Raw genomic sequence first — 72,089 nt, forward strand, 5'->3', positions numbered from 1 at the left:
GGGGCTCGCATCTGTCAATGTTTTCAAAATGCACAAAAGAGACAAACACAAATAGGCTACAAAACACAAATTTATTTTGCATAGAAACGGAAACATAAAAACTAAAGAATAAAAGTGTGTTTTTTGTACACAGATTTGACTGCTCTGACATTTTAAGAAGACGCCAATACAGCAAAAACATTGATCAGTTGAAGTGTTTAGCCTTAAATGAATTTAAGACTGGAGCAGCTGTTTCACACGTTGTCCTGAGAAGTGAGTATGGTTTACAGCTTAGGACCTTTAGTTTTGTTAAAGCTGCATTTGGCAACGTTGCACATAGTGACAGAAAGAGGTGCCTGCCCCTTGATTTAAAAAGATTGAGATGTCAAAGTGTCCTTAAATGCACCGACACAGAGAAGTTTCAAAATGCAGAACGATAAAGTAACTTTTACTGAAAAGAAGCTTCCATAAATGCTGAAGATGGATTTAAGTATCTGCAGAAAGCTTCAAATCTCTGCAGACGGATTTTCTCAAACTGACGGCTGCCCGGATGGAAGGAAATGATAGAAGGAGTTGGACAAGGATTTGTTGTTAATGTGCTTAAACTGCTGCATGATCCCTTGAAATCTTATCAGACTGCACTAGAAGTACTGATAAGAAGCAGCTTTATTCTTTATAAAATCAAAAAAAGTTCTGTTCCTTTGTTTTTTCTCCACAGGATGAGGTGTAATTAGAGCGATGCTTTTGCCAGTTTTTAGTCAGTCTAATTATCTCTGTGGTCAGAACGGCTGAGAACTGAAGGACTGCGAGTCCAAACTACTACATCTAAAGGGTCCACACAGGATTAAAAAAAGAAAAAAGGCTTCTTGGGGTACCAAGAGGTTTAACCTGTTCAATGTGTTCCTGTTAGTCAAGGTTATTACATTTTTTTGCAAGTACCAGCTCTATGATCATTTTTCATTCGCTGCAGTTTCTTTTTTCTTTCCTCAACTCTGGCCAAAAACTTGTCTCAGTTTTCATGGGTCAGCTTTATAGTATTAAAGTATCAAACACTGTGAACCTGTAGGCGTATGTTGCTACCGTACATGTACTTGTTGAGAGGTATGGTGCAATCCATTCATGGTGCTTTTGATGGTTTTATTGGAGATTTAACCCCTCCCCCACTGAGCACTCAGGATGCTTTAAAAAAAAGCTGAAATTGAAGCACTCACCAACTGAGAAGTTTCCTCTTAGAGCACTGTAAAAAAAAAAAAAAAACCTGCCACCCACATGCTGCAACACACACACACACACACACACACACACACACACACACACACACACACACAGTCAGGTATCTTCATCAGTGGACTTTAGCAGCCTTGAGGACAAACTTATTGATTTCCTTTGGCTAATAACTCAGAATATTAAGTAGCAATATCTTCAGCACAGAATAAAAAAAGAACTGTCATCCAGGGTGAAAACAATGTCTTTAGCTCACCAAAACATATGGACAAAATGGGGCTCCATCAAAAAAACAACAGGCCATTATAAAATATTAACAGCATTTAACAGCGAAAATGATACAATACAAATACTTTATTCATGTGACCATCAAAGTAACAAGCGCAGTTTTCAACACATTTAATTTTGTGAAACAGAACTATAAGTTTAGGCAAAAATACTTTTCACACTCCTCAGTGAAAGTCCTGTGTTTGTTTGGCGGGTTTATACTGTACTTTGTCACCGCTCTTCTTTGTTAGCTCTTGCGATAATTACTACAGCCACAAGAGGTTGCCAGCTAATTTTCTGGGGAGGACGGTCTGAAATATTTAGCTTCATATTAGTGTGGGTGTTGATTTCAGTCTGTTGGTTGTTCGACTGAAATATTTCAACAACTATTGGATGGATTGGGTTGGTTCATTATTCATGTTCCCTTCAGAAGGAATTGTAACTTTAGCAACATTCTGATATTTAATCTAGCACCACCATGAGGTCAGCACTTACCAATACTTTGGTATTATATATTTGGTGGTCTATATCCATGACGTTCCACGCTGCTCAGGTCTCTGCAGGTTAAATCCAGACAGCTAGCTAGACTATCTGTCCAATCTGAGTTTTCTGTTGCACGACTAAAACAGTTTTTTTGATCTTCCACCAAAACAAGTTCCTCCCCGAGGCTATTTTGCAGAGGCACCATAGCTCCGTAAACCAGAGCACGTTTTTTTCCCATCCCAGAATGCTGTGTGGACTAGCCAGACCCTCCTCCGCAGCGCTGTGGAGGAAGGTTGAGCAAAGCCAGACTATATATTTGGTTTACTGCTAATTAGTAAATGTTAGCATGCTCACAAGTTAAAGTAAGATGGTAAACCTACTAAGCATTAGCATGTTGTTGTATGCTGTTGTCTTGGCCAGGACTGTTTTGTCAAAGAGAATCTCAATGGGAAGAATCCGGGTAAAATAAAAATTTTAGCATTGTCATTGCGAGGATGTTAGCATATTAACATTAGCAATTAGTTGAAAGCAAAAACATGAAATGTGTTGAGGCTGCATATAGATTTATTTAGACAAAATCATTCAAACAGGTTCTCAGTAAGGGCTTAAAGACAGAATAAACATGCCATGGTTGAACCTTGAGCATGTTGTTTACACTTTGTTGTCCTGTAACTTAATGTACAGGACACATATTTGGCATGGTCTGTCTCCACAGTTCTGTAATGAACTTGTTCATTGTCTCCTGATGCAGCAGTTGGTTCATCTCCTAACTATCAGACACTTAATCCACTGTGATTCATTCGCTTGGAAAGAGCCAGGATAGCTGTGTCCCCCTGCTTCTTTATGTTAAGCTACGTTAACCAATACCTGACTCCAGCTCCGGACATTAGGTGCAAATAAGCGTAAATCCCCAAATGTTTAACTATGTTTAACTATTACTTTAATCCTTGATCATTCTGAAAAACAAAAGTGAAATTAGCTTGGGGGAATGCTCACGTCCAGGGTACAAGCGGCCGAAATGGGTTTCCTCAGGAGGGTGGCTGGCGTCTCCCTTAGAGATAGGGTGAGAAGCTCAGTCATCCGTGAGGAGCTCGGAGTAGAGCCGCTGCTCCTTTGCGTCGAAAGGAGCCAGTTGAGGTGGTTCGGGCATCTGGTAAGGATGCCCCCTGGGCGCCTCCCTAGGGAGGTGTTCCAGGCACGTCCAGCTGGGAGGAGGCCTCGGGGAAGACCCAGGACTAGGTGGAGGGATTATATCTCCAACCTGGCCTGGGAACGCCTCGGGATCCCCCAGTCGGAGCTGGTTAATGTTGCTCGGGAAAGGGAAGTTTGGGGTCCCCTGCTGGAGCTGCTCCCCCCGCGACCCGACACCGGATAAGCGGACGAAGATGGATGGATGGATGGATGGATGGATGGATGGAATGCTCACGTCTTGGCCAAAACAAATTATTGGCTTTGTAGAGAGTATTCATTATTCATCAATACAGTGAGCTCTTCTCAATGTCAGCATCTAGTGGCCATTAGTAAAACTGCAGCTTAAAGCACCTAATAGGCTCCAACATTCGGCCATGGTGGTTTTCATTTGCAACTTCAGATACTAATCTGTAATTGATGTCTTCCTATGTCTTCCTTTTCTTTGCCGCGTTTCTTTTTAATTTTAATTTAAGACTGTACAACTGTGTTTATAAGGGTGATATGACAAAACTGCATAGGACTTTACTACATATGTAAATATACTGCTAAATCCAAGTTGAAACATTCGGGTTCTGTGTAACAGGAGAAATGTTAACGCTACGTTGTTTCCACCAGTAGCAGTACGTAGCCACGCAGAAGCTAGCAGCTCAGCTAGCTAGCTTGCAGCAGAAGCACATGTGCGCAGTTAAACCGATTCCTTCATGTTAAAGGAAAAAGTGATCAAGCTGAACAGCAACTCCTTTTTTATGACATTTGTGTAAAGATCAAAGGCAGGCCGACTTTATCGCAGCGCGGTGCACTTCCCTCTCAGGAATACAAGGCAGCCGCTGCTGTTTCCAATGAGAAGCAGGTGTCGGCCTGATCTGAGCGGGTTTAAACAGCTTCATAATGAGGGCTGGCCGCCTGGAGGGGCCTCCTGCACACAGGGCGCATAAAGAGCCATGGAAACACCAAACACAATAGCACTGCCTTCATCACCACCAACATATTCATCACCTTTAGTGTGTGTTTGTGCAAAAGACAGAAATTGCAGATTTAGTACCGCCTCATGCGTGAGGCGAGCATGGCTGGTCATCATAGCGACGCCGCAGGAACCTGCCGTGACCTAACGCGACACACGCACAGAACGTCGAAGGTGTGTTGTTTTTAATTCTCGGTATGTGGTTGTTGCCACAGCCAGAAGACAGATTTTGTTTCAAAAGAAGCTGGAGGCAGCAAAAAAAAAACACCGCTGGCTAAACTATTTAAACATGGCGAGTTTGTTCAGGACACCCCCGTCTGTCGCTAGCAATGATGACGCAGTGATTAGAGACGATTCTCTCTGACCAATCAGTAGTCTGCAGGTTTTCACGTCACCTTTTGGTATCGACTCAGCTCGCTTGGAACCTCGACGGAGGCAATACTCAAAAATGTACCCGTTAGCTATACTAGGTACTTTTTTTCATAATGGAAAAACAAAAGAGGCGAGTCGAGGTGAGTCGAGCAGGTACCATGTAATGAAAAAATGCCATAAGACTGATGTTGGTGAGCATCACACCTGCATTCAGCAAATCAGATACGTGAGGCGTGTGACTGAACTTAAATCCAATGTGGTGTCAAACTACACTATGCACAGTTAAACAGTCTTTTTGGGGTTTTTTTACAAATTAGATAGCAAGCTGCAATGTCATGGGTTTAAAAGGTGAAGACCTGTCCTTGAACATGACACAGCTGCACCACAAACTCACAAACAAAACAAGGACGTAAATCTGATCTGGATATTTAGGCTAGAAGCGTCTCCCTCCTTCCGGTCTTTGTGTTAAACTAGCTCTGTCCATCAGTTTCAAACTGATATCCTTCATCTCATATGACTCTGGGAAAGACGGGTAACACCATATTTAAAAACTAGACAATTTTTGAAGAAATTAAGTGTGTTTGCAGCTTTGTGTTTGTCTCAGGCAACCTGATTTCAAAGAAATAAGTGACAGCAAGGGAATGTCTGGCGTTCGAGTTGAGACGTGGGGCCCTTGTAGCATGTAACCCTTCCTCTATATCACTTACTTGGTCAAAACCTTTTAATGGGTACATGACTAGTCAATTCATCTGTCAGTCAGTCAGTAAGAGAGAACACCTTGTTCCTCCTGTAAAGCAACTGTAACAGAAGCTAATGGAAGCCAGACTCAATAAAAACACTGTAAACCACAACAGAACCTGATTCCACATCAGCCAGTTGAACCCTGGCCTCCACACACCTTCCATTAAACATCAGAGAGAGCGGGCTCATATTTCCGTGTTGCGTCACTGTACTTTCCAGACTTCACCCGCCAATTAAAGTCATGGTCCCTCAGGGACATTGGTCATTTACGGTCACTCTTTGCACTATTTTTCAAGCCTTTTTTATAATAGAGTGCCTAAAAATCTGTACATCATTTGGGAAACTGTAGGGATTATCATAAAGTGGGCGTGTCTGTTAAGAGGAGACTTGTGGGTATGCAGAGAACTCACTTACATTCAGATATATGGAGGTTAGAGGTCAAGGCACCCCTTTGAAAATGGCCGTGCCAGTTTTTCCCTCAACACAATTTAGTCTACTTTGTAGCGTAATTTAGCCCTCTCCCGACAAGCTAGCATGGACTAGCATATAAATGGATTCCTAGATTGTCTAGTTTTATATGATACCAATATATATTTTCTAGCTTTAAAAACAGAGCCAGCTACAGCCTCTAAAAGACAGTAAAGTCGACCTAAAAGATTTTGAGAAAACATTGGAGCCCCAGAAGGCCCCCCCTCACTCAGCCCCTGGATGAGACTGTGCTCCTGTTCTAGTACAAACAGAACAGGAGGCAGCCTGTAAACCCCCTGATGACCGATCAGGTTCTAGGGTTCGGGTAGACCCATGAAGACCTCTAGGGGAGCGTGGGAATGTGGCTGAAAGGAAGGACCACAAGGCAGAGTTTGTGACATGGTCAGTTGCTAAATCTTTCTGGCCAAAACATAGCCAAATCATTTTGCACAACAACCATTCCCTATCTTTATTCCCATGTTGATATGCGAGTCTATTGGAATGCCACAATCAGGCACAGAAGATTTCCAGTAATAAGATTTTAGCAAAAATACATTTTAATAAGAACAAATGAATGAGCAAATCCAGCCTAAGCCAATTCACACTAAATCAAAGCATCGTCATCAGGTCATCGTAGTCATGATTCTGTCCTTGCATGCTCTGAGAACTCTGAACTTACAAAAACCTGTCCCTTCATGCACTCAATTTCAGCCTGTTTGACTGTCCTTAGTTCCTTGGATAGGATTTGTGGACGTGACAAAGTTCACACCAAAGAGATAAAAATAATCCTTATCTTGACCAAACCTCCTCACTCATTCAGGAGCACAACAGTGAGTAGAGCCGCACCAACAATTACAGCCAGGTTGGGTTTGGCTGGGCCTACTCTAGCATCACACTCCTGAACAAAAGCTTTTCTAAAAGCTGCTGTCACGCCGCCCAGCGTTGTCTTTACAGGTCTGTCCAAAACTCATTGCGTTGCTTATTTTTAAAATCTTTATCCAACCAGCCATGACTCATTTATTTATCATATCTGAATCTGCACAGGGCTTTGGCGACATTGAACAGTTTTTCCACATCAAAATGAAACTTAGACCATCGTTTATACCCCTGGGTCTTGCCTTTTGGCCCTGAACCACTCTTACAAAAGCTGCGGTCACTGAGCCCACATCTGCAAACAAACCTCTGCTTTTGGTTTCTTTCTCTGTCAATTTAGCTTTGCTTCCACCGAGGACAATTACAGCGAGTGTGGCTCTCACAAAAATGAGTAGCTCTGTCCTGCAAACGTTTTGTAACGTCTGACCATCATAATCCAAAATCATGCAGCTACTGATACCTTCTTTTCAAAAGAGAAACATGACCCTGACACCAAGATATCTCTCCCATTCCTGCTTTAATTATTCACGTTTTCAGGTTGTGTATCCACTTTGGCTTAACAAAATCTACATAAGCTATCTGTACTTACTGGGATCAATCAACAGGCCTTTTGATAGATTTGCAGAGCTGGGGTATAGATTTGTAAGGGTATATGTTCAGACTGCAGGCAAATCTGATTTGTTTTTCAAATCAGACCTTTAAGACTGTTATTTGCAAGTGATCATATCAGATTTGTGTGTCAGCAACCTGGATGGGCTTCTGTCCTGATAAGTAAATATGTAGCTACACATGTGACAAGTCTTTCCTTTGCGGAAGCATTACAAATGGAGGTCCATCATTTTGGCCTCCAAACAATCACGGCAGGCAAGTCGCAGTGCAGACAATTTATTTTCAGCTTTTGTCCACAGACTGTTGATCTCCTCCATAGCATGCTTCTAGTAGCAGCATGGATTCTGCTCAGCACTTCCATTACTCTGGTTTGACGTCATTATGTGTCACTTTGTGAAGCAAAAGACACTTTGAAATCCGATTTAAGCAGCCAGGGTGGCCAGCCTGAAACACATCTGTATAATTCATATTGGAATCACATTTCAAACTACCTTCAAATGTGGTTTGGATCCGATTTGCAAAAGTCACATTTCTTGTTGTTCTTGTTTTTTTTGTGCTATCCAGACTTTCAAAAATAAATCTGGGTATGCTGAAAAAAAAAAGATTTGGGCTGGCAGTCTGAACACCAGAGCTTTTCACCAAAAGAGTGTTAAGTGAATGAGTGTAAAGTGAAAAGGGGTCGCTTGTACGGACCTTTAAAACCCTTAGAGACTATAGCTAAAGTAAAAGACTGGAGAGTTGACCTAATTGGTGTCAACATAGAATGAGACAGTCAGCATGTTGGCAGTTAAAGGTGCTCTAAGTGATGTGATGCGTTTTTTAGGCTACAACATTTTTTGTCACATACAGCAAACATCTCCTCACTATCCTTTAGCTGTCTGTCCCCTGAATACACTGTAAAAAAACGCAGTCTCTGTAGACAGCCCAGGCTCCACAACGGCAACAAAAACACACTGCGCCAACCTGCCCCACGAACCATAACAAACAGTGTTCCAGCCAATAACCGACAAGAAAGAGCTGGTTGAGTTATGAATACGCATGTGGAAGAAGCCTACGTGCTAACGCTGCTGCAGTGATGGTTCAACCAGCTCCTTTTTGTCGGTTATTGGCTGGAACACTGTTTGTTATGGTTCGTAGTGTGGTACAGTGAGATGTTTGCTGTATGTGACAAAAAATGTTGGAGCCTAAAACACGCGTCACATCACTTAAAGCACCTTTAAAGCATAACATTTATTTTTGTTTGCTGCCTCTGTTTCTCTGTGTGTTTGTGTGTGTGTGTGTGGTTCAAACTTGGTTTTATCTCTCCAACAAGATAACAAACTCATTAACAATAAATGAGAACATGAACATACATTGTGTGCATTAAGGAAAATCAAAGGATTAACTAGGGATCTTTACTTACGGGCGCACACAACATGGCTGAGGTCAAAAGGAAAGAGGAAGGCAGTATACAGCCCCTAATTGGGGTGATTGATTGCACCTGAACGAGGTGGTTCCTTGCCATGCAGGAGGTTTGATTTAACCTCCCTGCCTCAGCTGTGGTCATGTGGCCTCTGCTCGGGAACTTTAAACACTAACTTGTGGACATAGTGGAGCTAAACAAACAGATATTCGGTAGGTAGTTGGTAGAAACCAAAAACAGAGCTAAAAGAGAAAGAATCTTGGACTTATAGTGAGTTCCATTTACTTCGGAACTCGGAAGCCAAAGCTGGGAATGACGTCACACCCCAGTTGAATGCGTTCCATTTACAAGTTGGATTTTCATCGTTTTCATTAGCTCTGGCCAGGTTGTGTACGATTTAGTGAGACACAAATGACAAAGAAGTGCTTATGCACTTACAGCTTTCACAACTGTTGATGCACGCAGCAGCCATGTTGGATTTTTAGCTTGGGGTACTCGGTTGTTGCCCGAGGTCTGAGTTTGGAAATCCGAGGTCAGGGGGCATATTTCCGACCTTGGAAAATCTGAGTTCCGAGTACAAATGGAACGCACTATTGCGATCATCAAGTGGACACAAATGCCACTTCAATGTTAATTTGTGTTCCTGTCAGCTTGTTATAGAGTTCTTCTGCCCCCTAGTAGCTCAAGAAAGACAAATTAATTCAATATTTGTATCCCTATTTATTGGCTGTAAAGTTTTATTACCAGTGTCATGGGTAACAATAACATTTCTACCTACCGTGAACTCGGTTGTTAAACTGGAACACATAAGCCATTGTTTTTCCTGGAAAAAGGGGAAAAAACACCCTAAAACAGAATCCACCATGTTTTGTTTCTTCATTAAGACTTTGAGAACTCAAACTGCTAACTAACTGAAATTGAGGTTGAATCCCCAAAAAACATTCAAGTTGTTCAAAGTGCAATTAAGCGCCAATATATAATATCTATATAAGTATCAGAGTTTAGATAATGGGTCTGGTATCTCATCAAAACCACTTGAGGCTCTGTCATCTATCAAATGTATCAGTGGTACTGTTGCGTTTAGCTGTTGTAGGTGTTATTTATTTCATAAACTTGCATCAATTGGGCTTTAGGGTGGAAGTTCTCTGCAGGATTCAGTTTGGAAAAAGGTTTCTGTCTCTCTGCTGCCCCCTGCTGATATCCTACACAAACACCAGATGTACATTTTGTGTTTATGTTGCATTGAGTCTTTCATCTACACCAAAATGGAGTGAGTTGCAGCAGTTCAAACAGCTGGAAGGAAGTAAGGGCGCTCATCAGTCATAATTTGGCTTTTACACTCACAATGAAAAGATCATGAAAAAAAGAAAACTCGTGAATTATTTCTTAGTGTAAAACAATTCACAGAGGAGGATTTGTGACCAGTGTTTCCTCTGCTGGCTTCGAGAGCTACATCTAATTTATCACACCTAACATACAATGTCTTATTAGCCATACTTAAAGAGTTTAACCCTAACTCTTATTAGTTTTTGTGTGCCTTGCATTTATCTGACTCTGAGTCACACATGGATGTAGTCTAGTCTAAACGTCTGTTGCAAAATGCCTTGGTGTAATTTGAAACAACACAACAGCATTAGAACCAATAAATAATACAGATGAAGATTGATAAAGTGCAACAACAAAACCTTACTCAAATTAATGTTTACTTTGGTTTTACTCAAGTCAAACCAAGCTTTCTGACTTTGTATGTGCCAGGGGTTCAACACTTATGTGAATAGTTTACAAAAGAATCATCTATGTGTTTAGTGAGCTCTTTACAGCAACTTCCTCCATTAAAGAGAGTGGGACACAACCAAACTTTTATGCACACTTGGACCGTCATAGTCTATATCCTTTACATTCCACTTACAGGATTGCTACGGTGCCGCATGAAATTCCAGCAGATGCATGTATTTTTCGCCGATGTCTGTTACCTTCCGCTTTCTTTGTGTTGGCGTTCTAAACTCCGGTGGATTTCTGAGGACTATGGTTAACTGCTCCTCAGATCTCTGCAGGGTAAATCCAGACAGCTAGCTAGACTATCAGTCCAATCTGAGTTTTCTCTCGCACAACTATTTTACAGCGGCTCCTTGCGGAGTTTAGTGCCACCCATGACGATTGTGATTGGTTTAAAGAAATGCCAATAAACCAGAGCACGTTTTTCTCCCATCCCAGAATGCTGTGTGGACTAGCCAGACCCTCCTCCGCAGCGCTGTGGAGGAAGGTCTGGCAAAGCGAGACTAGGACTGTCATAACAACCCAGTCTCTCGGCAGTTCGTGAAACGCTCACGTAATTTAATCTATTGATCCGTGTACACGGATATGTTTATCTTGTTTTTGTGTGGAGAGGTTATAATCAAGCACGATAGCTCATTTTGCTTGTAAGGACATGATTAAAAGTTACAGTATGTAACGCTTATCCCAAGATATGTTTTATGGCTGCATAACTTCATCAAATGGAAATAATATAATGTCTAGACACTTTTTAAAGAATTCAGTCTGACATATTTGGTATCTCTGGAAACTTTGGGAGTTTAAAATGTAACACTAGAAGAGCAGTCAGAGAGCGCAGACCCTCACCAAGGTCATGGTCTATCTCGCAACGCTAACGTAAGTGAAGAATAACGTGTGTATCTGTCCCAGTCATTCGGATCCGCTCCAAAATGTAATGGGTTCTTCCTTGGCCCATGGTACACCCTTTACCAAGTTTCATGAAAATTTAAAAAGTAGGTGTCCCTAATCCTGCTGACGAACAGACAAACCAACAAACCGAACAAACCTCCTTGGCAGAGGCAATAAAACAGTCTCTACTCTCCTGTATGACACATTTGACTGTTTATTATAAGAAAAAAAAAAAACGGAGACACGAGAGGGTACAGAGTGAAAATGACTTGGGATGACAGAACACAAGTTCCCAACTCCCAATATATTAATATACACAGCTACTAGCCTATGTACAATACATGTCTGAAGCAGGACATCTGTTAGATGTTCAATGTTCAAATTCCTGTTGAAGAAAAAAAAAGACATAACCCAACACCTTCCCAGGATAGAAATAATCAGAGAAACAGCTACTATAAATTCTGACAATAATCACATCTAATCTGCATTCGCACACTTAGATATTATAGATCACTTTACTGTACACTATCAAACTAAAAGACTCTTCTATCTCTCTCATGGAACCAGAACAAAATACACAGGCTCACTGTAGCGAAGGACTCTGGGAGATTGAGTTTAGTGGTTTCCTTACTTTCGGTCTTCTTGCTTTAAAAAAATCCTGTCGCCCTCATTTAATCACATCTTTTGGCACAACAGAGCAACTCCGGTTAACCACTTTAATCCCAACTAGCTCCCAGTGCTCAAAGGAATGTCAAAAACACTAAATCACAAACTCATTTTCTCTTAGACACACATCCATACACTTATAAAAGTGTTAAGATACAGTACAGATACAAAAAACTACTGTAACAACAAAAACACTGAAAGATGCATTCAAACTTAACCTATTTGGTCTTCCTCCTCCTTTCATGTGAAGCTGATGTTGATTTGCGCCATCTTACATTTTGAACAATTTGCTCTAAGGGAGGATTTAAAATACTGCATACATGTAATGCACATAATACACACACACACACTACTAAAACATAAAAAGACTGGGGCATAAAATTATGACATTTTAAAATGTGCTTTACCACTTTGGCACAATTCAGTTGCAATGTTGATCAATAAACTTTACTTTTACTTGGTTGAAGCTCGATCTCCCAATCATCATGACATTATGGCGAGAAATGCTGCAGTATATGTATGGAAAACTCATCATCATTAGTTCTGTAAACAAAACTCTTTTTAATGCTATGTGGTAAAAATCTGTATGGATTCAAAACAAAGGCCATTACTTGCACCCTCTAATGCCAGAAAAAGGAATATTTATTTCCTTAAATTAATCTTCTTGAGGGCATTAAGATTGGCTGCAACGATTGGCTGCTTAATGCAGTGAAAGGTGGGACTTGTCTGATGACTCAATCTGTCCAAGGTGTTTGTGTTTATCCCCATCAGTCTCTAGTGGCTCATTGGCCCTCAGCTCAGAGGGTCCCCCTTTAACACAGTAGTTCTGCTACGTTCGGCCCAAAATGTACATGTTGTGTCTTTATTCCACTCACCAAAATTTTACTTTGATGTGGTCCGATTGGCTGCTGTAGATCATACTGTAATTAAACTGCCTACTACATACTAGGCTACTGAACAGTGTGAAACTGTTAGACCAATTCAGGCCAGACTTAGCCGTTTTCAGCTAAATACACTGTTGGGACCATTCCTGCACTTTGCATTGTGTGAGACAGTTGGCGAGGTGGACTGGTCCGATGCAAATCAGTACAACATCCGGGTTTTTTTGGCATACTGCAGATATGCTTTTGTTTGCATGCTGCATGCTACATTTTGTCCAAATCATTTGTATAGTAGGCAGTTTCAAATACAGTCCTAGTAACCATCACACTGTCAAACTAGGCAAAGACAAGACAAGCCAAATTAGGTGAACGTTAGCTAACATCTCCAAAGTTTTTAGAATAAAGCCAGATCTGGTTTAAACATAACCTAGCTTACTTGCTAAGTACTTTGCTAGTTAGTTTGACAGTGAGCTAAGAAGGTAGTTAGCTTGCATATATTCTTAAACTGCAGTGAACGCTGTCTGCTAAAACCCCAGAGAAGAAGCAAGCAATTAGCATCAACAGAGATCTTGCTACTCTTCCAACAGTGCTTAGTGTCTTCCCTGTCTTTAGTACTAAACCAAACCCGCATATAAAAACACCATGACAACTTGCTAGCTTTTTAGTCAGCTAATAGCAACGTTGGTCATTCGCCAAACTCTCTATCCTAGTTGCTGCTGCAAAGGCCCTGTTTCGGTTGGGTTAACATTTTTAACTCGTAATTGAACAATTTGGCATTTGTTCCACTGTTGTCTCATTCGAGTGATGAAACTACTGACTTCAAAATTTAAAATCATAAGGCTCTACAGTATGCCTAGCTTTGTACAAACCAAACCACAACTAGCTCCATCAAGCAGAACAGGGCAAATGGAGAAACACCTACAGATCTATAGGCTCCAAGGACACATTCAACATACATTTATAGGCCCCAGCACAAACACCGACACAGGTAAGAAGATACCTTGACATTAGATCTTTGCATTAGATACTCTAACCACTAGCACTACCCGTGTTGTTAATGTTGGCGTAAAATTTCCCCACTCAAGCTACAAATATAAGGCACTTTGAATAAAAGCATCCATATGTTTTACAAATGTAATATACTCATTTAATTTTTTTTATCACTTACACTCTTTATTTCTCTTTGGCAAGAAAAAGGCTCAACACATTTTATGATTTGGTTTCATGTGCCTCCTTTCTCTACTTAATCACCCACTAACAAATTTTCAGTCTGTGAACTGCACAGGTTTCAACGCAGCCTCCCGGCACCATGATGTGAACCTCAGCCGAACAACATTCATATCCACAAAAACGACCAACAAAATTAAAAACAAGAAGAAAAAAAAAAAATAGAACAAAAATCTAAAAATAAATCTACACTACAATTTGACCCTAACCCTAGCTCCAGTGTGGGTTAATATATGAACATGAATAACTGAGAGACACAGACAGTGCTTTACAATAATAATAAAAACCACAGGGGCAGGAGAAACTACCAAGACTGAAAAGTCTGTCCAGATTTTGGCATCTTTAAAAGCCAAAAAGTAGAAGAAAAATAAAGTTTATGATACCTTTGGCACCATAACAACATGAAAAAAGATATGTCAAAAGGTCCGACAAGACGTTTTGGTCAAAGGGGCTTTAAAGAGATGGATGAAACGGTGAAATCAGAAATGATTTAAATCTTTAAAAAACAAGCTAAGAAATCTTTGTTCACTAATGAACTAAATCTCTGATTGACCAGCCTTTTCTCCTTCTACCTCCATCTTGTCTCTCAGAACAGAGTGCTGCTTTTACTACAAAGCAAACCCACCTTCTGACCACAGTTCTGCCAGTTTCTTCATTCCCTCTGACAGCGATTAACTCTTGTAACGCAATTCCAGTCCTCTGTTTTTTTCATGTCATTCTGTCATCTTACAGGAGTCCAGAGATGAACAAACCCGCTGAGTGGGACATGCCAGCGGCCTTGGCTCACTGGTTGACGTGGGGCCTCAGGGCTTGGTAAAGTCCCTCGAAGGTGGGTCGGTCAGGTATGTCGCGACTCCAACAACGCATCATCAGCTCGAAGAGCGAAGGTGGACATAGGGGAGGGCCGTAGAGGAAGATCTAGTAGGAAAATACAGGACGGTTAGAGATGGTTAGTAAAGATCTGAAAAAAGTGTTTATGTGCTGACGGATTCTGTGTTGTGTTTTAGCGGAGCTATCCGCCAGGCTAAAGCAGTCAACCTAGGGTAAACACTGGGTGTACATTATAAGTCAAGACAATATTTAAAAAAAAAAAAAAAAAAAACTGTGTAGTATCGAGCATTTTCTAATGAAATTTCATTTGAGGCTGCGACTGCGCCAGTCAAAGTTGACCAAAGCGATGTGGACGTGCCAATTTGCTTTTCCACCAGAAGCAAATGTTGTATTCATCCCTTCGCTCGCATATAATTGAAGTGAACGTGAATTGAATATTCGCCAATATTAATTTTGTGCATGTGTGACTGTGCCCTTATGCGTGACTTGAACCCAATGAGTTTGATTCGTCTCACCTGTCTGCCCTGGTTCCTGAAGAACTCGCCAGTGTTCTCTATGACCTGTTCGTCAGACAGCAGGCTGTACGGTTGCTCCTTACACAGAGTGAAGATCTCCCAAAGGGTGACGCCAAACGCCCACACGTCACTGGCTGTGGTGAACTTACCCTGGAGACGAGTCATCCATCAATAAACATACTTTTTTACATAATTGTGCAGCTGCAGAAATTCTCTTGAAACTGGGCGATCCACTGACATTCATAATGTATAAAAGAAAAATTACTCCAAGACAAGATTAAGGAATGATTTTTTCAACCATCATCAGGAGCAGGTATAGGTGCCAGGGAACAACAGATTATCTATTTTGACAAGTGATCTTCTTTTCTTTCTTTAGACCGATCTTACGTTAACTCCCCCCCTCCCTCCCTCACCAGCAGGATGCTCTCCCAAGCCATCCATCGAATGGGCAGCACCGCCCGGCCCTGGATGCGGTAGTAGTCGCTGCTGTACAGGTTCCGGCTCATACCGAAGTCGGCAATCTTGATGGTGAGGCGGCGGTCCAGGAGGCAGTTCCTGGTGGCCAGATCGCGGTGCACAAAGTTCAGAGACGCAAGATACCTCATCCCCGACGAGATCTGAACCGACATGTGGAGAAGGTCGGACAGACTGGAGGGAGGGGAGAAAAGGAAGGACGAGGTTAAGAGATAAGGAAAGAAGAAGAAGACGAGGTTAAGAAGAAGTGACAGTGGAGTGAATTTTGAATTTATGTGTGTTCCTTTGTTCCTCTGTAGAAGAGTCTTGATCATAGCCTGTATGTTATATCACATCTCAGGATTCAACAATAAGTGTTGCCCGATGGCCCGGGGCAAGTAAAACGTCATGTCGGGCAAGTAAATATAACAACCCACTTGCCCGTTAAGGCAAAAAAAAATTTTGTTTCAATAATTTGCTTCAAATCATCATTGTATCATAAATTACGTTATACAGGATTGGATCCTGCTTACAGTTCCACAATGATTTTCAGGTCTTTTATAAAAACATCCTATCGATGTTTTTTTAAGTGCAGTTAAAGTGTTTGCATAAAACATGTCTCATTTTGCAGTTATTGTAGGTCTAGGCTGTGGTCTCTGCTGTGTTTTCCAGTGCTCATTCTTGGCCAAGACAAAGGAGACGTGGGCCGACGTGAGGCAACACCACATTCGGCCTTCGTCGCAATTAGTTCCTTGCCGTCGGCTTGGTGCGTCATGGCCTTTAGAAACCTAAAATTACAAATGCTCAAACTCAAACTATTTGACATAGTGGAAATGAGGGTGTCTAAAAATGTATGCGGTCAAACAAATTACAGATAGAAACTAATAAAAAACTATCTGTATACGGGCCTGTAAATATTAGAGTAGAATTTTACTTCACTTAAAGTGCTCATATTATGCTAATTTTCAGGTTCATAATTGTATTTAGAGGTTGTATCAAAATAGGTTTACATGGTTTAATTTTCAAAAAACACCATATTTTTGTTGTACTGCACATTGCTGCAGCTCCTCTTTTCACCCTGTGTGTTGAGCTCTCTGTTTTAGCTACAGAGTGAGGCATCTCACTTCTGTTCCGTCTTTGTTGGGAGCCGCACATGCGCAGTACCTAGGTAAGGACTACTAGCCAGTCAGAAGCAGAGTATGAGGGCGTGCCACGCTAGCAGCTAGGTGAGCATTATAACGTGTGTTACAAAGTGACCACGTTGGTCTCTGAAGTAAAGGCTGGACTACAACAGAGCTGTTTGGAGCAGTTTGTGAACAGTGTTTTCTGTTGGAGATGGTAAGTCCCTTTGGGGTGGACTTTGGGCTTTTTCACTTTGTAAACCTAAAACGTTCACAAAAAGATATATAACACAATAAAGGAAAGGGAAAAAAACAAAAAGCATAATATGAGCACTTTAATCGACCGGGCAAGTAAAAAAACAACTAAATGTTGAACCCTGCATCTGTTCAAAAAGGAAACACATCGCCCCCTGCTGCGTCCATCAAGAACTACATGAACTGAAGGATGGAAAAGGTGGTGTTGGTATGTATATAGACAGAGTGTATGTTATAATAACCTGACTGAAGGGATGTTGTTGGCGTGTGTCAGCGTGCTCTCGATCTCCCGCTGGGACAGGAACATGTTGAGGTCTCCGTTCTCCATGTACTCGGTCACCATGCACAGCGGGTCGGACGACACGCACACGCACAGCAGCCGGATGATGTTGGGGTCGTTGAGACGAGACATGATCTTTATTTCCTTCAGGAAGTCATTTCTGATGGACAAACACATTTCGGGTCCCTTATTAAGTTATGTGAAAGGATATGTTTTAGGCTTCACAGCTTCTCATGTTCAGTTCAGTTTATTCTTTGTCCCAGGAGGGCAATTTGTGTGCAGCAGAAAGACATCACATGGAAATATACACCACAACCACACAACAATTAACTTACTAAAAACAGCAATACATACAGCAATAGCAGAAATTATGTTGGGGACATAATACAAGTAATAATCAATAATAATAATATATTTAAAAAGAAATACAGGGGTAATTAAGATAAACAAAAGCTATCACCTCCTCTTAGCTAAATTGAGTGCCTGAATGGAACGAGGAATAAAGGAGTTTTTGTATCTCTGTTTAAGAGTGCTTAAACAGAGAGTGCTAAAACGTAAGCCAGAAGGTAATAGCAAGTATTCTCCGTACAGAGGGTGAGTTGAGTCCTTGCAAATAGACATAGCTTTTTTTTTAAATTTGTTTGTTAAAAATGTCTGTAAGGCTACTGAACTTCACACCCGCTATCTTGCTAGCCACATTCACAATTTTTAAAAGTGCATTTTTATCCTTGACGGTGAGGTTTCCATACCAGCAAATAATAGAAAATGACACAACACTAGATTATGAGCAACACTAGAGACACTTTTAAAAAGGAACAAACTAGGGCACAGATCAATATACATAAAAACACTGTCACACGGACACGCGGCGTACCTGGCTTGGCTGGTGGCGTCGGCTCTCAGCTGTTTAACAGCCACCAGCACTGAACGACCATCTCTGTCAGGGAGAGGAGACCCCTCCCCAAGGAATTCTGGGAGTCCCTCTGCCTCACACAGGTGGACCTGCAGGAGACAAGTAGGAATAAATAGAACCATGGAAGCAATTTTCTAAAACACAAGAGTTTGGTGATGTTCTGAAAACTGCTACGTTTCTATTGTACATTTTAACTTAATAGTACTTTTTACTAAATGTATTGTGATTTTCATATTGTTGTGTTAATATGACTTTAACCATCTGTCTAGGGACGGCAGATGAAAAATAGCCTTCTGGCTAACTCTGGCATATTGACAGAAATGTTTATTAATATGCACTGTCCCTGTAATAAAAAGAATTAAAAAAATTAAAATAAAAAATAGATCCCAGTCAGATTCAAAGACATTGAGAAGAATCAAATCCTCGCATCACTTTTATTTTCAAACAACTTTGTTTTATTCTCTTTTAAGGATTTCCCAGCTTTCCTGCTCACCTCTCCAAACTGCCCCTCCCCCAGCTTTTCCCTGAAGATCAGATGTTGCCGTGGGAACTCAGCGGCCGAGATGTCCTTCCTGGTGAGCGAGTCCACGGTGAGGGCGGGGACGGCGTACATGTTGCTGCCGGTGACGCCCTGCAGCCGCATGATGTCCGTCTCGGCGTAGTGCGGCGCGCTGCTATGGAAACACTGGTGCGGCGTGCACTGGGTGACGTCGGGCTCGGCGTAGCCTCCGCCACACGCTGATGGAGAGAGAAGGAAGCCGTGACACCTTTTCTCTTGCGATTTCTTATGCTCCAATGGCACTATTTGTTTTCATTAGAAAAGAACTACAGTACAGGCCAAAAGTTTGGACACACCTTCTCATTCAATGTGTTTTATTATTTTCATGACTATTTACATTGTAGATTCTCACTGAAGGCATCAAAACTATGAATGAACACATGGAATTATGTACTTAACAAAAAAGTGTGAAATAACTGAAAACATGTCTTGTATTTTAGATTCTTCAAAGTAGCCACCCTTTGCTTTTTTTGATAACTCTGCAAACCCTTGGTGTTCTCTCAATGAGCTTCATGAGGTAGTCACCTGAAATGGTTTTCACTTCACAGGTGTGCTTTGTCAGGGTTAATTAGTGGATTTTTGTATGTTTTCAGTTATTTCACACTTTTTTGTTAAGTACATAATTCCATATGTGTTCATTCATAGTTTGGATGCCTTCAGTGAGAATCTACAATGTAAATAGTCATGAAAATAAAAGGAAATGCATTTGAATGAGAAGGTGTGTCCAAACTTTTGGCCTGTACGTAATTGAACCATTATTGTAAGTAAACTACTCTGTTATCCTGAGATAATGACTTCATTAACTTGAGTTCTTCTGGTACATCAATGTCTGTAGATCCTGAAAAACATTTCAAATGTACTGATGTTAACTGTGTGTTAGTCATCTCACGTTTGTGACTTTAGCTCCTTAAAGGACAATTCCGGCGCAAAATGAACCTAGGGGTTAATAACATATATGTGTCCCGAGTCGACAGTTCTCTGGGATATCTTTTCATGCTAATCGAATGTCTGTAGCTTGAAACAATCTAAACGGTAGCATAATGAGGGTCCCTACATGTAAACCGAAGCATTGAGAACTTTGTAAGTGTACACCTGTACCGTTCACTATTACAGCCGGGCGCCATCTTGGGAAAACAGTCATGACCAGTCGAACCATGAACGCCCTGCGTGAGTTATGTTACTGGTTACTGGTTGTACGGCGTTCGTGGTTTGTGCGTTTTCCCAAGATGGCGCCTGGCTGTATAGTGAACGGTACAGTCTTTATAAACTATCTTTTTAATAAACTGTCTGTACACTTACAAAGTTCTCAATGCTTCGGTTTACATGTAGGGACCCTCATTATGCTACCGTCGAAGTGTGGCGCTATTTTGATCCTTGTTAGTGGTGTAGAAATAGCGATTTACCCTCTTTCCCCACGACTACTAGCGTTACAAGCTAACCACCGGTTTGCGGTAGCTTGTTTCAAGCTAGAGACACATTCGATTAGCATGAAAACATATCCCAGAGAATGGTTGACTCGGTACACATACGTTATTAACCCCTAGGTTCATTTTGCGCCGGAACTGTGCTTTAAAAATATTATATATAATATATTAATACAGTGGATTGTAGAGGGAGAATAATGTATGCATGCACTGAAATAAAAAAGCAATTTTAAAATAAACACACGTTTTCGTCTACTGTCTGACAGATGTTTAAATGTCTGAAGTCACACCTTTCAGCTCTTACCACGCAGCCAGCCTGACGCCAAGTGACAGGAAGTCAGCAGGAGGAGGTCATAGATAGGATTACCGAGGAGGAGAGCTGGAGGAGGAAGAGGAGTAGGAAACATGGACAGAGACAGAGAGGGCTGGGAGGTAAAAGAGAGAGAATACTGCAGAATGATTGAGCATGCACATTCAGCATCATCAAGAAAATCCTAAGGACAAAAAAAAGAGAAAGCGAGTGAAAAAAGAAAAGCAGAGAGAGAGCTTGTACAATGTTGTCCTGAAGCTAATAAAGAAAATTAAAAGCAGAGAAACATTCAAAAGATGTTAAGAAGTGGTGAAGTAGATTTTCCAGCAAGGGGCAGACTGCGGCAGTTTGAGTGCAGCAGTTTGGAGAATTTAACTGGAGGCCTCGACTCTCTCTGACAGCTTTAACAGCCGTGTCTAAACATGTCATCACGGGACATGTGGAGCATTTTAAAACATCAAGAATTCAGATTTACTTCCACTCAAGTTTATGTTTTTTTCCTGAGATGAGGAGGGTCTCAGTGAACAATCACCAAATGATAAATAACTGGTCAATAAAACATGAACATAATGACGTGCCTGTGAGGAGAACTGGGGGATTTAAAAGGAACATTTGTCAACCTTGTTCTCACATTGACACATGCCTATGGTGTGGGCGATCCAGGTTCGATTCCCACTGCGATACATCAAGCAATGTGTCCCTGAGCAAGACACTTAACCCCTAGTTGCTCCAGAGGTGCGCAACCTTGATATATATAGCAATTGTAAGTCGCTTTGGATAAAAGCGTCAGCTAAATGACATGTAATATTTCTTTCCGCTATGACTACTGTAAGGTTAAAAAAAGTATGTTGCGGCCCGGGTGTGGCCCTTTGCTGCGTGTCATCCCCCTTCTCTCCTCCACCTTTCCTGTCTATCCACTGTCAAAAAAAAAAATGTTTTCGGATGTTTACCTGAGGCCTCTGCACTCTGGGACAGCTCCGGCAGTTTGTTTCTCAGCACTGCCGGGTTCTGGTACTGTGGGTCCAACAGAAAAACTCTCTCATAGTGAGGGTCAGTGTTAGCAGGGCCTGAGGGAAACAAAAACACAAGAATTAATCGAGCATGCAAAGCCCAAACAACCCTGTCGGAGTATGTCTCAGCAATTTAAAGGGGAACTATGCTGTTTTTTTAGCTTAATCTACCTTAACTGAACAGCTTTGGAGTCATTGGAATGGTTATATGACTTTTGTTTCTGAGGTGAATGGTTCCTCCTAGCGCCTGTGAGTGGAAAAAAACCACCCTTGCAACTTCAGCGTCAGGAAGTATCGCGTGATATCAGGTCTCGCGATGTAACGAATTGCTTCACAGCACTGCACACATACGCCCATTCAGGAATCGGCTAACAAGGTAGCGATGGAGTTTTTCCCTGATTGGTGTGCCCTGATTGGTGCATCTGAACAGGGAGCGGTGGATTTTTGCAAATCACACTACAGGCTGTAGGTGGTGCCAGAGGAGCCGTATTTTGTTTTTAAATTACCTGCTTCATGTAGTTCTACTCCAATATAGGGTCAGTTTCAGCAAATATGAGAGAAAGTTAGTTTTAGAAGTCTTACCTACTGCACCTTTAAATGAGTAAATCTGCACTAAAACTGTCAAAGTGGCAGCCATCAAATTCTTATTTTTAAACACATCGTTCAGATATTTGAGTACTGAGCTTTGTTTCCTCAGGAAATTCCAACATTCCAAAATGGTGGACTGACCAACATTGCCATCCCATAGCAAAACTATACTTTGTCTCATTGGTGAGCCGGTGAGTATGCTACTTTGGAAATGAAAACCAGTCGCAATGTGACAAGTGATCTGAGAGAAAACCAGACTTCTGCACCTCCTCTTGGCTTTGTTTTCAGGCTTTAGAAAAATCTAGCCCATGACGGGAGACACTGGCCAATCTCAGGTCATTTCAGAGAGAGAGTTTCTATTGGCAGTTCTGTGCATGCATATGCAAGTGTGACATAGAGGGAGATACTCAAACCCATTAAAAGCCGTTTCTAGCCTTCTATTTGGACTTGAAGGAAGTGCAACAGATCGACTGACTGCTTGTTGTCTACCTGAAGGGGGGTGGCCAGAGCGGGGGGGCACAGGGGGGGTCTGGAGGATGATGGTGTCACTGCAGGACGACAGCCGAACGGTTACCTCCTCGTCAAGGATCCGACGTGGAGCCTAGAGGAGCAGATAGGGAGAGAAAACCATTTCTTACAGCTGTGTTTTTGTTGAACACTGGCTTCACAGCTGTTGGGAAATAAATGTACCGTATTTTCCGGACTATAAGTCGCTCCGGAGTATAAGTCGCATCAGTCAAAAAATGCGTCATGAAGAGGAAAAAAACATATATAAGTCGCACCGGACTATAAGTCGCATTTATTTAGAATTTTTTTTTTTTTTTTTTTTCATCTGTCAACTACACAATAGCACACAGATCAACAGGCTGAATACGGTAGGTGTCCGGTATGTTACCGTAACACATTAACAGTTATTGAACTATACAATAGCACACAGAACAACTACGATACCAGGGCGTGGAGCATGGAGGTATTAAAAGGCGTGGAGACGTAGCTGCACCGTTGACCAGCCCCTCCCGACTCCTTCCTCCAGCTCTGGCCATCTCGCTTTCAGCCCGCGATTAGCCGATTAGCTTTCTTTGTTTTCTTCATTGCAGTAAGAGTCACCTTTTCGCCAGTCCCTCACAAGTTTCTCTCATTTCAAACTTTCTTTCTGCTGCTCGATTATCGTTTTCGGCTGCATATTTTACTACCTGCAGTTTATCTCTTTTCTTTAGTAGCAGCATTCTAGTTGTCACAAGCCTAGAGCGCCCTCTCGCGGCTGTAGACGGTAATGTTTTCAGTATGAATTAACATGTAAAAACATGTTAAATTATATATATTTTCATATATAAGTCGCACCTGACTATAAGTCGCCGGACCAGCCAAAGTAGGAAAAAAAGTGTGACTTATAGTCCGGAAAATACAGTATTATTGGGTTTTCAAACATTAGTCTTGGGTTGTTGTTATGTAGCCTTTCAGAGTCTACTGCATGGTTAAATCAATGAATTTCATTAAACCTACCACCAGACCAATTTTAGGTGAACTGGCAATCTGCTCCAAATATTCCTGTTTCATATTGTCCCCATGACGCACAAACATGTGGTAAATGTACAGTAAGGAAGGGCATTATTCGCCTCTGGTCAAAACGCCACTGTATTGCCACCCATAGGATGAATAGGTGTAGCAGGAATCAGATGATAACTGTTAAGTAAAAAGATTGGCCCCCTCGCCACTTTTAACTAGAGCCCGACCGATTTCTAAGGCCGATATCGATACAAATACTTGGTGATTTAAAAATATATATTTTTTTAAATCCAGAAACGCGTAACAAAACATAAACAGATTAGTTATTTGTAGTTATTTATGAGTCCTCACTAAAATAATTATTGTCACAACAGAACAGAGGAACATCAAAATATATTAAAGTTCTGATAAATAAAATGTATAAAAATACAAACTTTAGATATGAAACTTAAAGGGTTAAACACGAGTGTTGCCAACAGGGACGTTGTAGAGCGCCCTCTGGTGGACAACGCCAACACTCATAACACGATTAAAGGGTGTTCCGTCTGTTTTTATTTGATTTTTTAAATATTCATTTATCGGCCATTATAAATGCTGATACCGATAGTTTGGAAAATGCCTAATATCGGCCGATAATATCGGCCCGCCGATATATCGGTTGGGTTCTACTTTTGAGAGATTCGACCGGTGGCTCGAAGCTGCCAGAGACTTAGTGGGAACTGAAAACAATGGCGGTGTTAGGAAAGTTTCCACTGCTTTAGTCCTGTATCTCTTTAACAGGGGTTCATCTGGTCACCTTCTCCAGCACCTTGCAGACGTACTGGCACCAAAGGATGAGGAAGATGATGATGACCAACAGCAGGATGATGGTCACCAGGCAGCCAATCAGAATGGGCGTGTTCCCATCATCTGGCGGGTTGGTGGCTGATGGACTGGCTGCTGTGGAGAAGTAAAAGAGGATTCAATGAGGACTGCTGTTTTCTACAGATAGGTCAGATGACAGTTTAATGGTTTATTGATGCACGGAACACCCTTAAGGTGTTTCAATTTTAGGGATCATAGACCCAATAACAATGTTTGTTTTCAAAAACTTCCCGGTAGAAAACTCCTGCGTACATACAATTTAACAGCGCTGAGCAAACGGGGAAGAGGAAGAACTGGATATACTTTCATCTTATTCATCTAAAATGCATGTTTGATGCTTTCCTACGTCAACACTTTCACTAACGTTAGCTTGGAGAGCTAATTTACCTGTTGGGGCCACGGACCAAAGATGTGACACCACCCAAACTAGCAGTCGGTCCAACCGGCGGTGAGATGTTGCTGTTGGTAACGCTAGATTTGGTTTATCAAAGACGCTAGCGAAGCAACGTGACGTCATGCTGATTCGGTCTATTTCATGTGAAATAAAAAGGGTAATGTTAAAGTTCATACCTGTCATAAGTGTGGTTGGCATGGTGCTCTCCTTCTTGACTGGAGGGGAGGTCGACCCCAGGGTCATCAGGGTCGGGAGTACGGTATCTTCTGAGGGACAAATATAGGGAAGTCATTTTATCTTTTCATATTCATCTGTTTGAAATAAATGTTTATCTCTGTGTGTGTGTGTGTGTGTGTTACCTGACTGAAAGGAGATCTCGCTGAACATCATCCAGACGTCGGCGAAGTAGAAGCGGCAGCGGAGGGATTTGCCGGCGCGGCGGTTAAGCGGCACGGTGACGTAGCGGGCGCTCGGGTTCCTGTCGTCAAGCACCGTCTTGAACACCACAGGCTCCAACTCCCAGCCGGCTATGAGGCGGGGCTTGAACCAACAGGAAACGGAGGAGAAGATCTTCACACCGCGGTGGAACATGTTGTTACTGTGAACCTAGACGGAGAAGAGATCATGTTTTTAGATTGACAACAGAATAATGAAACATAAGGAATAAATAAATAGTTTTTCTTTTGAAACAATCAAAAAGTGTTTTTCTGTAGTGGTATATAGGACGACTTCCAAAATTTCTCTTACAGAGAACTGAAAGCCGGCCTTCTTTTCAATCTAGATACACCTAAGACACACCAGAAGAAACACACCAAGAAAACACGAATAGAAAAGGTTTGTGTGACCTTAAGGGCCCTATCTTGCACCCGGCGCGGCGCAGCGCAGAGCCCGACGCAAGTTTAAGACCGACGCAGTTGTCTATTTCCCGTCCAGCGCCCACGTCGTTTAAATAGCAAATGCACCTGCGCCCATCTTTGCGCCCATGGGCGTGCTGGTCTTACAGGGAGGTGTGTTCAGGTGAATTCTTGGCGTATTGCTATCTTGAGGCAGCGGGAAGTGATCGCGCCATTGACCAACAAAAACCTGGTCTAAAGTCAAGTTCATTGTTATTTTAACAGCGGATTGGTAAAATGCGGCTAGGACGAGCCTAGCCGCATTTTACCAATACAGCACATGCACACTAAGCTTGTTACACACACACACACACACACGGGGAAGCACAGCAGCACACAAACATGCAAAAGATTAGAAATAAAAATATTACGGTGCAAATCTGCCATAATAATAGCAATGCGCCAAGGTACAAGGTACAGGCTTTTAAAGGAAATGGGAGATGACACAATTGTTCATTATATTATATTATGAAAGTTTGCCAGATCGGGTAGCGTGAGCTGTAGTTCCAATGAGACAACCTGTAGGGGGACCAAAGCGGGAAAAGTTCTCAAGTGTTGCTTAAATGAAGACACTAAGCAAGGTCCCTTTTTTCCGCTGTCAAATTAGCAAAGGTGGATTTGGACACACACTTAACGCACCTGCGCCATGCGCTTCACGCCGTGCGCTTAGATCGTTAAAATAGGGCCCTTAGCGTTCTACTGGATCTGTCTGTGCAGTGCTGCTGTGCATTAGAAACATGTTTATACATGTGGCTGGTGAGCTGCTGAGAGGATGTAAAGTAAGATCTGAAAACCTTCATGGAGGTGAAGTTCCTCTGCCGGTCGAAGACAAACTCCATCTCCACGTATCCCTGACTTCCCAGCGAGTCGTTCCTCCAGCCCAGGTAGTTGTAGCCCGGCCACACGTGGTTCTGACGCGTCACAAGGAAGTCATCCATGCCGATCACACCGTCCGTCAGCTGGCCCAGCCCGCCAAACAGCCTCCTATTGGACGAAACAGCTGTCAGTCACAGAGCGCATGGAGACAGCAAGCACCGCTGTGCGATGAGCGGTTGTGTCCAGATGGTAACCCAAAAGATTTGGGAAAACTCTCGCGAGACAGGTGTTGACCTCGAATGGTTAAGGTTAGGATATGGTTGTCTCATCTCGAGAGAGTTTTCCCAAATCTAGGGTTACCATCTAGACACGACCGTGATGAGTGTGTGTGTGTGACTTGCCTCCTCTCATGTACTCCATCATAGGTGGAGTCGTTGAGGCTGGCGATGGGATAACCAGGGGGCATCATGAGCTGACCCTCTGGAGCACTGTAGGAGATCAGACCATCTGCAGGAAGGGGGGTACAGGTTCAAGACATTAGAAATGCCTCCACTACTACTTGACTAAAGTCACACAATAACACAAACCAACGTAACAGATCGAGGCAGCGATAGACTAGCAACTTTCATGTTCTGTGAGGTAAAATTGCTGTTTTTGTCAAAGGAGTCTGGTGGCTTTGAACAGAGACGACATAACAGCTTCAGTTTTCCTTTGTTAAGGGCTGTTTGATGGCAAGGTAAAGCGTTGAAAATATTCCAAATATACTGTGTTCAAATAAACTGATATTTATTTCTTTAAGCAGCTAAAGTCAATACAGCAAAGTATCACGATTTTCCGTGGCAATACGGTATCAATACACAGACACCAAGTATCGATCTTTTATTATATAAATTGCACAAACTTTTTTGGTACAAGAATTCATGATTGTTATTACGTTTATGATTCATGACAGTGTTGGTAAGTTTGTCTGCTTGACAATCCCATTTTGCAGCAATAAAAGTGAAGTGAGATACAAAGAAACAAAGAAATATACCTTTTTACTGAAGATAAAACAGATGTTGACAAAGTTTTCTTTTGGGTACATAATTTGAAGTTGGAAAAAGGGTAATAAAATAAAATATATTGTAGAATATTGCATAATGTATGCTTAAAATTGGAATAATATATTGTGGCATAAGTATCTTGATAATGTCGTATGATGGGGCCTCTGGTGATTCCCAGCCATAACGTTTAGCTGCTTACCCCATCCACAGCAGGACATTGCTTAGCTCCTGTGTCAGTACTCCTGCCTGCTCCTCCAAACTGGGAATGATTATCCATTTATTTGTTTTAACCCTTGTGTTGTCTTCTGGTCAAATTTGACCCATCCATCCATCTTCTTCGTCCGCTTATCCGGTGTCGGGTCGCGGGGGGAGCAGCTCCAGCAGGGGACCCCAAACTTCCCTTTCCCGAGCAACATTAACCAGCTCCGACTGGGGGATCCCGAGGCGTTCCCAGGCCAGGTTGGAGATATAATCCCTCCACCTAGTCCTGGGTCTTCCCCGAGGCCTCCTCCCAGCTGGACGTGCCTGGAACACCTCCCTAGGGAGGCGCCCAGGGGGCATCCTTACCAGATGCCCGAACCACCTCAACTGGCTCCTTTCGACGCAAAGGAGCAGCGGCTCTACTCCGAGCTCCTCACGGATGAGTGAGCTTCTCACCCTATCTCTAAGGGAGACGCCAGCCACCCTCCTGAGGAAACCCATTTCAGCCGCTTGTACCCTGGATCTCGTTCTTTCGGTCATGACCCTGCCTTCATGACCATAGGTGAGGGTAGGAACGAAAACTGACCGGTAGATCGAGAGCTTTGCCTTCTGGCTAAGCTCTTTTTTCCACAACGGTGCGATAGATTGAATGCAATACCGCACCCGCTGCGCCCGATTCTCCGACCAATCTCCCGCTCCATTGTCCCCTCACTCGCGAACACAACCCCAAGATACTTGAACTCCTTCACTTGGGGTAAGGACTCATTCCCTACCTGGAGAAGGCATTCCATCGGTTTCCTGCTGAGAACCATGGCCTCAGATTTAGAGGTGCTGATCCTCATCCCAACCGCTTCACACTCGGTTGCGAACCCGATCCAGTGAGTGCTGAAGGTCGCAGGCCGATGATGCCATCAGGACCACATCATCTGCAAAGAGCAGCGATGAGATCCCCAGCCCACCAAACTGCAACCCCTCCCCACCCCCGACCACGCCTCGATATCCTGTCCATAAATACTACAAACAGGATTGGTGACAAAGCGCAGCCCTGGCGGAGGCCAACCCTCACCTGAAAAGAGTCCGACTTACTACCGAGAACCCGGACACAGCTCTCGCTTTGGTTGTACAGAGATTGGATGGCCCTGAGAAGAGACCCCCTCACCCCATACTCCCGCAGCACCCCCACAGTATCTCCCGGGGACCCGGTCATACGCCTTCTCCAAATCCACAAAACACATGTAGACCCGGTTGGGCATACTCCCAGGCTCCCTCCAGGATCCTTGCGAGAGTGAAGAGCTGGTCCGTTGTTCCACGACCAGGACGGAATCCGCATTGTTCCTCCTCAACCCGAGGTTCGACTATTGGCGAACCCTCCTTTCCAGCACCTTGGAGTAGACTTTACCAGGGAGGCTGAGAAGTGTGATACCCCTATAATTGGCACACACCCTCTGGTCCCCCTTTAAAAGGGGAACCACCACCCCAGTCTGCCACTCCTTTGGCACCGTCCCAGACTTCCACGCAATGTTGAAAAGGCGTGTCAACCAGGACAGCCCCTCCACACCCAGAGCCTTGAGCATTTCTGGACGGATCTCATCAATCCCGGGGCTTTGCCACTGTGTAGTTGTTTGACTACATCAGTGACTTCCGCCTGGGAAATCGGCGACAATCCCCCATTATCCTCCAGCTCTGCCTCTAACATAGAGGGCGTATTAGTCGGATTCAGGAGTTCTGCAAAGTGCTCCTTCCACCGCCCTATTACCTCCTCAGTTGAGGTCAACAGTGTCCCATCCTTACTGTACACAGCTTGGATGGTTCCCCCCCCCCTCCTGAGGTGGCGAACAGTTTTCCAGAAGCACTTTGGTGCCGACCGAAAGTCCTTCTCCATGTCTTCTCCAAACTTCTCCCACACCCGCTGCTTTGCCTCTTTCACGGCAGAGGCTGCAGCCCTTCGGGCCCTTCGGTACCCTGCAACTGCCTCGAGTCCTCCGGGATAACATATCCCGGAAAGACTCCTTCTTCAGTCGGACGGCTTCCCTGACCACCGTTGTCCACCACGGTGTTCGTGGGTTACCGCCCCTTGAGGCACCTAAGACCCTAAGACCACAGCTCCTCGCTGCAGCTTCAGCAATGGAAACTTTGAACATTGTCCACTCGGGTTCAATGCCCCAGCCTCCACAGGGATGCACGAAAAGCTCCGGAGGTGTGAGTTGAAAGTCTGTTGGACAGGGGCCTCCTCCAGACGTTCCCAATTTACCCGCACTACACGTTTGGGCTTACCAGGTCTGTCCAGAGTCTTCCCCACCCTCTGACCCAACTCACCACCAGATGGTGATCGGTTGACAGCTCTGCCCCTCTCTTCACCCGAAAGTGTCCAAAACATACGGCCTCAGATCAGATGAAACGATTATGAAATCGATCATTGACCTTGGCCTAGGGTGCTCTGGTACCAGGTACACTTATGAGCATCCCTATGTTCGAACATGGTGTTCGTTATAGACAATCCATGACTAGCACAGAAGTCCAACAACAAACAACCACTCTGGTTTAGATCAGGGAGGCCGTTCCTCCCAATCACGCCTCTCCAGGTGTCTCCATCATTGCCCACGTGTGCGTTGAAGTCCCCCAGCAGAACAATGGAGTCCCCCACTGGAGCCCCATGCAGGACTCCAGTCAAGGTCTCAAGAAGGCCGAATACTCCGAACTCCTGTTTGGTGCATATGCACAAACAACAGTCAGAGTTTTCCCCCCCACACCCCGCAGGCGTAGGGAGGCGACCCTCTCGTCCACTGGGGTAAACTCCAACACAGCGGCGCTCAGCCGGGGACTTGTGAGTATCCCCACACCCGCCCGGCGCCTCACACCCTGGGCAACTCCGGAGAAGAAAAAGAGTCCAACCCCTATCCAGGAGTATGGTTCCAGAACCAAGACTGTGCGTAGAGGTAAGCCCCACCAGATCTAACGGTGGCGCTCCACCTCCGCACCAGTTCCGGCTCCTTCCCCACAGAGAGTGACGTTCCACGTCCCCAGAGCCAGCGTCTGCTGCCCGGGTCTGGTCCGTCGAGGCCCCTGACCTTCACTGCCACCCATGTGGCATCGCACCCGACCCCAACGGTTCCTCCCACAGGTGGTGGGCCCATGGGATGGAGAGGGAGTTGCCACGTAGCTTGTTCGGGCTGTGCCCGGCCGGGCTCCGTGGCAAACCCGGCCACCAGGCGCTTCGCCGGCGAGCCCACCGTCTGGGCCTGGCTCCAGGCGGGGCCCCGGGCTTCCTCCGGGCAGGGTCACTCCATCTCTGCTTAGCTTTTTCATTGGGGTTTTTGAACCATTCTTTGTCTGGCCCCTCACCTGAGACCACTTTGCCTTGGGAGACCCTACCAGGAGCACAAAGCTCCAGACAACACAGCCCTCAGGTTCACAGAGACACACAAACCTCTCCACCACGATAAGGTGATGGTTCACGGAGAGAAATTTGACCCATTTTTTCAAAATGTCTATATCAGAAATAATGGGTTTCCTTTTAACTACCTAATTTTAATTAACCACAAATAACATGGATGCAAAACATCGCGCTTTGCAAGTACAACAAAAGATTGGATCTCCACTTTCATTGACTTTTGGGTGTTTTATAAAAAACATTTGCATTTGGAAAAAAAAAAGAAAGTTTCAAAACCAGACTGAACGTTGACATATGCCCTTCTGTAATTATCCTTCATTTAATATGAGCCTAAATAATTCATAATTTCTGCTTTTTTAACTCAAGAACTAGGTATAATTTCCTATAAATGAGGTTTATTGACCATGAATTCCAAAATGCAGTAAATGTTGTGTGTTAATGGTGTTTATACATGGTAGTGAAAAGAAGCGTTAAACGGCAAAAAAGGAGCCAAAAACATTATATAAAGAGACGAAAACGTCAGAAAAAGTACATGGTCGAATGGAAGACAACACAAGGGTTAAATTCAACAAGCAATTTGTTGTATTTTGGCAGAATACCAATAAAACCATAGCAGCAGAAATGCCGAACTGAGGTCACTTTAATAATAGTTTTGTTTATTGCAAGTAATGTCGTTATCGCAATATTCAACATCGTTATCGCATAGTTTCCTCATACCGTGCAGCCATAACACTGACTGTGGAGGAGTAGCTCATACAAACCCACTTTAAAAACCATCCCTTTAATGTTTTAACCTGCCACCCAAAGAGTTCATACCTATTTTTTTATTCATCATTTTGATGATATTTCTGCAGTGTTTGCTTGATGTGAGTTCTTTTGCGAACAAACTGTGATATAGTCCAACAGTGCTAGGTTGCTGGCGTGAATTGCAGTTTTATTGCACAACAGATTAAAAATGGTCTCACAAACATCGAATGAGGAGGTTTCCGCGGAGTTTATTCGAGCCTGAGGAGGGGTAAACATTTCTAAGAAATCCACTGAATCAACAACCTTTAATGTCAGCAGAGCACATACACATTAACAGTGTGTGTGTGTGTGTGTGTGTGTGTGTGTGTGTGTGTGTGTGTGTGTGTGTGTGTGTGTGTGTGTGTGTGTGTGTGTGTGTGCGTGTGTGTGTGTTAATGTGTCCTACCCTCCCACGGACAGCCGTACAGCTCCACTCTCATGCAGACGGTGGTGGACACTCTGGTGACTGGGATCAGCCGGACGTAGCGGGTGATGATCGGAGGGTGCAGGTCGTTGATGACAGAGGTGTAGGCGTTTTTGTTGCCCTCCATCACCTGGAGACAAATATCACACGTGAAACAGCGACATCTACCACCGGCATGAAAGCATCCATGTACATTCAGTATATATGCACACAGAAAGACGATATACAGATAGATGTGTCCCTGTAATCAGCAGGGCTTTGTGTTTAGAGCTGCTTTGGTACAGGATATTACACTGTTATCCAAACATGTATTTTTCCTTTTTAAATGTGCTGTATTTACATCCTGATGGAGGTAGCAGGAAAAGTGACCCTGATGGCTCTGTTAATAAACAGATAGTTCAAGTCTTTTGAAGCGGTGTTGTATGAGGTAACTACAGTATCTATAGTCCCTAGTCAGTGTATTACAGTAGATGGCGGCCCAGTTTGGAGGAGCAGGCAGGAGTACCGACACGGAAGCTAAGCAATGTCCTGCTGTGGACGGGAGCAGCAGCTAAACGTAATTTATATCAGTGTGTAGAGTGTATTCTATATTTAGAATATTTCACCGCTTTACCTTGATTACGCGGGGGGGAACTGAAGCTGTCATCTATGCTATCTTAAAAGCCACCAGACTCTGACAAAAACAATCATTTTACCTCAGAGAACACAGGGCTTGCTGGTCTACCGATTGTCTAGTTTATTTGTTGGTTGGTTTTGTTAGTTCCTAACCCTTTTAAAACGCCAAAGTCGCACATTTACACAAATAAACTAACAGATGGAGGCAGCGGTAGACCAGCAACTTCCGTGTTCTGTAAGGCAAAATGGAGTCCGGAGGCTTTGACGAGAGCATAGATACCGCCTTCAGTTCGACCCGTGTGAACTTAAACAAGGTCATTTGATGGCAAGGTAAAGGGGTGAAATTATTTGAATACAGCGTACACTTAAACTGATATAGATTTTTTTTTCAGGGGTCCTTTTTTTAGGTGTCTAAAATGCGTTCAGCTGCTGCCCCGTCCATAGCAGTACATTGCGTAGCTTCCGTGTCATCAAAACATTTTGTGAACAAATGCGTGAGCAAATAGTCCAATAGTTTAAGAACGTTTTTCAACGTACATTTGCAAGGAATTTGGGGATTTTATCATCTACAGTCCATAATATCATCAAAAGATCCAGAGGATAAGAGGTAAGCGGCAAGGCAGAAAACCAACATTGAATGCCCGTGACCTTCGATCCCTCAGGCGGCACTGCATTAAAAACAACATCATTGTGTAAAGGATATTACCACGTGGGCTCAGGAACACTTGGGAAAACCATTGTCAGTTAACACAGTTCGTCGCTACACCTGCAAGTGCAAGTTAAAACTCTACGAGGAATACGTGTTCTGTGCTCTGACCAGTCCACATTTCAAATAGTTTTTGGAAATCATGGACGTCACGTCCTCCGGGCCAAAGGGGAAAAGGACCTTCCACATTGTTATCAGCGCAAAGTTCAAAAGCCAGCATCTGTGATGGTATGGGGGTGTGTTAGTGCCCATGGTATGGGTCACTTGCACTTGTGAAGGCACCATTAATGCGTAAAGGTACATACAGGTTTTGGAGCAACATGTGCTGCCACCCGTGCAATGTCTTTTTCAGGGACGTCCCTGCATATTTCAGCAAGACAATGCCAAGCCACATTCTGCTCTACAACAGCGTGGCCTCGTAGTAAAAGAGTGCGGGTACTAGACTGGCCTTCAAAAAATTCAAATGAGCCCTTTAAGATCTGAGTGTTTAAGGATTGAGATGCCAATGATGAAGTGTTCAGTCAGACAGCCTCAGATAAAAACATGACCTGCTGTTTAAATTGAGTCCTGATTGTGTTGCTGTAGCCTTAAAGGCCAACAGGAAGCTGGTGGGTAAATGTCATTTCCTGTGATTCCAGCATGAATGGCCCGAAGCAGCTCAGAGGTCGTTTCTCTCCCTTCCTCTTTCTCCTATTCTTCCCTCCATCGCTCTGTTCTATCACTCTGTCACAAGTTTCCGCTCCACATTTTCTCCTATTCTTTCCTTCTTCCTGACTGATGCACTGACTTTATTTCCCATCTCCCCCTGCCAGTCCCGACCCACAGTGCTTTCCGAAACATTTGTGTCACTCACCGTGTTCCCCAGCCGGTTCCTCCAGGACTTCCACAGCAGGCCGTCCCGGCTGTAGTTGAGGCGGTAAGCTCGGGCGAACTCGTTGCCGGAGTACCTGGCGTATCGTCCCTGAGTCCCGACCACCGTCAGGAAAATCAGCCTGCCCAGGTCCACCTGAACAACACAGCAACAGGTTTCTGTCAAGAACCCCCATGTTCACCTACAGACAATAGTTTGACTGTTGACACAATTTATCTAATGTCACAAGTATCTTTGGGGCGTCACAACAACTTAAAACTCACCAAGTTTACTTTGTGAAAACATCATATTTTGTGTTTGTACCTTTGTTAAATAATACTTTAATCCTATCAAAGATATAATATGTAACATTGCCACCTCAAAAGGTCCAATGTGTAGGAATTTCTCCCATCTAGCGTTGAGATCATATATCGCAATCAACTCTCTCACACCACGTAGTTCAAATTACGTATTACAGCTACGGTAGCCTTCACGCTTCAAAAAGCCGGTCTTTTGCTTTTTTCAATATCCTTTTTCTTTTTCTGGGCAAAGAAGAAGACTCCTGTTCCTGAAACTTGGATTTTGAATACGTGCATGAGGTGGAGTGGCAATCGGGAGAGTCAAGAATTTTCCCGGTGGGCCGGTAGTGTTTCGAGGCCACTCCAGCCGGTCTCATCACCCGCTCCGGCCGCCGCTGCCCGCTGGTCAAACTAACCTGTACGGCGGGCCGCAGCAGCCTCTTATTTCTGAACATTCATCTCTCCCCCGTAAAGTATGGTCCTCCATGTTTCCTTCTTCAAACTTGCCGGGGCTGGGAAGCTACGATACCCATTAGCAGCATTAGCAGCACCTGTGAGTTTATCACGCGACAGTGAATACGCCAAAGGCGGAGCAGTATGTCCTGTATGTCCCTTACCGGCTAACATATTTCAAGATGGCGCATGAATATGGAGCGTCTACCCCAGTTCATGTGAATGCAAATGTAAAATTTCAAGCCCAAAGGAATACTTGGAATTGATGGTGGTGGTAAATATTCATGAAAAAGGACAAGTTTGGGAACGGGCAACACAGATTTTGATAATGAACAACTAAACACGTTACACACTGGACCTTTAAGAAATGTCTAAAAATTAGTAGGCCTATATATATTTTGTTGAGTTATATAGTTACATTATCCCATTATACATTATTTTTACCGGTTTAAATCAGGGTGTGTTTGTTTTGTAGAGGGGGAGACCCCTGCGGATACAACTCCCATGATGCCACGTCACCAAACTGCATTTTTTTGTTTTTAATTGAGAGAACCCTAATGGCAGAAAATCACATACAGTTTTGTACATTTAAGTGCTTAGTCAAAGGCAGTTGGACTTGCTGTGGATTTTTCCACCTCTTTAGTTTATTACTTTGCACTTCTGGATATCCTCTGACCTAAACGACTGAGAATCCTCACAGACACTGAAACTCTGTAACTGTCAAACCCATACGGGCACATGACTGAACATGTTTAAGTTTCTTTCTTTAAAGCACGGAGCAGACACAAACCTGCAGGTACTGACTGTCTGAAGGCTCCAGCTGTCCCTCAGGACACCAGGCGCCGTCTCCCTCCTCACGATTCAACCTGCAAACACACACACGCACACAGCACACATACACACACCAGTTAATACAGAGCGTCTGCACATCCTGGGAACGTTTGATAATGTTGATGTGTGTTGAGCTGCACGCATCGGGTCACATGCAGGCGGCTGTGCTCGTCTACCAATCGGAAGGAACCAATCACATCACTCTGTAAGTCAAACTGACCTGGCGTACTGAGGTCCCGTGGTCTCGTACCATTGGCTGGATGCTGTGATGTCATCGTCTTTGATCCGTCCATCCTCCATGCCCAAGGCATAGCGACAGTGTGCTGAACACACACACACACACACAACATAATCACAATGACACCCAAACATTTAAAAACACACATTTTATGTGTATGTGTGTGTGTGTGTGTGCGTGTGCGTGTGTGTGCACGTGTACCAGGGTCGATCTGTCCGTAGGCTGCTGTGGCTTGAAGGATCAGCAGCAAGAAGAGGTGCATGATGGTCCGCCGATCACACCAACACACACGCTACATCTCTGAGAGAGAGAGAGAGAGAGAGAGAGAGAGAGAGAGAGAGAGAGAGAGAGAGAGAGAGATGTTTAATCATGAATTACAATTTATAGGATTGTTTGTGGTTGTTTGTCCTCTGTCACTGTGTTAAGAGCTGGTAAAACAATAAAGTTGTTTAAAAAGGTGATTAACCATCTGTGATCACGATCCAGACAGCCGAAAACAGAATGAAAACAATGGCTGTTGGAAAGAGTTATCACCTCAGAGTGAATTATGCCATGTCCACTTACCAAAGGAAAACAAGTTTCAGGCTGCGTTCAAATCATCCATCGTTTACAATGTTTATACTTAATATGCATCAACCAGAAGAAACATTAATGGAATTATTTCCTGCAGTTTATTTAATTTATAGTTACGTTTTAGTTTATCCAAAGCCACTTACAATAAATGCATTTAACCATGAAGATAACACCTAAAGATAAGGATATATATTTTTAACTGCAATGTCCACACTTTTCTATTTTTATCTTAAAGATCCAATATGTAATATATTTACTGTAATAAATCCAAAAATGACCCCAATGCGTCATCAGACATTAAGGAAACATGCTAAGTTGAAATACTATCTTTTCTGACAACAATGCTAATGCCAGTATTTTCTCCTTTTGAAATTTTCGTTCCGTGATGGAATGTCTGTTTGTGTTTTGGCCTGTGTGTTGGTATCATCTGCCCAGTTTGACAACCAGGCCGGGTTGCCAGATATACATATACCCGTAGAAACGTAAACCCAGCACGCGACAGCTGTAACGTTAGTACAGCTATGAAAGCAGCAAACAAACAAACAGGATCAATGGAGAGACGATTATTACATATTGCACTTTTTATGTTATCTTAGCATTTTTGTGGCCCAAACATAACTAAACCGCAACTGTTTAACGTGTTTAAAAGCCTGACCGTTAAGTTCTGATGTGGGTTCTATTTCCTGCCACCCCTCAGGGCCCCGATTTATGAAACGCTCCTGTGGGTCGTATTAGAGGGCAGAAATAAACGACCGATATTGTCGTATGGTTTGGAGGACTTGTTGAGTTTGTTATTATCCAATAAGATCCACTTAGGCAATCTAACCTATATAAACACAAATAACTGCAGTTCCTTCCAGGCAAAATCCTTATTTAAACACGATTCTGCTGCAAGAGGTCAACTGTTACCCAACTACAGCAGGATGGATGTGTGTGTGTGTGTGTGTGTGTGTGTGTGTGTGTGTGTGTGTGTGTGTGTGTGTGTGTGTGTGTGTGTGTGTGTGTGTGTGTGTGTGATTTCACAATATTTTTGCTGTTGCGGAGCAGTTTATACACACACACACACACACACACACACACACTCACACACACAAACAGCAGCCCACTCATAGAGATTACGCAACACTGAAACACAGACACAGACACACACACACACACACACACACACACACACACACACACACACACACACTTCTCTCTAAGTGTTTGACAAATATACTTTCTTATTTGCAAGTATTAGCAGCGGCTCGCTGTTCTTCTCTTATTCTGGACGTTTTTCAGTCGCTGGAGGAAACAGCTGGACGGGAGAGAGAGTGACCTGAGCACAGACTGGAGAGAGACAGCAGGGTGAGGCTGAGGACTGAGGAGAGAAAGCACAAAGGGAGGAGGAGGAGGAGGAGGGAGACAGAGTGAAGGCAGGAGAAGAAGGAGGGGGAGAAAAGGTTGAGAGGAGAACAATGGACGGAAGGGGAAAGCAGAGAGCGACATACAGAGGTTATAGAGTAACTTAACAGAAGGCTGAAAAAAAATGAAAAAAATAAATCTGTGTTTAGCTCCTCTGACCAGCCACCAGTGACATCCCAGTGTCCTGCAGCACACCTGTACATCACTGCAGCGAGGTGACGAGTCAAACCACTTGAGGTCAGCAAAGACAAGACTTTCCAGGGCTGTTATTAAAGATGGGGCTGGCAGTTTATTCTTCAGGGGTCACTGGGTAAAAAAAAAAAAAATCCATAAAATCCTTTCGGATTAAAGTAGTTCATGTGGTGTGAGAGACTCTCATCACGTCATAATATGACCAACAGATGATTCAGCTCCGAAGAAAAAGAATTGTTCACATAGTTTGAAGTTTTTGAATGCAGACTGGCGTTAAAGACCAGACAGTCACGGAGTCACAGCAGCCTAACAGACAGACAAATGAAACGGATCAGACTGTGACAGAACGGTGCTGAATTTACACTTCATGGAGACAGCAAGTTTCCTGATCCCAGCTCGCTTCAAACTGAAAACAATCTTTCCTTGCCGACATAGATCTCCGTTCTGGCTTCAGGAAGTGAGTTCATTCACTTCAGCCGAGCTGCAGGCGAACGCAGACGTTCACGTTTTTTTCTTCTTCTTCTTTTTCTGGCAACGATTGGACAGAGAGAGAGAGCTTTATGTAATGTGTTGGCTGCAGCTCAGATTCCTGCACCGTTGCTCATCTCTACAGCAAAATGGGAGCACATGAGAGAGAGAGAGAGAGAGAGAGAGAGAGAGAGAAAACATGGAGACAGAGAGAGAGAGAAAGGGAAACATGGAGAAGACAGACAGTAAAAGTGATCAAGAAAAATACTTTTTTTCTCAGTTCAGTCTAAGAGGACGACACAGCAGATATATAAACACCCAGCATCTGTTCCTGTAACTAAAGAAACTGTGGCTTGTTCAAGTCCTCGTACAGTACTTCTCCGAACCATCACAAAATGATTCTCATGTTTTCTGACCTGTGACCTCTCTGGTTACTGTGTGGTTAAGCATTTAGGGCCACAGGGACACAGGTATTTTTGAAAAGAAGTTTTGTTTCTTTTTTTTGTATCCTCTTTCTTTCTCAAAAAAATAAATCCCATCCACACAAGCCGTTTGGATTTAACCGTTTTAAAAAACATCTCTGTGCAAAAAAACACAAATGAACCGCTAACCCTGAATATAACTTTTGGGTGAAAACTTGTTTTCATGGATATTATACCTGAATAATCACTTCATTAAAAAAAATAAAACAAACAGGAAATAGACAGTGAAACGAATCAGTAGTTGCATAATTTTCTCGGCTTTGCTTTTCCTCGATCTTCGCCTCCTCTTCTTTGTCTTCTCTGTCTCCCTTCCTCCCTCCTTATCTCCTCCCTCGTCCCTCCCTCTGTCCTCCTTCTCCTCCTCCTCCCTCCTGCTTTATCTCCTCCTCCCTCCGTCAGAACAAACTGGGGCCAAAAGCCTCAACATTCCTAACAGTCAACGCAACCCAGAGCTCTCTCGATCGCTCTCTTTCTCTCTCGGTGTCTGTGTTCTCCCGCTCACACAAACACACAGGAATCTCTCTCTCTCTCTCTCTCTCTCTCTCTCTCTCTCTCTCTCTCTCTCTCTCTCTCTCTCTCTCTCTCTCTCTCTCTCTCTCTCTCTCTCTCTCTCTCTCTCTCTCTCTCTCTCTCTCTCTCTCTCTCTCTCTCTCTCTCTCTCTCTGAGGGGTGAATGAGACAGAGTTCACTGAGAGCAGAACAGGAGAACACAATAGAGTAGAGTAGAAATAGACTGTTTGCTGAATCCATCTTTAACATAAAAACTCAGATGTTTTTTTAACCATTAATCGTTGTTCAATCCGACTGAACGCCATTGTAAATCTTAGAATAGATCACAAAGTAGGGCTGCTCGACTGCTTGACTTTTGGACAGATGTTGGAATTATTGAACTCAAAACAAAGTGAAACTGTTCATTAAATCAACAGTGAAAACACCTAGAAATGTGAAATTTCTCTTGATACTTTTCCCATTTCAACTTTTGTTTTTCTCCATTCAGAACACAAGACAAAGGAAGAGTTTACAGGCAAAATGCAATGTGCAAAATAATCGTTTTTCTCGATTAGTCTGTTTTTGTGATCGTTGGAAGCGGAAATTGTAATCGCGATTACAATTTCGATAAATTGCAAGGCCCTATCCCAAAGTTTACAATTTTGGGGAAATGTAGCAAAATCGACTGAGTTTTGGATAATCATATGCAGGAACTTGCAGGTGTAAACTTCAGGTAGATTAGAACTTTAATGGTTTAGCACATAATTGTAGAGATGGAGAATAAAATGAGTGTGGCAGCGTTTACTTTCCACAGATAGGTAGTCAGATAGTTATCTGATATGAGAAAGTGTGAATGCAACGTAGTAGGTTGAGATGCATTTTAGCCAGATATAGAAAAGCTATAAATGCATATATATAATATTTACTCCTCCCAACTGCGACTTTATTGTCAAGCTTGGGCACAGTTCACGATTTCAGTTACCCGAGTGAAGGGATGATATTTTTTTTTTCTTAGGCCGATATTAAGACGATTTGAACTAACTTACTATCAGAACTAAGATGTTATAAAAAAAATAATAAGTCCCTTTAATCAGCACTAGTGACGGATGAATTTGCCGTCTCTTTTCCATGGATCTGACAATGCTCACCCAAACTTTGCTCTGCGCTCCAAAAGAGTACATACATAATAACATATAATATATATATACATTATACATATTATCGGAATTGTGATATTAACCCTCCTGTTGTCCTCAGATCAAATTTGACCCATTTTCGACAAGTTTCTCCAAGTTTTCTCCAAGTTTCAACCAAATTTTCAAAAGAAAATAACGTGGATGGCTCCCTACAACGCTCTTCACAAGTTTTATTCAATTTCAATTTCCTGATATCTGTAGACATGTGCTACAGTAGCTAGCGTTAGCTGCTACATGGCAGGCAGGGACACACTGAACACAGTAGAATTCACACACTGTTCACAGTCACCTGTCATTACCAGAGATAAAAACCTCCTCAACAAACCGAGAGCACAGATGAGTCCGTCTGCAGTGTGTCCCTCTCATGGATGAGACTGTTAAATTTACTACGAGATAGCCAGAGCCAGCAAGTCCCCTGAAATCCGTCCCGTGAGACCGGTTTGTAAGTGTTTGTGGGTCTGTGCCAACCACAAGTTTGGTCATAAATTCTAGGCTGCATGGGAACGGTCTGCGCATACCCTCATGGATATTGATCGATTTAGGTCTGGCAGACCTTCACAGCTGTGCAAAGTACAATTTGCACATATTCCAGAAAGTGATGTGCGTAATAGTCTCGCATTTCCCAACCTTCCTCCACAGCGCTGCGGAGGAGGGTCTGGCTAGTCCACATAAGCATTCTGGGATGGGAGAAAAACGTGCTCTGGTTTATTGGCATTTCTTTAAACCAATCACAATCGTCATGGGCGGCGCTAAGTGCCGGACGGAGCCACGGCGCCTCTGCAAAATAGCCTCGGGAAGGAACTTGTTTTGGTGGAACATGTACGTTGAAACAACATAACACTTTGTCTCACTATTCTCTTGTGTGTGTGTGTGTGTGTGTGTGTGTGTGTGTGTGTGTGTGTGTGTGTGTGTGTGTGTGTGTGTGTGTGCGTGCGTGCGAATGGGGGGGTTGTGTGCCGTGCATACCGCTACACCTCTTGATCATGTTGTTTGTGTGTGTGTACCTGTAATATGAGATGTATTTTATTGCTATTTGTTATCTGTTGTTTTTTTACTAACTGAGCATTGTTTGGTTTTTAAATTGTTGTATTTGTGTTTTCTGTGGGACTACAGATGCAAATTAGCCTAAGGCTAACTCTGGTGCAATGCATTAAATGATTACATTTATGTTTAAATTGCACACTGTCCCTTACAAATAAAACTGAAAATTGAAATTCAAAAGGTTGTTTTAGTCGTGCAACAGAAAACTCAGATTGGACAGATAGTCTAGCTAGCTGTCTGGATTCACCCTGCAGAGATCTGAGGAGCAGTTAACCATAGTCCTCAGAAATCCACCGGAGGTTAGAACGTCAAAACAAAGATAGAGGAAGGGGACGGACATCTGGCCGAAATGAGGGACACCCAGCGGCACCAGAACAATCCCTGAAATGAAACGTTGTGGATACAGACCATGTGTGTAATGGACGTTACCCACTTATAATGTTGCGTGTAATGACAAACTGTCACTAAAGTCTCCCAGTTAACTGCAAACAGCAAATTGTAACGGAGATAAAATAAACAATTTTCTTAAGATTATTTTAGGCCTCTATTTCTGACAGGCCAGCTTAGACTTGAAAGAGGAGTTGAATGACATGCAGCAATAAGCCGCAGGTTGGAGTTGAACCCGTGGCCACTGCGTCAAGGACTAAGCCTCTTTAAATGAGCGCGCACTCTACCAGGTGAGTGACCCCATTTTGCGCCCATTTGCACATTAATATCTTATTAAAACCTAACTGGACTTATATAGTGCTTTTCTAGTCTCAACGACTACTCAAAGCGCTTTTACATTGTACAGGAACCATTCACCATCCCCACACTGTGGCTGCCGTACAAGGTGCCACCTGCTCATCAGATAATCAGTCACACACATTTACACTCAACTCGGGGTTCAGTGTCTTGCCCAAGGACACTTCGACATGGGACTGCAGGGCCAAGGATTGAACCACCAACCTTCCAATTGGCAGGCAACCGCTCTACCACTGAGCCACAGAAGATATTATAGTAAGTGTTTTCACAGGCTGAGTGGTTCTAATCGTGATAGGTAAACTCATTGTGACACAAGAACTCAGTGGAGGAACTCTGTTACTTTTGCGGCAGTGGAATCATTTGTTTAAATCTCCTGTTTTCTCGCCATATCTGTTTGTTAACAGCTCTCAGGTGGACGTTTTTAGCTTTCGCTCGTGTAGCATTCGGGGTAAAACTACACACGTGCATCAGTCAAATGCCCAGAAATGCAAGTGTAACCTAAGAGCACGTGATGGCTGCGAGGTCTGAACCGGAGCAGAGCAGCAGATGGTTTAAAAAGAGCTGCTGGTATCTGAAGAATGTGAGGAGCGCTTGATTTAACATGTAGAGATTTAAGATGACAGCTAAGGTGAGCGTTATCAAACACACCTAAAACCTGAATGAAGAATGACATAGCCCAGTTGTGTGGTTCATGGAGGTTTTCAGAGAGATTTTGACCTGAAAACCTTTTCACACCTATATCTATTTAACTTGTCAGCAGATTAAAGACGGCAAGTAAGATCTTGCAGTCTCACATTAAAGAGTAAATGAAATTAATACGCGCAAACATTTTTTATTTTTAAAACTTCTGAACGAGACTTTATCTCTCCAGTAACTCAGATGTCGAACAACTCAAGACCGCTCGACTCGGAATACGGGCCCCAAAAACATGAATGTCTCTCTCACACACACACACACACACACACACACACACACACACACACACACACACACACACACACACACACACACACACACACACACACACACACACACACACACACACACACACACACACACACACACACACACACACACAATCTTTGTGGGGACTTGTCATTGACATAATGCATTCCCTAGCCCCTTACCCTAACCATCACAACTAAATGCCTAAACTTAACCCTTACCCTAACCTAATTCTAACCCTAATCCTAAAACCAAGTCTTAAGCCTCAAACAGCCCTTTAAAAGTTGTGGGGTCCAGTATTTTGGCCCCACAAAGCTGTCCGGACCCCACAAGTATACCGTATTCCCGTTTTTTGGACCCCACGAATGTAGTTAAACAAGATACACACACACGCAGGGACTGCTCGACTTGGAATAAGGGCACCAAAGACATTAATGACACACACACACACACACACACACACACACACACACACACACACACATATGCAGGGTATCATAACTCCGTCAGCGGTGGGTGGAGGGAGCAGAGCAGCTCATCTCTCTCTGGATTCTCTGTGAGGCAGAGTTACAAATCACTAAGCAGAACTAACATTTGTTTCATTGATGAGTTCGGTGACTTTATGGATGACCCTTAGATTTCTACAAACACGTGTAAAAAGTTCACCCAAAAACAATATAAGCTTTAAAATAGTTCTCAACTCCTCATGCTCTCAATGGTCCCATGAAAAGTTTCTATCAAATGACTTCTTCGCGTTAAAACATCAACCCCAGGCAGATGCCTTACCAAAAACTATATGTAAATACCATTCTTTTCACTGGTAGTCTCAATAGTTATTACAGGTAATTTAAGACCACTGAATGAAAAATGACAGAGCTGTTGTTTAGTGTTCCTCATCTGAGCCTCACATGCCTGTAACGGACCCACCGTGTGGTGTCTTAATGGTTTAAATCACATTATCATTCACACTCATCTGTAATCTGCTCCTTCCACTCGAACCACAGGGACTATCTGCACGCACACACACTTCTCCAGAAGCCATTTTGACTGTTTTGTGTGTTTTGGAGTTTACCAGTGTGACTCAAGTGGTGTTTATATAAAAGGCATCATGAGAGCATCATCAGTCAGATTATAGCCTGATACCACTTTATATAGCGACTTCGTTCAAAACCTTTTTTAGTAAACTCTGTGTACACAAACAATGTTCTCAACGCTGGAGTTCATGTGTAGAGCCCCTGGTGATACTTGGAGCAAAGTTTCATGTAGTGTTGAGTCTTCTTAGTGGTTTAAAAATAGTGATTTTGATGCTATCATAGTAGTGCCCCTAGCTCTCGGATTCAAAAGGCCATTTGACCGAAAACGAGAATACAGTCTATCTTAAAAGTGGCGTTTCCGGCCTAATTATGCTTTTAAAAAAAAGTTTGACTCAGGTACATTCACAAAAAGACCCTATGTTGCATTTTGGCAAGAGTTACGCATTAAGGAATTAAATGTCTTTGGAAATGTTTATCTAAACGTCTGAAGGACTTCACTGGAAGGGAGGTTGCGGTTTCACCTTTTTCTGCTGCAAAACATGCAAAATACGATGTGTTAAAAAGTTCCATCGCTGGCAGAAATCTCAGAGAAACATCACTTTATTGGCTCCAGGTTGAGCTGGAGAGATTTTAGAGGAGATCTGGATCTAATGCCGTATAGATATCGGGATGGGACCAATTATCTTTTATTGGAAAGCAAGAGTGCTCACTTGCGCTGAGATCCAGTTTGACGTCATCTTGTTAACTTTTAGTCTCCAGAGTGCACTGAGGGCACAGCAGCGGCGCGTCAACACCTTTTTAGACTGGGCTGGCCCAGGTGGGGCAATGACTTCCTGTATGCAAGCGGGGTATAAAGTGCATACAATATGTTCCAGCCTTGTATAACCAAAATGGCATATGAATACCACGCCAATTTCTTAAGTCATTTCGTGCTTTATGACTACTCATTTTTTATGATGTCATTTCATGCCGTTTAGTCTCTATTGAAATATATTGTGATGAGGTATAAAGAGTGACAAAGTCTGCGTAGGGAGGAGGTCAGGGTCGATGGATGCTTCAATCAAACACAGGACCTTCACCCCAGGAAACACATTTGTGTCCCATGTGAAACCAAAAGTCAATGCTTACGTACAGAACTTAATTTACATAACAAACATACTTATTTTTATCCAAACCACAACCTCGTCACAACCCGCAACGAAAATGTCTAACTTGAGAAACGTAGATTTTCAGGGTTCTATCAGTAAGGGCCAATGCCAAAATTTCAAGGAACGGCAAGAAACTGGGATGTTTTTGAACAAATTAAGGTTGTAATTTGCGATAATTTGCGTCACGTCCTGCCTCCTGCACGCTCTACCCAGACCCCACCCCTCGCCTAAACCAAACGGAGAATTTAAGTGAGAACACGTCCTGTTGTGGGCTATATTTGTGAAAGTGAAACTCTGGACAATGTCCGGACCTGAGAAAACAGCTCAGGTGAGTTTGTGAAGAAATATAAACCTGACAGCAGCAGCAGGAGCGTGCTGGACCTGGATACATGCTGGTTGTTGTTACAGGGCAAATACACTCCCACACTTCTACTGACAATACACTGCACTGCTCATGAAACTGTGAATACATCCTGAAACCCAAAATGACCTGCGGACAGAGTGATAAAAAGGAAAAAACTGCTATACTTCAGCCGTAGAATGATCCTGTCTCTCAGCAGTGAGAAACTATTTCTCCATCTCCCATAGCTTTGTTGTTGGCTATGTTTGGTGAGTGAACAGAGCTGTCAGCTCTCACAGTCTGAGCCAAACACTGAGCAGCGGCTGCTGTTGTGAAATCGCTCTGAGACTCTCTGTAGCTGCAGGCTGCTCTCAGTCTGTTCAAGAGACAATAAATCAGCTTTTAACTGCTTCAAATCACAAACCTGAAGCTGTGAAAGACGCCTGCAGGGGGCTGATACCATCAGTCGTCAGCGACTTTGATTTTATTGGATTTGGAACTGAAACATCCCAATTAATTGTCTTCTATAGCTTGATTATCTTTAACCATAAAAAGGGGAATTTCTGTATTTTTCCAAACTGGAACCTATTTTCCTATATCCCTTTTTTTCCAATGTGAACAAAAATCTTTTAAATGAGTCCAGCGTTGAGCGCAAGAGCTGTAGCCAGCAGCCACGAACCAAACTGCGATGTAACCCTATGGGGCAAAAGTGCACCATCGATTTCTGTTCACTAAAAGTACTAAAAGTGCTGTTTTTGTCAATCAATAGAAGTGTGGTAACTGATGAGGGGATTTTATTCACTGAAATCAGTTCAACAGGCCAACGCGTCCTCAAAGGGTTCGTATGATTTAGTACGAAAACGTATGCACCATTCGTATGATATCCTACGAAATTACGGAGACCGCCGGTCGGTCACATGACAGTTAAGTTTAGCAGCCTTTACAGTTAAATTTAGCTGACAAAAGTTGACTGTGACCCGGGTACCGGTGACCGTGAGATGCCAGTCCTTTCAGAGGCCCTGACAGTTAAATTTAGCCGACGTGCGCTTGCGAGACTCACAATGACTTATAAAGATACATAACAGCTACAAGTGTATGCACTATACAGGATTTACCCTATTATACTTTATTAACAGGAATTGATAGGTCACACAGCAAACAGCTAGGGCTGTGCTCGATTGAAGAAATTCTTAGTCGACCAACACTCATTCAATTGTACTGACTAATCGATTAGTTGATTTAATCGACAGATCTGTAAATCTTAGTTTCTCCGCAAAGAGTCATGCAAAAGCACCACTTTAATTCTTGTGTTTACCAGAGATGTGCTCGTACGTTTCTTGGAAATAAGTCATTCAGCGTGAAAAAAGCATCAGACATGACTAATCGACTAAAGAAATCTAACTTGACTAAGACCAAAACAACCGATTAGTTGACTAATCGAGTAAGAGGGAGCAGCCCTACAAACAGCCACGGAGAAATAGTCTATAAACAAAGTATCAGGCTGTCTTTGAGATTTCACACGAACAACGGTTAAAGTTACTCAGGCTACCGAAGAATACATTAGAAAGAATATACTTTTAGAGACCCACCCAAAATCACGTTTTCAGGGGAGCACATGTCTTATTAAGGGGAGCCGAGCTCCCCCTAGCCCCCCCGTAGTTCGCACCCTGCCATCACAGTTAAATTTAGCCGACAAAAGGTGACTGTCCTGCGGTGTCAGCACAGTCAAGTTTAGGCACCAAAACAACACAAACACCTGTTTCCTGGTTGAAACTCTTTTGTTGCATTTACAGCAATAAATAGGTGGAATACATTCGAATTACCGTGAATTATACTTTTCGAAGCAATATGTATGAATGGTTCATGAGAACATTGTGAACAGGTTGATCCACAGAGTTTTACTTCAGTTTTAAAAAATGTGTCCGTTCACTGCCATCTTACCTGACAACCAATCATTCAACACTCTCCACAAATCACACCATGTTGCTGCTCAGCCCAAAGTTACATCTCATAGACAACAAGTACAAGAGTTTATAATAACTTTTAGAACTTTACGAACTGAAAGAAGTGAGATAAGAAAGTCTGAGAACACAGACGAGACTGAGAAAGAAGGGTTTACTCAAGAGAAGTTTGTGTTTAGAGGTTCGAAACTGTCAGCCGTCCGTTCGTACGGAGCATGAAAATAACCCAAAGAGGTGGAGAGGTCAGCAACACACACACACACACACACATACACACATACACACACACACACACACACACACACACACACACACACACACACACACACACACACCCTAAACTGACTTACAATATGTAATGCTCAAGCTACAGTAACAGACACTGTTGACAGTTAACTGACAGGTGAAACTTGCCTGAATGGGGTTAAACTGACTGCAAACACTTTAAAACACGCAGGAGGAGTTAAACACAGACACCTTTTGTTCCTTTGGGAAGTCAGAATGGATACATACTAGCACATTCAACATTACTAGCATTTTCTATTCAACTGCAAGTGCAAACTAGAGCTGCAAAGATGAATCGATTAATCGATTAGTTGTCGACTATTAATTTAATCGCCAGCTATTTTGATAATCGATTAATCGGTTTGAGTCATTTTTTATTAAAAAGATAAAAGGGAAACACTCTGAGTCTAGCTTCTTAAATGTAAATAGTTTCTTCGCTACTGATCCACATTTTCTGACATTTTTTAGACCAAACAACTAATCAATTAATTGAAAAAAAAATTCTGTAGTTGCAGCCCTTCAGTAAACAGTATTCTTGTTGTGATTTCAGTGACTTTCAAGCAGCTAATATGCAACATTTTTTATTATTATCAGCTCTATAAGTAGTGCATATTATCATCATTCATTTTCATTCATTTAGTCTTTCTGTGGCACTTTCAAAGAGTTTACAGTCTGTTATTCTGTTAGTATTTACATATCTTTCAGTCCTGCTATAATCATCTTACAGTGATATTCCCATAATACTCTTATAATAATACTTATAATAACTCACAGTGCATCTGTGGTTCTCTATAGAAAGTTTATGACAGATTAATTGTGTTTCATGGTATTCTCGTGACAATACATTTTATAATCTGTTTTTTTTTAAGTGTCCTATATTGAGTTTATCCTATAATATCCCCTGTAGTATCTCTATAATATTCTTATAGTTCTTATAATCACCTAAACATTCCACACAAAATATTCTTACAGTGGTTTCAGGGCTGGAATTTACCATTATTTTCTTGATTAATCTATTAATTATAGTGAAAAATGTCCATCCTAGTTTCCCAAAGTCCAAGTTGATGTAAAATGTCTTATTTTATCTCTCCAAAACTTAAATATATTTAATTGAATATGATATTAAACATTAAAGAGCAGGAAAACAACATTAAGGAGGCTAAAAAAAACAACAGCATGTTCTGCAATTGTTGTATGGAAAAACAACTTTAAATGGTTAATCGATTCTCAAAATAGTTACAGGTTAGTTTTCTAGTCGCTTAGTCGACTATAATCTCTGCAGCTTTAAGTGGTTTACAATGTATCTTCTATGATATTTCTCTAAATCTGATGTTGCTCTTTGAGTTTTTCTGCAGTTTACCTTTATGGTTTTAAACCATCTGTTAGAGTTGGCAGTGTAATCTGTAACCTGTGTATTAAGGTTGCATAATTTCTCCAAAGATCTCAGATGTCACAGTTAGGCCTCAGCAGCAGCAGAGCTGAGATCTATGGGGTGCCGTTTGTAAAGCGGCTCCCTCTGAAAATAACAGCAACATTTTGTCACATTTAGCTTCAAACAATGTTTAAAAAACTGGTATGAATTTTTAAGGGTCACTTTTTAGCACATTTAGAACAATATTTGTCAACTTAGAGATATTTTAAATAGTTAAATCTAAACATTAAATGTTACACCTAAATGTTAAATTTAAATATAAATCTAAATATTAAATCTAAATATTAAATCTTAATCTAAATCTAAATGTTAAATCTAAATCTAAATGTTAAATCTAAATATTAAATCTAAATCTATATCTAAATGTTAATTCTAAAATATTAAATCTAAATCTAAATCTAAATGTTAAATCTAAATATTAAATCTAAATCTAAATCTAAATGTTAAATATAAATGTTAAATCTAAATCTAAATATACATGTTGAATCTAAATGTTTCGGGTGAAACTAAATATTTAGCTAATATGTAAATTCAAAATACCAGTAACCGGAAGTACCAAAATAAAAGCTTGAGGAGGTCAGTGTGTGTTTATAGTGTCAAATAATGAATAACAAAACATCTCATCCAGGGAAATGGACTCTTGGACATGGATTATCGTGATAATAACTACCTAAATAATAAACACGTTTGGAGAAACTGTATTTGAAGAGTACTTTGAGTTTTTAGTGTCACTTTTATGAAGGGGGCGAGACTTATGACCTGTAGCCACTATAGCCAGCCACGAGGGGGCTCACTTTGACTGATCTGTCATGTTCGCTTGCATGAAGGCCAGCAAGACCCTGACCAGGTACGGTAATGTTGGCCATGGTCACGCTGCGAAAATGTCCAACGAATCGGCGTTAGCCGAGAACATCGGCAGAGCCGTCCTGGCGGCTATTCAAACTTTTTCAACAGCGACAGCAACCGCCTCAAAACATAACCTGTTAAAAGACCAAGGAAAGCAAAGTTTTAGACTACAACCAAGGCACATGTTCTCAAACTTGTGAGATGGTAATGTAAATACTCTTCTAACCCCTAACCCTATTTCTCCAAACGTGTTTATTATTTAGGTAGTTATTATCACGATAATCCATGTCCAAGAGTCCATTTCCCTGGATGAGATGTTTTGTTATTCATTATTTGACACTATAAACACACACTGACCTCCTCGAGCTTTTATTTTGGTACTTACGATTACCGGTATTTTGAATTTGCATGTTAGCTAAATATTTAGTTTCACTTGAAACATTTAGATTCAACATTTAGATTTAGATTTAGATTTAACATTTAGATTTAGATTTAATATTTAGATTTAACATTTAGATTTAGATTTAATATTTAGATTTAACATTTAGATTTAGATTTAATATTTTAGAATTAACATTTAGATATAGATTTAGATTTAATATTTAGATTTAACATTTAGATTTAACATTTAGATTTAGATTAATATTTAATATTTAGATTTAACATTTAGATTTAGATTAAGATTTAACATTTAGATTTAATATTTAGATTTATATTTAAATTTAACATTTAGGTGTAACATTTAATGTTTAGATTTAACTATTTAAAATATCTCTAAGTCGACAAATATTGTTCTAAATGTGCTAAAAAGTGACCCTCAAAAATTCATACCAGTTTTTTAAACATTGTTTGAAGCTAAATGTGACAAAATGTTGCTGTTATTTTCAGAGGGAGCCGCTTTACAAACGGCACCCCATAGATCTCAGCTCTGTTGTCATGCAGTCAAAGTTTCCAGCAGCCTGAACTCTCTTTACTTTCCTGTTTAAGTCAGGTACAACACAGACATATAAGCTGTCAGCGGTTGATTACCTGTCCGCGGTTTCCCTCCGGATCCACAACAGCAGCGAGCTGCTCTCCGGTTTGATCCGTTTTTCTCGGGTCCAGTCCGGCGGCTCGGTGAGTTCAGTTATCGCAGACGGACGGAGGAGCTCACAGGATCATGGTGGAGGAAACTAACGGCGACTTTTTAATCTCTCTGGTGGTTCACTGTCCGACTTGTTTCTCTTTCTTTTATCTCTTCTTCTTCTTGTTTTGCTTCAACAAAGTGCTGGAAGGAGAAGAAAAAAAGAGCTGCACACTCCAAAGAGACGGGAACACACAAAAAAAAGTTGCTGTGTATTTACATCACATCCCGTTTCCGAGGAGAAGGAGGAGGAGGAGGAGGAGGAGGAGGAGGAGGAAGGCAACATGAGCCCCCTGAGTGTCTGACATCTGAGAACTTGGAGGAAATCCGCAGTAGGGCCCTACGAAGGGAACTACGGAGGGTAGGTGGGACGTTTCCACTTCCTAGTCTCGCTTTCCAACAGTTTACATTACATTACATTACATGTCATTTAGCTGACTCTTTTATCCAAAGCGACTTAAAATTGCTATATATGCATACTGTCTATGTATATATGTCATAGGCCGCACGCCTCTGGAGCAACTATGGGTTAAGTCCAGTGGTGTAGTCTAATGTATTGTAGTGGGTAGGCCTATACTGTACTGTATATTGGCCAGAATCTGCATTTGGGGGAGGGGGGGGCATATCATAGTGGGGGGTCAGGGTGTCCTCCCCCAGGGAAGTTTTGAGCATCAACGACTTCATTTCCTGTATTCGGATACACTTTTATGCACCAATTTACGGTGGGAATACCTTTATTTAGCCTATGTGAAGAAGAAAAACACAGATGACTAATAATTCCAAATATATAAAAAATATAATAGAAAGTATGTTGTTGGGTATATGGGAATCCTGGAGCTTTCTTAGTGGGTGTACTGCTGCGTATCACATAGACTACACCACTGGTTAATGTTAAGTGTCTTGCTCAGGGACACATTGGTTGATGTATCGAGTGGGAATTGAACCCAGATCTCGTGTGTGTCATATCCACTGCTCCACCCACCACCATGAGTGTACTCTCATGTTCTATATCTTTAAAAGATTTAAAGTGGTGCTTTCAGGTATTTTCTCTTGGATGACTTTACAATATCATGTCACTGAAAAACCACCATAGAATGTAAAAGCAGAAAACAACTAAAAACACAGCAGCCCCACTTCATTTCTCTTTTCATTTGAAAAGCCCTTGAACACAACTTCATTTAGTTTAGTTTATTGGTTTACACATATACAAATACTACAGATGAATATATACATAATCAATAAAAGATGTGATGGAGAGATGCAAAAAGCCCTCAGAGGGGCTTAACCTGGGTACTCTCCAATGCATACTCCAATTAAAATAGAAAGAAACTAAAATACTGAAAAGAAAGAGATGAAAAAAATGACAGACAATATCAAATCATCAGAATAAATTTGAAAGGTAGAATAAATACAATTATAAAGGGTTCATGACATATGCCTATATTCAACCCAGTCTCATATAAAAACGTACCCTGACTACGTTGGTCCAAAGTGCAATAACGTAGAGGGGTTACAATTTAAAATATTTGGCTAATTCATTGATTAACTATTTAAGGTGTTATTTGGATAATTAAGGTTGAGATTCTAGGATTTTCTGGTGGGAATTGATGATGTTGAAAGGGGTTCGTTTTCGGGTTTATAATAGGTGGATCCCAAATTTGGGGTAGATAAAAGTTAAATTAAATATTATACATTTTAAGGACTTTTTAATGCGTTAACCGCTTTAAAGGTTAACACAATAACATGACAGACACTCTTAATTTGTACCTTAAAGCTACATTGTGTAAGAATTTCTCCCATCTAGTGGTGAAATTGTATATGACAACCAACTGAATATTACTTTCCAGCCCCTCCCATTCCGATTTTCCGTTTTAACTGCTACGGTGGCCGAACCCGAAATTAGCTCTTAGTATCTCCATCGTTTACACGCAGCTGTTCTAGCCACTCCAATATTAACTTTGGAATTGTTGCTTTGCCTGTCGCGTTGTTGTTTTAATTCTCTTTTTCGCTTCCCTGGCGAGTAATCTCCCCCTGGCATTCGTCACGGTGCAACTGAGTGTAAAAGGGTGAAAGGCGGAGCTATGTCCCTCTTTGGCTGATGTATTTTAAAGATGGAGGCTGCATGGTGGCCGTCATTCGAGCCACTCACCTGTATGTATTCTGAATGATTCTAAATGGCAGATTCTACGCATACGAGAATACTTTGATTAGTTGGTGGAAGTAATTACACATGAATGAGCACATATTTTGTGAAAGAACAAAGGGGTTTTTCAAGAATCAACTCAAAAAATTACACAATATAGGTTTAAAAGATCTTAATGTTTCTATTGAGATTCCAATTTAGGGCTCAGTCAACTCTGGGGTTAATTACTAATGGATACATGATTTGATTATGATATATTAATCTGATAATTTTTTTACAACTTGAAAAACCTTGAAATGTATATACATACGTAATTATATATTTAGCTGACGCTTTTATCCAAAGCAACTTACAATTGCTATGTATGTCAGAGGCCGCACACCTCTGGAGCAACTAGGGGTTAAGTGTCTTGCTCAGGGACACATTGGTTGATGTATCAGGGTGGGAATTGAACCCAGATGTCCCACATCAAAGGCATGTGTCATATTCACTGCATCATGTAGCCAATATCTTGAAAGCCATCTTTGAATTTCAGTCAAATCAGAAAGACATTTTAAGGAAGAAAAAAAAGGGACAACTTTCATATTATACAACACAGACACATAACATAACATAACAGCAGTGAGCTCCCCCTTTTAAAATAGCCTATACCTTAATTTATTATATTCTGTTATAATTGAAATCCCATTCAGATATACCTTAATTGCGTCTGTGTGTAAATTAATGGTATCTTAAGAGAAAAAGATAAGAGATTCAGTTTAATCTTGTGTTGGGGCTCATAACATTAGATAAGATAAGAAAGAAAGAAAGAAAGAAAGAAAGAAAGTGATATGAAATTCTAATGATCAGAGAGTCAGTGAGGTAGGAAGAGAGACAGATGAAGAGAAAAAGACAAGAAAGAAACTGTCAGCCTACAAATGAATCATGAAGTTAGAACATGTTGTCTACAGTAGCCTAAATTATCACAGAAAAGTTTACATAAATGTAATATTTGTATAAAAAAGGTGTTTTTGACCAATAAAGTGACATATTTAATCAACTTGCCTAATAAAACATAATAAAAAATTACAATTTACTATAATGTGGATATAATATAAATATAATGTAAAATAAATGTGCAAGATGTATTTTATGTAATAATTGTAATTATTGCAATGTTACAGTAATGATCTGTGTGTGTGTTAGAGCCCTGCAAGCCCGTCGGGGCCCGACGGGGCCCGACAGGCTAAGTCCATTCCGGCCGGGCTCGGGCCGTTTTTTTTTTTTACAGATCGGGCTCGGGTCGGACTCGGGCTTATTTTAGCTTCTCTCCTCATTGTGCCCATCTTAAGGCCGTTTTACAGTTGTGCGGAGGCTCCACGCAGAGCTCTCGCCGTAGCCTATGTAAGTGGCCTGATGTTTATACTTGTGCGCTGGTGTGTGCGTCGAGCCGCATGTGTGTGTGTGTGTGTGTGTGTGGGGAGTGTGTGGTAGAGTGAGAAGTGAGAGAGTGCCGGCGATCGGAGCGAGTAGCGACTCTAGAGTCATAGTGTTTTCTGACCACGGTGGGGAATCTGTAGCAGGAAAAGTTGGCCCTCTCCTTGATTTAATGTTGTTTATGGAAAAGGTGTGACGTGTGTGTGTTTGCGTGTGTAGCAGAGACAGAGCGTATCAGAGAACGCGCGTCAGAGAGAGAGAGAGCGCGTCAAAGAGCGCGCGTCAGAGAGAGCTTAAAGTGATTGATGTTGGTCTAGGATCGGGCCGGGTTCGGGCTGAAAAAATTGCAGGCGTTGTCGGGCTGGGGTCGGGTAGGGCTTGAACACCAGGGCCAGGGCCGGGTTAGGGCTGGAGTTTTTGGCCCGTGCAGGGCTTTAGTGTGTGTGTGTGTGTGTGTGTGTGTGTGTGTGTGTGTGTGTGTGTGTGTGTGTGTGTGTGTGTGTGTGTGTGTGTGTTTGTGTGTTTGAGACAGCAGGTGGCAGCAGAGTTTCAAAGTAAAACAAAGTTTTCAAAGCTGCAGACCAGAGAATATCTAATAAGGGGAGAACTTCCACTCTCGGGAAATCCTCCCGGCTTCTGAACTGGTTGCAGTTCCACTCTAGTTCCATATGAGGGCGCTCAAGGGCAAGTGCAGAATGAATGGAGGTCTATGGAGCTATACCCTTCAAAATCTTTTCTCAGGATATACATTTTTGTCTAGTAATTTGAATGTTGCATTCAAAAGGGGAGGCAAATAAAATAAACACTGCTGGGTGTTAGATTTTTTTTTAAAGTCATTTTTTTTATTCTAAAAAGCGTTTTAAAATGTCAATGACGTCATACACATCGTACGGCCAGAGATACTGCTTTACGGCAAGCTCTGAGTCACTTCCTTTTACGATAGGCAAATAAAAGTGCCAGAAACCAAAACAAAAGTTGCTACGGACAAAAAAAACGAACTTGGGAGAAAAAGTCCCACCTTAATGTTCTCAGAGAATGGCCGTAGACGGGCTCTGACATTCTGTTTCCGCTTCGGATGCCATCAAGCGGGATCTCCGGTCGTAATCAGACCTTCACTGACCAATCAGCATTCATTAGCAGAATGCTAGCGTGTTATGGGCATCAACGACTCAACCTGTAAGAAATCAAAAGGACATAAGTATTCGTTCATTCAACTTTCGACCTATAATCCACGTTGAACTTGCAAAAACTACAATCAAATCTGAGATTTCTCAACGACAATCAGGCGAAAGAGACACATTTAGCCGTCTAGCTCCATAGACTCCCATTCATTCTGCGATCACCCCCAGTGGAACTCTGGTGGAACTGCAACCAAATTAGGTACAATGGGGCTAAATAGGGAGTGAAATGGCTCTCCGTAGACGGGCTTTGCTGCGGACACTCTAAAGCTTGGTTTATGGTACCAAACTCTCTTGTTTTTCATAACATTCTTCCGTCAACAGGAAGACAATTGAAGTGAAGAAGGTCAAGACATTTACTTTTCATATCATGCTTTTAATTTGATAACTTCATCCTTCCTCTGAGGACATGTCGCATCCCATCCTGCAGATTTCTTTCTTCCTTTTTCCTTTCATGATTCAGTCTTCTTTTCTAAACTTCTCTTCTATCCCTCCATCCTTTCCTGTTGCACACAGGATGATAAATGATAAAAAAAACTGGCTCTTTCCTCTTTGCTCTCCATTTATTTATTTTTTCCCCATCAGCAGATCAAAACATCCAGCAGAGAGAGTTTCTCCGGTTGCTTCCATTCTTCTGCTTCAGACCACAGTTTCATCATCCCACACACGACATCACTTCCTCCCTGCAGCTCCTCTTATCCCTCAGGGCCCCCCCTTGTGACGCAAGAGCCATCTGCACCAACACAAAGACAATCAGAGAAGACACACACACAAACACACACACACAGCAGCGTCATCAACACAATGTGTTTGTGTGTAAAGTTGCTGGAAAATAACTGAACAACAAAAAAGTGTCCCTCCTCCACAGTTTGATCCAAATATTCAGAGTGACTCACGTGAACAAGTATAGTAATTGTATACATTTAGATTGTATAACTATACAAGCAGGACAACTTAGATAAATAAAAGGATAAATAATATAATTATAATTAAAAAATAATTATATAATAATGGCTGTTGTGATGTTCACTCTCGCAAGGATCCTGGAGGGAGCCTGGGAGTATGCCCAACCGGTCTACATGTGTTTTGTGGATTTGGAGAAGGCGTATGACCGGGTCCCCCGGGAGATACTGTGGGAGGTGCTGCGGGAGTATGGGGTGGACTCGTTTCAGGTGAGGGTTGGCCTCCGCCAGGCTGCGCTTTGTCACCAATCCTGTTTGTAATATTTATGGACAGGATATCGAGGCGTAGTCGGGGTGGGGAGGGGTTTCAGTTCGGTGGGCTGGGGATCTCATTGCTGCTCTTTGCAGATGATGTGGTCCTGATGGCATCATCGGCCTGCGACCTTCAGCACTCACTGGATCGGTTCGCAACCGAGTGTGAAGCGGTTGGGATGAGGATCAGCACCTCTAAATCGGAGGCCATGGTTCTCAGCAGGAAACCGATGGAATGCCTTCTCCAGGTAGGGAATGAGTCCTTACCCCAAGTGAAGGAGTTCAAGTACCTTGGGGTTTTGTTCGCGAGTGAGGGGACAATGGAGCGGGAGATTGGTCGGAGAATCGGCGCAGCGGGTGCGGTATTACATTCAATCTATCGCACCGCCAGGAAAAAAGAGAGCTGAGCCAGAAGGCAAAGCTCTCGATCTACCGGTCACTTTTCGTTCCTACCCTCACCTATGGTCATGAAGGCTGGGTCATGACCGAAAGAACGAGATCCAGGGTACAAGCGGCCAAAATGGCTTTCCTCAGGAGGGTGGCTGGCGTCTTCCTTAGAGATAAGGTGAGAAGCTCAGTCATCCGTGAGGAGCTCGGAGTAGAGCCGCTGCTCCTTTGCGTCGAAAGGAGCCAGTTGAGGTGGTTTGGGCATCTGGTAAGGATGCCCCCTGGGCGCCTCCCTAGGGAGGTGTTCCAGGCACGTCCAGCTGGGAGGAGGCCTCGGGGAAGACCCAGGACTAGGTGGAGGGATTATATCTCCAACCTGGCCTGGGAACGCCTCGGGATCCCCCCAGTCGGAGCTGTCTCATGACGTGAGAGTAGATACAGTAGATAAGAAAGGGGCACCAGAGGAAAGGAGGATTGGTTTAAGGTAGGTTCATGCAGATAAATCTTCAGGGAGGAAGACAGCGTAACAATATATGACACCATCCATCCATCTATCTTCGTCCGTTTATCCAGGGTCGGGTCGCGGGGGCAGCAGCTCCAGCAGGGGACCCCAAACTTCCCTTTCCCAAGCCACTAACATTAACCAGCTCTGACTGGGGGATCCCGAGGCGTTCCCAGGCCAGGGTGGAGATATAATCCCTCCACCTAGTCCTGGGTTTTCCCCGAAGCCTCCTCCCAGCTGGATGTGCCTGGAACACCTGAGCTTCTCACTCTCTCTCTAAGGGAGGCGCCAGCCACTCATTTTGGCCGCTTGTACCCTGGATCTCATACTTTCGGTCATGATACCAATTCAAACAGAAAAGAGAGGCTTTGTTCAATTATCTCAAAATGTAATGTAGCATATGCACAACAAGAGACCGGACAAATTATAGTGAGAGGGGCCGATATGATCTATCACAAAGTGGATTTAAAATGTTAGCCAAACAACAACGACATAAAACAAAGATACAGTGTGAAAGACAGAGACTCCTGCAATTCATCCACCTAGTAGTCTATATCCTCGATGTTCCACTTCCTCGATTGCTCCATTTTATGACGGAAATTCCGCCGGATTTCACTCATTTAGGCCAGATGTCCGCTGCCTTGGGCTATCTTTGTGTTGGCATTTTAAAGCTTTAGTGCGTAACTTTTTGATATTAATGAACGTCCGTTACATTCAAGCCATTGCCAAATGAGTTGATACAAAGCTAACTAAGACTATCAGCTCCACACACAAGCTCCACATGTCCAGAAGATTGTGTCCTTCGGTGACTTTCCCGCGCAGAAGCTCGAGTGAAGATAATTTCTGAAGAGTCCATCATGTTTTTTTTGTCCTCCTTGTCCTCCTCGGTTACTAGTAACTGCATGGAGGAGGGGTGGGGGTGCGTGTGCGATCACGTAAGGTTCGTATCATGTGGACGCGCCGACAGTGTTGTTGTCATTACTTAGAATTCCTCACGGGAGCGACAGAAACTACGCACTATAGCTTTAAACTTGGGTGGATTTCTGAGGACTATGGTTAACTGCTCCTCAGATCTCTGCCGGGTAAATCCAGACAGCTAGTTAGACTATCTGACCAATCAGAGTTTTCTGTTGCACGACTAAAACAACTTTTTGAATGTACACATGTTCCACCAAAACAAGTTCCATCCCGAGGCTATTTTGCAGCGGCATTGCGTCTTTTCCTGGTGTTTAGCACCGCCCAACACGATTGTGATTGGTTTAAAGAAATGCCAATAAACCAGAGCACGTTTTTCTCCCATCCAGGAATGCTGTGTGGACTAGCCAGACCCTCCTCTGCAGCGCTGAGGAGGAGGAGGAGGGTCTGGCACAGCGAGACTATCCACATAGCTGATAATAAACGTCGACTGCAGCAGGAGCCAGAGCAGCTTTGTCTCACCGTCCAAACATCCATGTTGCCCAAATGTGTCAGTGAGAGCATGTCTGTCTTCCACAGACTGTAAACATCCTTGCCGTCATTGGTTCATTTCATTAACAGTTTCCTCCTCCTCCTCCTCCTCCTCTTCACATCAGTCACTCAGATCTTCTCCAGAAAACACATGCTGAAAAAAAATCTTTTTGCTTCTGCTTTTTTCATTGTGAACAAACACTAAAAACCCTTTTCATTCATTTCTGCCTACTACGAAGAAAAACTACTGTCTTTCCTTCACTGCCTTCTATCGTATTGGACCACATATTCCTTAACAATAATGTTACAAATAAATTAAGCTCAATTAATCAATTAATGCCAAGCCGCCTTAAAATGAGTGAAGGGAGTTATTACGGTCAGTGGTGGACTTTGATGGGCAAAGAAATAAAATACAGAGGGCGCCAGCGTGTTCAAAGTTTTCTATGAGGCAGGTCTCTCCTGGTTACTCAAGATTCCGAAATTTGTTGAATTTGATGCAACACAAGCGCAACGCAGTGTGACAAATCAAACCCCACACACATGCATCACACACGTGAGTGACGTACATCAGGCAGTCTGAGTCAGAGTTCCTTCACCACCGGACCCCGTTCGCTGCAGGTCAACACAAAGAACCAGAGATGGGGAAAAAAACACTTCACCTTCATCTTGCAGGGGAATGAAGTTTATACAATGAAACCTGTTGGTGGAAACACTCACTCTGTGGGTTTTCATCTGGCAGAAATAATCAATAACCAATCAATTAATTGTGATGACAGAAAAAAAAAGCTGAAATTCAATTCAAATCATTTTATTTGTCCCCGAGGGGCAATTAAAAGATCCATACAGATACATATAACTTTATTGTCCATTAGATTTGCATAAAATGGAAATGTGTCTTTGCCACTGGCCTATACAGTAAGACCACACGCACCATAAACAGCAATACACAGCAATTATGCATGTTAAATTCTAAAAGTGACCAAGTGGCAGTCCATCAGAATATCACAACAATGCATGCAGCTCGGCAGTGTTTAACCATAAATAAGTACAAAATGAAATAGTGCAGGACTTGAGCTTTGGTCAAGCTGAAATCGGATGCTGTCATTTTGTGTTTGGAACAACAAACCTGCAGACTCAGATTATTTAACAGATGGACAGAGTCCAGCTGGCTGACGTCTGACCCAGTTCATGTCCCCATTTCTGTCCTTCCCACAAAGACACAAAGCATTTAGGACAGGAACAAATATTCTTCATACATACAAAAAATCAAAAAACACAACAAACTTGTGCATCTTCCATAAACACAAGATGTTTTATTTGAGAGGAATCATAATTCCAATAGAAACTTTTCACAGTAAGGTCTGGGATTAACCCAGAGTAACCAGGACATTGTTTCTGGAATAGTCTCGCATCGCCAGACCTTCCTCCACAGCGCTGCACAGGAGGGTCTGGCTAGTCTACACGGGGTCAGCCCTATGTTCCCACAGCCCAATGGTCCCACAGCCCTATGTTCCTACATTTCTAAGAATTTTTTTTTCACTGAAGATTAGGCCCTATGTTCCCACAGAACCATGTTTACACAGCCCTATGTTCCCACATTTCTAAGATTTTTCTAAGACATTTCCTTTTTCATAAATTTCTCTCAGATTTTATCCCCCTTATGTATCCCCTAAAAAATGTTGTGGGAGGTGTTGAGTAAAATAAAGTTGTAACAATGCTGATTTTAATATGTATGTTTTATGTTTTAAGTAATACATTGTATGCTGTAACCAGGTAATGAAAATAGGAATGAATGTATTTGTTTTGTGGTTAAATTGATTAAGTTAAAACCAACTATTATCATATAAAGAGAAACCTTCTGCCACACAGCAGGAAATAAACTTCTGCCTCTATCAGTCTCCAACCCCCTGGTACTTTAGTCTGGTTTAGGACAATAGAATGTTCATTCCTGTAAACTTGTAAGGACTCGACATCTGCATGTTAGATCCTATTGATCTGTGAGAATTTAGAGCATGTTCTTCCTAATTGGACAGCGAAGAAAACCCACAAGACGTGTCCAGAGCCTGTCTATGGAGAGCCTGTTCACTCCCTATCTCACTCCCTATTAGCCCCATTGTACCAACCTGGAATTTTCCCGAGAGTGGAAGTTCTCCCCTTATTAGACATTCTCTGACACGTCTAACCTGTCACCATGCCAACAAAGAGCCTATGAGGAAGGCGCTTACTCACAAAGGAGAAAAGTAACCGCCCCTGGGATTGGAGGAATAAAGCAGGGGGACAACCGTGATTCGGGGCGAAATAGATAGCAACTATTTTCCAGGCCCGCTGCAGCATTATTCTCTGTATTTTGACTTATCATTTTTATTAATAAATCTTTGTGTTAACCTTTCATTTGGACCGAGCCTCTCCTTCTTCAGAGATTCTGAAACACGTAGATTTCAACAGAGGATAGGGCTTAAATTGAAGGGAAATGTAGGAACACAAGACCTAATTTTGAAAATGTCCTAGAAATGTGGGAACATAGGGCTGTGGGAACATAGGGCCTAATTTTGGAAAAAAAAATCTTAGAAATTTGGGTACATAGGGCCTAATTTTGAAAAGAATCTCAGAAATGTGGGAACATAGGGCCTAATTTTCAATGAAAAGAAAATTCTTAGAAATGTGGGAACATAGGGCTGTGGGAACATAGGCAGGCTCCCATCCACACGGCACTCTGGGATGGGAGAAAAACGTGCTCTGGTTTATTGGCATTTCTTCATAATCGTCTTGGGCAGCGCTAAGCTCTGCACGGAGCAACGGAGCAACGGTGCAACTGCAAAATAGCCTCGGGAAGGAACTTGTTTTGGTGGACAGAAAACTGTTAGTCTAGCTAGAGCTAGACTATCTGTCTCTCTTACCATGCAGAGATCTGAGGAGCAGTTAACCATAGTCCTCATAAATCCACCAGTTTAAAATTCCAACACAACGAAAGCGGAATCATATTTCTCTACATCTGTGTCTGAGTCCCAATGGTCAGCAACAGATGCCGCCCGCAAAGACCCTGGGTCTGCCAAGGTTTCAAGTTTTTCCTCGCCACTGTCTCACCAAATGCTTGCTCATGGGAAATTGTTGTGTGTTTCTAAATTATAGAGTGTGGTCTAGACCTACTCTATCTGTAAAGTGTCTCCAGATAACTTGTTATGATTTGATACTATAAATAAATTGAATTGAAAATTGAATTGACGGACATCCGGGCCGAAATAAGGGACATCTGGCGGAATTTCTGATATAGACTAGGCCTATTCTGGTAAAACACATGAAATCCCACAGGAATGATGCCATAATGAAAATGATGAAAACTAACAGCAGCTAGGACTCATCCGTGTCATTTTCCAGATTCATTCAAAATGACTCAAAAACTTTGCCCCAAAAAAAGAATTCTACAGCGTCTGTGTTTGAAATAGCTCTTGAGTCAACATGTCTCCAGATAACGGTCATTATTCAGCGTGGAGGAGGAGAAGGAGAAGGAGTTTAATCTGGGTTATCAGGACGGAGAAACTCTGAGCGATAGTCGTCACCGTTTGACGACCGCAGTGTTTCCTCACAGAGCCGCTGCTCACTGTTATCAACCTCAAACACTTCCTGACTCGTTCAGACAAACAAACAGAAGCAGTGCGGGGGAGGACTGGAGGTCAGAGGGACAATTATCTGGATACATTCCAGCTGACTGCTGTCACACGAAATCCTTCATCCAGTTTGACTGAATCAGCTGGACAAACACAATGACAAAAAAAATAAAATGTGTGAAGACTTGTTGTGGACGTCCAGCTGAAACAGTCTGGTCCACCTTCACACAGACAGTATTAGTGTCAGTGTCTGACAGTTGGAGATGTTAACAATCTGAGGACAAAAGACGCACTGGCGCATCCACACAATGTTTGACAAAACTCCTACTCAAAAAGCGATATTACAACATTTCGTTTCAGACATTTATTTACTATTTTAAACATATATAACCTAACTAATTACATTACAATTGTTACAACACAGCATAAGTTAAAGGTGCAGTAGAACTATGCCAAAACTATTTTTTTTTACTCAGTAACAGATGTAATTTATAAAACTAACTTTCTGTCATATTTGCTGAAACTGAGCCTATGTTCCAGTAGAACTACATGAAGCACGTAATAAAAAATAAAAAATCCAGCCTCTCTGGCACCACCTACAGCCTTTAGTACGATTTGCAAAAATCCACGCTCCCTGTTCAGATGCACCAATCGACGCCAGGGGGGTGGGGTCTAACTGTGTGTCAATCACTGCTCATGCACACGCATTCATTCTCCCTTGTGGGGGGAGGGGCTTTGGAGACCGTTTTGGGCTTTAGCAGAAAGGGGGGAGGGACTGAGAAGTTGTTGATGTTCAAATGTTCAAAGTCCTGGATCTTCACAATCCTACCTACGGCACCTTTAATGTTTGTTTTCAAAAGAGATTTGAGGAATTTCAAAAAGAGAACTGCAATTCAGTGGTGTAATGTAACTAAGAACATTTACTCAAGTACTATCCTTACATTTCAGAGAGAAATATTGTACTTTTTACTCCACTTCATTAATCTGGCATCTTTAGTTACTAGTTACTTTACAAATTAAGATTTTTGCACACAAAACACATGTAGTTTATAAAATACAATGTTTTATTAGAAATTAAACTACGCAACAATATATAGATCTACAAGTCCAGCTGAATTATTAGCCAATTAATCACTGATTGATTGACAGAACTGTTTGGATTGTTTCAAGTTTCTAAAATGTGAGGATTTTTTCTTTTAATACTTAAAGTACATTTCCTTGGTCATACTTACACACCTTTACTTGAGTTACATTTTCAATGCAGGACTTTTAAATGTAACAGGGTACATTTACAGTGTTGCATTAGTACTTTTACTTAAGTAAAGGATCTGACATCACACTCTTGATTTACTTCCAGCTACAATGTTCAGAGCAATACAGGAAGTAGTGTTTCCTTTATGAAGTGAGCAGTGCTGGAGGATTTGGCCGTTCATGAAAACAAACATCTAAACAATGTCTTTATGTGTTTTTAACGGGTATTGACTGTCCTGCTATGAATGCTTTCGGTGTTTTTGTAATGTGCACACTGCACCAAATTCCTATCAGTATTTTATAGTATAGTATTGAATCTTAAATCTCTCATGAATTCTCCTTCCAGGGTCGATTCTAGGATCAGACCTTTAGTGTTCATACTACTCCCTACCATTGTCGTGCTTTGATCACAAAATATGCTTCCCATTGAAATACATAAAATTAAAATTCGTAATCATCACACGAAAAAAACGACATATTCGTGTCCTGTTCATGAATCAATAGATTCAATAACGTAACCATTTCACGAACTGCCATGAGACTGGGCTGACAGATCAGATAGAGCCTCAGCCAAAGGCGGGAGTCTGGCACAACCACCTCAGATTGGCCAAAATGACGTTTCTGTTGACCCTTTCCTTTGACATTTTTTAATATTATAATTTTTAGGGAAAGTGGAAAACAGAGGACGTCATTTCTTTTGCCTATTCGACCACAGGCCACAGCTTCTGTTCTGTAGCTGACCCTTTCCTTATAGGTGAGACGACACATTATTCTGTGACACCTGATGAAACTCGTCCCACTTTTATTTCTAAGAATCTCTTCAAATAGGTGTGTCTCATCCTTTGTTGGTTCCTCTTCTGGTTTCACATTTCAACACTTGACTGACGTTAAATAACTGATCTGCTGTCAACCGGCTGGGCAACATCAGGAAATCCTTTCATCAACTTGTTCAGCTGTGTTCTGATTCAACCCTCGTGTTGTCTTGTGTCGACTATGCAACTTTTAGTTTTTTTTCGACATTTATGTCCCATTTTTTTCTCATGTTTTTGTCCCTTTTTCCCCATCTTTGACGATTTTTTCAGTGCTTTTTTTTGTGCCATTTGTGTTGTTGTTTTTCCCACGTTTTTTAAGCTTTTTCAACTTTTTTTGAAAAATTGAACCCCCTAATTCAATGAAAGTATGTGAACTAATCATTTAGTAATTATTAAGTAAAAGTATACCACACTGTAAAAATACTCTGTTACAAGTAAAAGTCCTGCATTGAAAATGTTACTTAAGTAAAACTATGTAAGTATCATCAGGAAAATGTACTTAATGTATTAAAAGTAAAAGTACTCAATGCTGAAAAATCCTCACATTTTAGAAACTGGAAAGGATCCAAACAGTTGTGTGTTTAATGGTCTAATCATTTCAGCTGGACTTGTAGGTCTATATATTGTTGGGTAGTTTAATTTATAATAAAACACGCTATTGTGTAAACTACATGTGTTCTGTGTGCAAAAATCTTAATTTGTAAAGTAACTACTAACTAAAGCTGTCAGATTAATGTAATGGAGTAAAAAGTACAATATTTCTCTCTGAAATGAAGTAGAAAGTGTAACGAAAAGAAACGACTCAACTTAAAGTACAAGTACCTCAACATTTGTACTTAAGTGTAGTCCTTGAGTAAATGTACATAGTTACATTACATAACTGAAAAAGAGAAACCAGTTTTGAACGTAGACTTGTGGCACAACAAATGTTATTACTTTAATTTGAACTAAATTTATTAACAATGATAAGTAAATGTTCTGAATTGATGTCGTCTCTTCTGTAGTTTTCAACCCATCACATGCTCTCTTGCTTCAAAGCTGATGGGTGAAATCCCCTCCAGTTTCATAGCTTCCGTTTGATTGCTGAAGGGGAGAGATCACTTTGCTCCGCGTGTCTCAACATCTTCCTGACTCTCTGCCAACATTCCTGCTGTTCCTCCGAAGCACAAAGAGGAGGAAGTGCTTTAATTCGATGTAAGCTGGTTTGCCAGGAAGTGTAAATCTTCATTTTGTTTATAGAAAGTAAAGCAACATATTTTACTGCAGATAACATCTGACATTTAAGGAGATCACGATGGTGAAAAAAATGAAATCGAGCTAAAATAAACAATCAGGGAAGTGTTTTTTAAATATACCTGCCTTAACTTTGTTATAGCGCCAATAGCAAACAAATGTAAACTGACAAGATATTTTGTGGATGTAAAATTATTTTACATCATAACTGCGTTCCTCGGTTCTGGGCAGAGGTGGAAAGTAACTAATTAAAATTACTCACATTAATGTCATTGGGTAGTTTTTGTTGTGTACTTTTACTTTTTAAAGTCATTTTTTTAAAATCTGTAATCTTACTTTTACTTAAAGTGACTTTGTGTAACTTTTACACGTTTCTGAAACTGTGTAATGTTCCATCTGATGATCATAAATGAGATTTAACAGCAAACGAGACTAAGCCTCTTCCCGGGTCTGATTTTTCCCTAAAAGTCAAAGAATGATTTACGGCAGGTAAACCGGCGCTACAGTAACACATTCTGATGGGTCACAGATTTCGGCTGAACACCGGAAAAAGCCTGTGTTAGTGAGTATGTTGGTAAAAGGAATCAGGAGATGTCTTTATATAGGCCTTATTGTATTTTTATTTTATTTTAGAAGTTATCTGCTGTAGATATGGCTGATACTGGGGCAGGACCATCACAGGAAAGAAGGAAATTAAATGAAGAACTAAAAGCTAAAAGGGAAAGTGACAGAAAATGGGGGAAAACCCAATGATGAAAAAACATCCCTGAATATGCCCTCAGGTATGTAATGTGTCTATTCCATTCATAAAATAACTTTAGACTGTGCGATGTGGTTGTACTTCTGTAGCCTGGATTAGACGTTTTATTCCTTTTAGTCCGTGTTTGTGTTGGCCTACTATTTTCTTTTCCCTTGTCCCCCTTGTGTAAAGCGTCCATGGGTTTCATGAAATGTGCTATATAAATTATTACTACAACAATCTCTTATTGCTTTGGCTCGTGACACAGTGACAGTGATACCCGGTTTAGCTCACGACACATCCAGGCTAAGTTACCGTATACAACACTTGAAATGCAACGATGCATCTGTAACTTATTCTCTTATTGTAAATGAATGATTTTCTGTCTGATCAACATATTCATCGCAACTACATGGCCTGGTGGTAACGCTAACTCAGTAATCTACAGTGGGCAATATACAGCACCTTAAAGAAAAGATCTTTACGACAGCAGGGGTAGTAAAAACACTACCGCTTTTGTCCAAAGCGGCCGCTAGAATCAACACAAACTGAAAGTTAAATATAGCCACTTTGAAAGGCCAATGTGTAAGAATTTCTCCCATTTAGCGTTGAGATCATATATCGCAATCAACTCTCTCGCGCCACGCAGTTCAAAGTACGTATTACAGCTATGGTAGCCGTTCGGCGTCTCTTTCGATGCCCTTTTTCCTTCATCAGGTCTTTCCATCTTTGGAAGGCAATCTTCACTCTTTTTTTATAATGATGCCGGTCTCTTGCTCTTTTCAATATCCTTTTTCTTTTTCTGGGCAAAGAAGAAAACTCCTATTCCTGAAATTTGGATTTTGAATACATGCGGACCGGGAAGCTACAATACCCATTAGCAGCATTAGCAGCACCTGGGAGTTTATCATGTGACAGCGAAAACGCGAAAGGCGGAGCAGTACGTCCTGAATGTCCCTTACCGGCTAACGTATTTCAAGATGGCGCATGAATGTGGAGCGTCTACCCCAGTTCATGCAAATGCAAGCCAAAAGGAATACTTGGAATTGATGGTGGTGGTAAATATTCATGAAAAAGGACAAGTTTGTGAACGAGCAACACAGATTTTGATAATGAACAACTAAAAACATTACACACTGGACCTTTAAATATGTTATGTTTGAAGTATTGTACTTTACATTTTAAATTACATCTGTTACTGAGTAAAAAAAAATAGTTTTGGCATAGTTCTTTTCTTTTTGAAGGTTTTTGTCGCTTTTTTAATTCTTTGGCTTTGTGCCCTTAAAAAATCGCAAAAGACTGCGATTTTATTAAATAAGTGTAAAAGATATTAAGTATAAATATATAAAAGTTACTGTTACTCTTAGTAAATTTGAAATGAGCAACTTTTTACTTTTACTTGAGTAGATTTTTATGGAGGCTCCTCTTTCCACCCCTGTTAAAAGGATATTAAGTAGAAAAAAGAAAAGGAAGTTTTACGCTCATCTTTGTTTCATAACTGTGTTTCATCACAGCAGATTCACCTGAATTCCCCCAGGGTGTGTCGGTATCAAGAGATTGAGTAAGAGTGCTACTGTTTAACCCTTTGTAACCTAAACTAAGGAAGTCTAACTGTCTAATTGGTTTATTTCTATTTTCAGTTGTTTCTTTTATAAGGCGTGTGACATTCTGCTGCTGTTCAGAAGTACCCGTGTTTCTATTCACCTATTTTTATGCGGAAAGTATTGCAGAAAAACTGGATAGAAACAGCAAAAGGTGATAAAACTTCCTCAAAAAAGTTTTTATGCTGTAGTGGGTTTTGCCTTTTAGCTGTTTCCTGTCTTCCCGAGTGCCAATTCTTTTTGCTCCCGAAACGCAAAAAACTGCTTCAAGATTAGGCACCAGCTGCAAACCGGCCCTCAAACCGGCCCTCAAACCACATTGGTGGTGAGGGATATATGATTTGAACTTGTTGTTGAGTTTTTATCGAGGATGATGGTAGAAAAAAGATCACGGGGTCATTCAATTCAAAGGGGTGTGTTCCGTTTCTACTCGGAAGTCGGATTTTCTGAGGTCAAAGTCGGAAACACGCCCCCTGAACTCCCCTCTGAGCTCGGAACTTGGACAACCTTGCAGTACCCCGAGTTCAAAATCCAACATGGCTGCCCCGTGCATCACCAGTAGTGAAAGCTGTAGTAACATACAGTTATTAGCAATTCTGTCTTATTTGTGTCTCACTAAATCAGTCGTACACACAGTGCTGTCTCCAACTTCTATCTGTGGACATGTTGCTACGCTGTCTGTATGCACAAAAAGAGCGTAATGCATTGTTATTAACTGTTATTGCTAACAATGGCTAACGTGGTTAGAGCTAACCCCACAAAAAAAAATCAGACTTGTAAATGTAACGCATTCAACTTAGGTGTGATGTCATTTCCAGCTCCGGCTTACGAGTTCTGAGCTAAATGGAACGTACTATAATCCTCCGAAGCAAAAACAAATAGATACAGGGCTGCAACTAACGATTCATTTTCATTTGATTAATCTGTCGATTGTTTTCTTGATTATTCGATCAGTTGTTTGGTCTATAAAATGTCAAATGTCTTGCTTTGTCTACAGCTCAAATTCAGTTTACTGTCACAGAGGAGTGAAAAAACTAGAAAATATTCACATTTAAGAAAATGGTATCAGAGAATTCTTACTTTTTTTTTTCAAAGGAAATGACTCAAACTAATTATCAAAATAGCTGGAGATTAATTTAATAGTTGACAACTAATTGATTAATCAATTCATCTTTGCAGCTCTATGTCAATACAAAGGTGTGTTGGAGCAACTGATCCCTAATCCTTTTTCCTGGTTGCAAGCATGGCAAATTTTAGCGCTTTCACGTGTGATATTTTATTACCATGTGTGATATTTAATGACCGCTTGTGACTGCCACACCTTAAGGCCTGAACTGGATGTTTCAGTTGTGGTGAGAAGAAGCTGCTGTAATCCTAAGAAAATCTGCAGATGATGTGTTCAGGTGTGTCGCAGTGGCATCACGCTGCACCTTCTTTTGATATCTCAGAAATGCTGCTGTCATGTCTGTTTCTAGTCCGGTATGTGCGTTATGCATGCTTGATAGTCATGTCAGATGAATGATGGAATGACACATTTTTTAGTTTGAAGGGGGCACAGAGTTCATGTGCTCTCTAATGGTTTTGTTAGGTGAGTGGGAGGTGTGGGAAAGAGCTCAGATTAGTAGCATTAAGAAACCTTTACTGGTGTCGGATGTATGACTCTTCACCTGAATGCAGCTCCACCCGGCCGGATCTCTGGTTGTTTCCCGCCCAATACACAAATATTTCAAATACTTTTCTAATCCTGGATTTCTGTAGCTCTGAGGCAAATTGAGCCCCTGAGATTTACCCATAACTCTTTAGAAGATGTTCACAGTACTCATCACACTTAAAGAATTGCGTAAAAGAAGAATCAGAAATATCAGCATCAGTATGAACATGTTCTCATGGCTTAACTTAAGTATGTACGCATTATACCAAACTGCACAGTTTCATTTTACTGTACATTGCTTTATGCAGTTCTATGTGACTACCCCAAAATTTCTATTAGAGTTATTGTCAAACAATAACACCACACATTTAGTAAAGTTTTTACCCCAGAGTTAAACAAATGAAAGATAGAAAGATGCTTTATTGGGCATTCATCATAAGGCAATTTTTTACATATCTGATGAGAGTTGATGACAGATATAACGGGGCAGTTAAGATGCAACTACAAACAACAGAACTCTTTATTTGACACTCCAAACCAAGGTTTTTATAGTTTTGAATTTTCAATTAGTCCTTTTTTAATTTTAGTTTTTGTTCGCTGGTTTTAGTTTAGTTTCAGTTTTACAGAAAGGTTT

General features: G+C 41.9%; 1 protein-coding gene across 1 annotated transcript; it reads right to left on the reverse strand.

Annotated features, from left to right (window-relative positions):
• Positions 1–11,422: 11,422 nt before the first annotated feature.
• Positions 11,423–52,536, reverse strand: ddr2l (discoidin domain receptor family, member 2, like). The gene is made up of 19 exons (XM_028577390.1): positions 52,184–52,536; positions 36,776–36,874; positions 36,557–36,659; positions 36,296–36,371; positions 34,757–34,909; positions 32,565–32,712; positions 27,139–27,244; positions 26,716–26,905; positions 25,388–25,634; positions 25,205–25,294; positions 24,567–24,709; positions 22,754–22,865; positions 21,617–21,733; positions 18,867–19,111; positions 18,335–18,462; positions 17,423–17,620; positions 15,765–15,999; positions 15,352–15,501; positions 11,423–14,923 (listed from the first exon to the last, which is right to left on the reverse strand). The coding sequence occupies exons 2-19, from the start codon at positions 36,834–36,836 to the stop codon at positions 14,789–14,791; spliced, it is 2,637 nt and encodes an 878-aa protein (XP_028433191.1). The 5' UTR covers positions 36,837–36,874; positions 52,184–52,536; the 3' UTR covers positions 11,423–14,788.
• Between the last annotated feature and the right edge of the window lie 19,553 nt (positions 52,537–72,089).

This window comes from Perca flavescens, chromosome 5 (genome assembly GCF_004354835.1).
Source record: "Perca flavescens isolate YP-PL-M2 chromosome 5, PFLA_1.0, whole genome shotgun sequence".
Taxonomy (NCBI): Eukaryota; Metazoa; Chordata; class Actinopteri; order Perciformes; family Percidae; genus Perca; species Perca flavescens.

Coding starts and splice junctions, on each gene's coding strand:
- ddr2l (XM_028577390.1), bottom strand. CDS start 36,836: ATGCACCTCTTCTTGCTGCTGATCCTTCAAGCCACAGCAGCCTACGGA. Junction 36,660..36,775: donor CTACGGACAGATCGACCCTG/GTACACGTGCAC, acceptor GTGTGTGTTCAG/CACACTGTCGCTATGCCTTG. Junction 26,906..27,138: donor GATGGAGTACATGAGAGGAG/GCAAGTCACACA, acceptor TTCGTCCAATAG/GAGGCTGTTTGGCGGGCTGG.